This window comes from Echiichthys vipera, assembly GCF_963691815.1.
Source record: "Echiichthys vipera genome assembly, chromosome: 20".
NCBI lineage: Eukaryota > Metazoa > Chordata > Actinopteri > Perciformes > Trachinidae > Echiichthys > Echiichthys vipera.
In genome coordinates this window covers 15,880,412-15,952,500 of record NC_139845.1, presented here as the reverse complement: position 1 = coordinate 15,952,500, position 72,089 = coordinate 15,880,412, and the positions used below count along the sequence as shown (strand labels likewise).

Sequence of the window (72,089 nt, the reverse complement as noted above, 5' to 3'; positions counted from 1 at the left end):
AAAACCCACCGGTACCAACCATGACATGCTAGCCAGGAAGGAGGCTCAGACGCTTGTTTACTTGAGCTTTCTGTATAAAATGAGCTGTTGTGGTCTAATCACAGCCTCATGAATCTTTACTACACACAAACTAGAGAGGTAGGGCATTCAGAGGTGGGATGGCTTCCCTAAGAATATTGAAAATAAGGGGGTTTCTGAACAGTTTCCAGAACAGAAGTGCTTATAGAAATCTCCAAATGTCAAAAGGTTTTGATACCAAATCACAGCAAGTGACAATTTTCTATCAGTTCTTCAGTGGTAAAATGTTTAAATTTAGCACCAAACCTGTGAAACAACTTATATTCAACTCAGACAGTGGCCAAAAACTTATGAGGCATACCAGAGAATGAGAATGGGCCGTATATTATTCCATCACAATGTTCTAAACCCTTACCTTACACACTTTCACAATTGAATTTAATTCCTGAATTAATTCAGTCATTATTATTTTTTATTTCTAAGATATGAGCAGAAGAGCTTGAAACAGTGCTGAGTTACATCTCAAATTCATCTTCAGAATCACAGCTTTTTCAGGATATGTGGCATCTTCTGTTGACCTGCTCTCAGTAAAGTTGGAAAAATAATTGACATTTATAGCATAGTTTGAGTAGAAATGAACTGTGATAGAACAAATTACAAGAGTAGAGATGATACTCATCAGACTAACGTGTAGGTGGCTCTTGAGTGACTGGGACTCAAGAGTCACATAACTTTTCACAGCAAACTTGAAAACATGATGTTGTTTGCTGAACAGCAGTATCAAAGCGAGATAAAGAAGCCCGTGGGCGCTTTAACGTCATTCCATGAAATATATATTTTATTGAGACAAGGAAAAAAAACTGTAAAACTGTTATTTTCTCTCCCCATCAACACCCTAATGCACACATGCAAATATTATGCTAATGGTATGTTAATTGGTAGAGTAGCTGCAAAGCAGCCCTGCTGTTCAAATGGCTGGTGAGAAAATAGGTGGGGTCAGTCGCAAGCTGTAAAAGCAGCTCCAACACAAATAAACAAAACCCTCGGGGATTATCAGAACAAGGGCCAGTGATAAACGGATGAGAAGAGAGACAGGGAATACAACAGGCTGTAAGCGAGGGGACAAGGGAATCAGCTCAGGGATATGGAAATACAGAGAAGCAGAGGGACAAGAGTAAAAGGAATAAGTGGGGGAAGAGAGGTAAGAAGGGTTTACGAGGGAGACACGGGGATTAAAGGGGGACACGGTAAAGGGACTAACAGGACAGAGGTAAAACAAATAAGTAGAGAGTGCTGAACTGGGGACAAGGGTGCAAAAAAGGATGTAAATAAAAGGATAAAGCAATAAGAAGTGTGAAGGCAATTATGTATAAGAAGGTTGAGGACAGAGGTGAAGACAAGTTAAGCATTTAAGAATGGAGGGAAAGGGAAACAGGCAAAGTTGCTCAAGCTTGTTTTCAAGAGTGACAGTAAAAAGAGAGTCTAAATGTGGGTTGAATGAATAAGAGAGCAGATTAAAGCGTACAGGCATAAGTCATCATCATGCATTCTGGAATGAAATAAGGAGACATATTTTACATATGTGATTGGGACCGTACTCCCCATCCCACCAAACCAAAACAACCCCTCTGCAGCAACCGGAGGCTCTGTCTTTTCCCCTTCCAAGTCCATGGAGAGAGCGTGTGGGTGCACAGCATACCAAGGCCCCCACTCACACCTGGTGCAAACACGGGATCCGTATCTATATAGATTATGTGGATAATGACGATGACACCTGGGCCCACAGGCATAAAACTGTGTACGCACAAAGACGGAAACATGCAATCACATTCTTTTCGTCAGATTTTTAAAGCCGTGTGTGTATACGTCTGATGTGTAACCAGGTGTATAAACTAAAACTTTTAGAACATGTATCATTTCCGGAGTGTCACCTCTGTGAAGCTTTGCCCCCTCCTGCGGCCGCAAACACATCTGCAGCATCTTCTTTTTCCGTAGCTGCTGGTTCATCTCTTTCCTTTTGTTTCAGTCTCTCACAGTTTATCAGGATTTTTTCATGTGACTTTTTGTTTTTAGGCTGTAACAAATGCAGTTTGAAATGAGGCACAGGTGCAATACTTAACATTCAAAAAAACATTCAGTAAAATTACAGATTTTTAGTTTACAAAAAAATGACTTGTGTGTTATGTTACAGTAACAGAAGTCAGTGTTCCGCCAGGTTTTCACCCCTGTCAACGGTTTATAGACAAATAGCTTCAGTGAAATTGAATAAAAGTCCTGCCTCTATGGCAACAAACACATAGAAGTTGTCATACTTGGGACTTTTTGTTGGGAGGTGCTGCTTTAGTTATCATTATTGTCATGTATAACATGAGGATTTCTCAACCCTGATGCTCATCTTCCTTCCGTGTGTTGGGTCGGACCATTAGCACCAGTGTTACCATAATGTTCACCGCGTAATGAATATGAAAGATGGTTATAATGTGAAAAAATATAAATAAGTTCTGGGGAATTCTTAAGTATCCAGAGATTCATGAATGTCTGTTTTCTACCAGGAATTATACTCACCACGTTGTACCATGTAATTGTTTGGAGGGTTGAAAGTTGTGAAACATTACAGTACAAACACCCTAAATAAATAAGGCGCCCTATCGTTTTCTTATGAATCTGTCAGGGGCTTTATAGCGCCAGGCCTCGAGTGCCTCTAGTGCTGCCTTTCTCCTGTGTGTAGCGTAATGTGTAAGAGCTCAGCAGGCCCTGGCAGAAACAACACTATTTGGAAACTGTCAGTGTCCGCTTCATGCCAACCAGCCACAAGATAGCCCCCCTTCGCCTCTCTCCTGAAAAACATCCCCTCTGGAACCCCAATGGCTGCCAGTTTCTCAGACAGCCCACCGCTGACCCCTTCAGGCCAGGAAACTGTCGTCCAGCCAAGGAGCCAAAGAGCCCAGGGGCCTCGATTCTCCCCTCCCCATAACCCCCCCATACTCTAACATGGCTGTGTTGGCTGCTTATTCAAGCCTGGGAAAGAAAGGCAGAGAGACGTTTAAAAAAAGAGCAAGGAAGGGGAGAAAGAAAGACAGCGCTCAAGTTTGCATTTTTAATTTAGCTTCCCTCGTCACTCTATTTTGCTCCAAGATTAAAAAGCCCTCTTTGCTTTGGACTTTTACTTTTTTTTTTTAAATATGACAAGGATTTCCCCAGCACGCGTGCTCTCCAGACGGCGCTGCAGACGCCACGAGCCATGCAGCAGACAGCCATGTGTCCTGACAGTTGACTTTGAATCAGAGTGGAGATTAACTTGATTTTGACAGCTTTGTTTTGGGTTTTTTTCGGCGTATCTTTTATTTTGAGAAGAGGTTGCAAGAGGTTGCGCGAAAAAGACCCACTGCCCCTCTCGGTTGTCGCCACGTATTTGTCCTCCCCCTGCTTTTTGTGTCCCCTCTCATTGGAACCAAATATGACCAGTTGGCTCTGTCTCCACTGCCTCTGGGGCCCTGTGTGGAATTGTTAAGACTTTTTCGACTGGGACAAATCAGGACAATCCAACTGCGGTATGGTAGAGGGAGGGAGGGCGAGAAAAATAGAGACAGGAAGAGGCGTGATAGCGGAGGGATTGTCGGTTTAAAGTTTAAACTTGGACAGCTGTTGTATGATGAGTGTAAGAGGGATTTCTTGGATGGAGGTGTCCTAATGGCTCGGTGTTAATGTGAATTCATAGACAACCCATTAGCGCCCTTCACTAACCCACCTCCTCCTCTTCTTCACTCCCACCATAATGGCCCTGGCTCTGGCCCCTAGTCTGCATGTAGCGGATATAGCCCGGATTTATTCTGATGTTCCCAGGGATTACACCCTCAGTGAGCTGTGTATTATGAGTAGATTTAGGCCCATAACTCCTGAAGATAAGGGGGGATTGGGGCGATTGTTTAAACGGCAGGCATGTATTAGCCATCATCATAGGGACACAGGGCCGGCAGTATGTGTGTGTGTGTGTGTGTGTGTGTGAGAGAGTGTGAGAGATAGATTCAGGAGAATAAAGTGTTCAGAGCATACATGTAAATTGAAATTCCAACACGATCTCATTGACAATACAAAACACTGAAATGCTTGAAATGAATTCAAACGAAGGCTTTATGTAACTGAAATGCTTTTTGGATAATGAAAAGCTTTTGGTTGCAATAATCAAAAGGGAAATTCCACCAATTATGCACAACCGCTGGAATTTATTTACACATCATTGCTTTGGTGGAGTTTCATTCCAGCCGCTTAATCAAAGAAAAATGATTACAAAATAATGGATTGTACAATAAAAAGCAAATTGGGGTTCTATTTAAATAGAAAAATAGTTTGAAAGATTAATAACCTTTGAATTTCTGAGTGTTTTGGAGTCTGACGCAGTTTGTCCCACGTCTGTCTGAATCCAAGTCAAACTATGAAATGACGGTTTTAGACCGACTGATTTTCACAGTTTTTTCAACCTTTTTCATATAATATACTTTGACGATTCTTCTGGCTTTCTTTTTTTCAAAACATACTGACTTTTTCAACATACTAAGCTATAGCTGTTTGAGATACTATACTATGACTTTCCTTTCCTATTTTCAACAAATGATGTCATGTCTGCTTTAGACAGGCTATCCTACTACTGATTTATATTATATTTTGACTTTTTATTTTACTTTTTCAACATCCTATACTATGGCTTTTTTTTAGCTTATTTTTTGGACCGCGTTTCTATGACTTTTCCTGACATTTTTGAAGAAATTATGCCATGACTGCTTTAGTCTATCCTATAGATGATTTCAGCATGTTTTGGACATATTATATTTTGACTTTTGCTACCAGAAGAATCATCAAAGTATAGTAGTATATGAAAAAAGTGAAAACCAGTCAGTCTAAAACCGTCATTTCATAGTTTGACTTGGATTCAGACAGATTTGGGATAAACTGCGTCTGACTCCAAAACATTATTAGGGGAAAGGCTCCAGCACCTTATTCCGGTCATGGAGGGCCACTGCATGCAGGACAGTGGCCCTCCAGGACCGGAATTGGGCACCCCATGTACAGGAGAAAGAGAGAGATAGATCCATATACTGTATGACCGGCAAGCACAATAATAACATCAACAACTATGATTATTATAAACATATGACTGATAATAAGCATGGCAGTGAAACTAAAACTGTTTTGAGCCAGAGAACACAGCAAACCATCCAGTCTTCCCTAAAGTCCCAATGGGTCCCAGACATAAATTTGGAGCTCTGACAAGCTGCTGTTCGACACGTGTGAGTTATGGTATTGTGGCGGGAGCACAGTTTGACTGAGCCGCCCGGCGGTGAGGCTCTTTACAGGGCCTCAGGGACAAGTGAGAGACCACACCGACCAGCAAACACAGCTCCATGTACACTGACAGAGAGCTGCCTTGCAGAGGATGGCCAGTGCACGGAGCCAAGGACTTGGCGTCTTCCCGATAACTTCACTGACACAGTAGAGCGTTCACTAGTGTTAGTCTGTGACAAAGATATCAAGATTTTTACAAAGTTTCATTAGGAAGATTTTATCTGACACTGATGTGACGCTCTCACATTTAATGTTGAACAGGTATAATGTACAGAACATCCTGGGTAATCTGTAAATGCACTTAATGCATCTCCAATGTTCTCCTGCAATGTCTGCAAAAATTATGTACCGCTGCATATACTTTAATGCTGCACTGGGGCATTTTTGCACTTTGGTAGACCCAAATGGAAGCAGAGGATCCTTTTTTTATTTGAGAGATTAATTATCCAGAAAATACATGCTGTGATGTCAATAAACTGCATGTTTTGTTTAACTACATTTCCTCTGTGGTCAAAACAATATGAAATCCAGCTGGTATTTGTGAAACTGTGTAGACCATTACAAATTCCAGATGCCTGCAAAAAAAATAAAAAACTACATATTGTTTTCCTTATTGTGAATACCAAACTATTTACTGGTGATTTTTTGAAAATGTCCAAATACTTTAGGTCTCAGATTAGTGATCTTTAATTGGTTATGAGGCGTGGTTACAACTTTAAATGGTTTCATCAGTTCAGTTGAAAAAGCACAGCTTCTCCACACATTGAAGTCTACACACTCCCAAAAGGTTTTCATACCATTACAAGTAAAAGTACTCATGCAACAACAGTCCATTCGAGATTAATGTATTATATCATTGAATTATACACATTGATAGATTGATGTGTATAGTATCACTTACATAACGCAGATGGCAAAACTGGGGCTAATGTGATTACTTTCAGTAATAGAATGTGGAAAAGTATATAGTATGATGTCGAAAACATGCGAAAATCAGTCAGCATGTCTAAAGGAATCTTAGCATAGTATGTTATAGCATATTGTGTCAAAAAAAGCAAAGAAAAGCATTATTAAAAAAAGTAGTGGTATAATATGTAGAAAATATGACGAAATCAGTTGATTTATAGCATGTCTAAAATGGTCATCGCATAGTTTGTTGAAAAAAGTAATACTATAATGTTTCGGGGGAAAAAACAAAGAAAAGGCTTTGGTAGAGTGTGTCTAACAAAAGCCAAAAAAACAGTCACATATACCATTAAAAAAAAAAACGTCATAATATAAGACGTTGTAAAAATGCTTATACCAGTCATAGGATAGCATGTCGAAAACATGCCTAGTAGAAAAAAAATGCAAATAATCAGTCATACTATAGTGTTTCTAGAACAGTCATAGTATAGTTTTTTTTTTTTTTAAATGTCTTTGCTATACCAGCCTTCTCTCCTCAAAAATACATTCCCATAAAACTAAACTGTATTCTTGATTGTGTTTGTTGTTATTGCCATTTCTAATCAAAAGCGGAGGTTGGGTGGATGGTTGGCCCAAACAAACACGATTTCCACTTGCTGTTTGTGTGCCGTGTGAAACCAAAAGTCAACATTGGGCCTACATATACTTCTTAATTATATACAGTATATCCATTCATCATCTGCAACCGCCTATCTTAGTCAGGGTTGCTGGGGCTGGAGCCTATCCCAGGCGGGCTACACCCTGGATAGGACACCAGTCGATCACAGGGCTGACACAGAGAGACGGACGAGCAGCCATGCTGTCAGATACCTAACACCTGCACCTGTGTGTCTTTGGACAGTGGGAGGAAGCAAGAGAAGCTGACACAGGGAGTACATGCAAACTCCACACAGAAGGGTCCCAGCTCAAACCTGGAATCCTTTTTGCAACAATGCTAACCACTACACCACCGTGCTACCCTTAATCATATATATATGATAAATTAACTAATTTACATCATGTACATTACGTACTTAAATTACATACATAACTTAAGTAACGTTACAAACATACTTATTTTAACCCAAACTGTGATATTTTCCTAAACCTAACCAAGACGTTTGGTTTCAATGTCACAATGTCAACCACATGTTTCGAACTGTGACTGTTTCACAACGCGTTCCTGTCGCTGGTGCGGGGATGTGTTCAAACAAAATACCTTTCCCATGAAACCTGATTGAGATTGCAGTTATGTTGTATGGGAAAAACATTTTTAGGAGACAGTGAAGCGTGTACAGTAACAGTCCTAATCACTAGTTCTCCTTCCATGCCAGTCAATCAGTCTTGAAATGAAGCAGCAGTCCAGTGAACTTTTCCCATCAGTATTGTGCCAAGCTGTCAATTTAGAGACAGAAGTATGCCGGCTCTAAAATGTTCCAATAAATAAACATTACTGTGCAAGAGGACAGCTCTTTCAGCAGGCAAGTGTGTGCTCGTAAAGTGTGTGTTGCCAGATCTACAGCCTACATCCAGACAGCGACAGACAGACATTATGTAGCTGTGTCACACACAGAGGGAGAGAACGAACATCTCTGCTTGTTATGCAGCTTATGGATTATGTTCTGTTTAAATGACATCTCTTCAGCTCTGCAAAAACAACTTTAAAGTCCCCCCCCCCTCCTTTTTTACATTTTTTTATTTATTTATCACATAACATATTTCATCAAAGGTCTTCCAAAAATAAATGAACATGCTCAAAGACCGTGCAGAAATTGAGCTGGACGTAGACCAACGGACAGGAAGTGGACTAATCCTCTGTAGCTGGAGGTCAGAGGTTAACTTCCTGCTTCTGAAGCTAAAGAGGAAATGTTGACAGATGAAAAATATCATTGTCTCGTTAAATTTTATTTCACCATTTTCATGCAACAATTGTTTGCTTTCAACCTTGACCCCCCCCCATACTCACACTCACAGAAATGCCCCAGACGGGTGTAATTGGTGTGTAGGGACGGTCGCTGTAATTACTGTAATTACCAGAAATGACTTGTTTCATGAAAACATTCACACGTGTCATTTTCTGTTTGAGTGTGGGGGGGGGGTCAGATGTCTGTGGAACTTTGGGTTACAGCACTTTGCAACTCATTTTTCACACATTAAAGCTCATTGTTTTCAGTCACGCCGCGGTTCCCGCTGAACTCTCAGTATGCTGGTGTGAAACGAACTACTGAGTGTTTTTACTGCTGTAGAGCTGGTAGAAAGAGGGGTCAGGAGCCCCCTTTGATAATGATAATGCATAACACAAACGAGCATACGGATACACATAACAAGCAGGCACGCGGAGGACAACAAGCGTGCATGCAGAGGCGCTTGTCAACAGAGAGGCGGAAACACACACAAAACTCACTCGTCGTTTGAGTTGTGCCCTTTGAAGTCCTCAAATATCATGAAGCATTTACAATCTAATTATATGTGTTTCTTTTTTTCCCCACTCTTTTACACCCTCCGATCCCAGCTGTGAATTAAGGGGGAGGAAAAAAAAACAGGAAAGAGCCAAAGCGTGAAGATGAGACTGCATGGAGGGAAACAAACATAGAGAGGGAGGCATGGAGGAAGAGGAGGCGGTGGATGTGTGTTGACAGTTGGTATGTCCGCCACTCTTTGGGTCATTAAGAAAGAGATACCCTCGCTACCCATATTCCCTCCCTGGAAAGTTGATCTAGAAGCTGCAGGGGAGCTTGAACCAGGACCAGGACTCATCAACCAGGCCAACCTGTCCACCAAACCCCACTGGGCGAGGGCAGGCTGGGATAAGGAGCCTCTGAACACCCCTTGAAGTGCCACAAAAATGACTGGGGGTGTTTTTTCAGTGTTTAATTCAACTTTGTGAATTCATGTGCAAATAAAAAAAAAAAAAAAGCAGCCCCAGGTTGCATTGGGCCTCTCCGGCCATGTCTGACCTTTTGGTAAATAAATCTAAAACTGTCGTCTTACCGAGAGCCATAAAGAAACATTAAATCAAAGACAAACTCTCACTCGGAGGGAACAAATTAGTAAAAGGCAATCTGGGGAACAAGCTGTAAGTGTTGTGTGTGTGTTAGGACAACTGCTCCTGTGTGTGAATGCGTGTGTCTGCTGTTGCTGCTCAAACAGTTTGGAGTGATACAGTTTTATTTGTGTGTCTGTATAACAAGAACATAATCTATAGGAGGGTGCAAGGTGAGTGTCTGTGTATGTGGGCGGGCAACGGCTTGTGCCTCCAGTTGATGTGTGTGGTTTTTTTCTGTGAATGCAAAGAAGGGAAAGAAAATACATTTAAAGAGTGTATGTAAGTATGTGTGTGTGTGTGTGTGTGTGTGTGTAGAGGAGGATCATGTGCGTCGATGTGTCCCCATTTCTGCACGGTGCTCGTTTCTTCCCTGTTTCCACCCCTCCGCAAATCTCGGCGGTGGCAGCGGCGGCAGTGACATTTGGGAGCAATTTTTAAGTGCGCCTGCAAAGGTTGTCAAGGGATTAATCTCATCTCACGCTGGGGCGCAGGAAAAAAATGGCTTCCTCCAAGAATTAAACACAATTTACCCATCAAGACAAGTCTTTCAGGACGGGAGACAAGCATAAATAATATCTCCTCGGTCCAGATTCGCTAATTTACAAGCTTAGCATCTCCAAATGTTATTAGAGGGAATGACGAGGTTACCAGAAGGCGCTGTAGGGAATGATTTGTTATCCGGGCAAGCAGCAGCTGCAGCAAAAGGCGCATCCTGGAGTGCTGGGATAGAAAGACAGGCATACCTGACACCCACTGCCTTACCCCTCCTTCCCCTCTCTTCCACCTCCACTGACACTACGACACCGGGGACTGCACACACCTCAGGCTGGCAGAGAGTGAACTTGGCATCTCTCAAGCTAATGTTCTTTTCCACTCCTCTCATTCTCATTTGCTTTCAGTCTCCCCTTTCTCCCTCTCTCTTATTGCCATTTATTTTCTCTGTTTTCCCTCAGTTTCTCTCCCTCTCTCCCTCAGTATCACTCTTTCTCTCCCACTTGCTCTTGAGGCTTGAAACATCAAATAGAACATTTGGGCAACCGTTGTCATCTTGGCAAGTGTTGAAGTAGCTCTCGTCTGCAATAAAAAAAAAAAAGAGAGAGAAGGAAGTTAGTTTTTTTTTTAGATATTCAGCCGCTCTCAACATATCAGTCAAAGCGAATACAGATGTCTCTATGCCTCGTCCAAAAATATGTTTGTTTCTTCTAAAGATCTATATTGCCATCTTTGCTCCGCCGCCGTCAATCACGAGCCGCCTGAGTTCTCTGGCCAAGTTTAGCAGAATTTTCTGTGATTAACTTTGTAAATAACCAGGTGCCTCCTGAATTTGGATGCTGCACCTTTTTTTCTAAGCTGACAAGGAGCTAACACCCTCAATCTGACGTCGCCGTTGTGCGAGATGGATCGCTCGCTCCGCGTGTGCCTTTGTGCATGCGTGTAGGTGTGCATGTGTGAGTGTGTGTGTGTGTTTAAGGGAGAGTATTTTGATCTGTGCTGGCTGTTTATCTTGCTGAAACAGGAGTCTCCCGTCACTCCAGCCCCTCTCTGATCCTGACAGATGAGTTCAACCCCAGCCTGCAGCCTCTGAGGGGAAGAGAGGGAGAGGAGAGAGAGAAGAGGAAAAGAGGTGGTGGTGCGGTAGAAATAAACAGATGGATATAGGAAACAGAAATAGAAGAGAGAGTGAGCGAAAGAAAGAAACACACAGAGATGGAGAAAGAGAAGGAGACAGACAGAAAAGGGAGAGGACTAGAGGAGAAAAGAGAGGGCGCTTAGCTTCACCTGCCAGTCTGTGTTAGCGGGGATGAGCCAGAGTTCCCTGCTTCTGGAAGCTTAGTGTCAAAGGTGGGACTGCAGGGCTCTGTCTGACGTTTATGTGTGTGTGTGCGTGTAAGTGTGTGTGTGTGTGTGTACTGTATATATTGTATGTGTGGGCATGTGTCTTCGTGCCCAGTAGGAGTTCCCCCACACATTCCCATTTCTCGCCTCTCCACCCCTCCTGCCGTCATCACTCAGGGGTCTGGGGGGGGGTGTATACAGTGGTGTGGATGGGTAATGTGTCAGGCATCTCCTCATACAACCAAAACGGAGGACCCTGATCTCTGCCAGACTAATTAGATGATACATCTGTGTCTTGTTTTTGACAACATTTTTTAATTACAATTTGAAATTATTTTCTGGGACATGTCATCATTATTTGAAGAAAGACCGATCAGCTCTGCTGTGCCGATCAGCTAAACCAACAGTCTCTCCATTATTAAATACAATACTCACATGATTAATATTTTATACGAGGGCACCAGGGATTAGTAGTCACTTTACTGAATGAGGATAGATATGCCACTCTAATTTAACTGTACATTAGCACCATATTTGGTCATTGATGATGTAATTGGTCTGATGTTACAGAGCTTTATGAGCTGTAGTGAAACTTGTTTTTAAAATAAAAGCACATCCAAATACATCATATTTGTTATGTTGGCTACTAAGAGAAACAGTAACTGATGCTCTATGATCTACACATACAAATACAGTTTTTTAGATGTATGTTCGATCCAATGAAACAGAATTCCCTGTTTCATTACTGACTTAAGGATGAAATATTAGCCTGGGAATAAGAGGAATGTGTGAGCGAATGTTTTATTTGCTATGTCAAATATATCTGGGCCTTTTTTACAACATTTTTATCTTACCACAAGGAGGACTAAATAGCACTAAAGGTTCCTAGCTAAGAGAGTCCTCTTAAAACCTGTTCACAAAGCTGAAACAAAGAGAAATACAGGTTACTGACTAGTCAGGTATACTGTATGTGCAGCTAAATGTCAGCCTCGTACATGTCTGGCAGCTCGTCAGCAATGAACAGGTATCCTTCGAATTATCAGACTACAATAACCATGGCTGATAGTGAGAGGTGAAACGCAAACCAAAGTGGACGCAGGAACAGCTTTTACCTACTGCCTAACTCGTGCATGAAAGGAAGAATATTATTACAGGAAAATTCACAGTCTGGATATTCGTAACAGCCAAATAGGAAGCGTGGGAAAATATATTCCTGGAAATGAATGCAACTTTCCTGCAATCATGAAAGGTTTCTAAAATGTTGAAGACATTACGAGGCGGATTGCGGGTGATTTGCTCTTATTGACTTAGGGGTCCTCTTGTCCACCTCTAACTTTTCACAGATTTAGGAGCTGCTTTTAGGGCTGAAAGATTTTGTGAAATAGTCTTTGACCAAAAAAATAGAAATAAAATTTGGACTTACAACGGCCATTATTAAAAAGAATTACTCCTAAATCAGCATTTAACAAATCATAATAAAAAAAATGTATGTTAAAGCATTAACTCTATAGTTCGAAGGCCCTTGCCATTATTAATAGAGAAATCTAGATTATAGCTGTTTTAAGGATTTGCCTGTAAAATGAAGATGAATTCCTAAATCATTTTCATCAAGTGTTTTTCTGCTCAAACATCGCAAGAGAAAGAAACATAACGAAGCATTGAATCAATTGTTGCCATCAGGTCTGTGTCCTTCAATTTCTTCCTCCCGGCTTTCGAACGCTCTCTCAACTTCCTCATTATTTTACCTATTATTCACAACTCTCACCTCATATGCATGCATTCAGTGAACCCAGATCTAACCCCAAAGAACTGTTGGAAGAAAAGAAAATCTAATTCACACCACTGAGACCCTGGTGTGTCAATTTCTGCCTGCAATGTGCTCCGTTCTGCCCTTTTAAACCTTACATCCACCTCTTCATTTTTCTCATTTTCTTTTTTAGGAGCTGCTGTGAACTATTAGCGACTAGCAGATTTTAAGGTTGGGACTCCGAGAGTTCTCCGGCTGGTAACTTGGAAATCAAATTCCAGTAAAAATCTGTGTTCAACTGCAATAAAGTACTTTTGATAACACTTTGGGGAATTAAATGGTGTCCTAAAAGCTAGGATATACTCCCAATAGGATGCGTACACAGGCAGATGCGGACCCTGTAGTACCTGTGTTAAACAGCTTGGAGGATGTGTTCCACATATGCGCAGTAGATTGTAGTGTAGTGGCTTAGTGCTCACTTTTTTTAGCCTACATGTGGACAGTCCGCATGGACTCTCGCCGACATGGGGCAGCGAGCTGACGATATTTGCAATAGTTTTTTATGGAGACATATGGATGCAGTAGTTAAAATTAACCTTAAGAGCTTAGTGTCAGGGTAGAGTTGATGGACCAGTACAGGGAACAGTCAGTGTGTTTACATGCACATCAGTAACCTGAAAATGGCCGTACCCGGGATTGAATGAGACTCTTCCTCCGGTACAGTAGGTGGCTCTCCGCCAACATACAGCTGGACTGAATATGGCTTTTTTCCCGTTCACCTTTGTCAAAATCACAAACGGCCGACTCTTGGACAGAACTACGAAAGGGTCTTCTTGGTGGTAATGTTACTTATCGTTGCAAAGTCCTCCCTTTAAAGGTAACGCTCTATTATTGTTGTAGTTCCAAAAAGGTTGAACTACAACAGTGGTTCATTTTATTTCCAGGTTCTAAGCCACTGCCGCGGAGTTGGGAGCATGTGCAGACGAGAAACCCGATAATAATACGAGAACAATGTTTACATGTGCAAATAATCAAGGAACTAAAGGAGTTGTCTAGGTATGTTAACCGGAGTATGAAACCCCAGATTTTACCCGGGGTATGGAGTTAACATGGTGTTTAAGAAACCGGGGTATGTCCTTAACCCGAATATAATCAGGTTTTTAAACTGCATGTAAATGCACAGTTTGGAGTGTTGTTGTGACCGACTAGCACCAGCATGTCCCCGGCTAGATGCAAGATAGCAGCTAGTTTCCCTGCTACAGTAGACCTGCGAGTAATCACCAAGCTTTTAGAACCTGATATTTCATGAAGACACCAGGATGAATTTCATTGAGCCACTTCTTGGTGTCTATTGAACTACTGAAACTGAAAATAAAGTGTGTACCCAGACTTGGAACCTAGAACGTTAAATTATGTCTGTACAAGTTGGTGTATAGACCTTTTCAACGGAATTCCATTGCTAGGCAACACCCTTGGTCCTTGTTAACTTCCTGTCAGCTGATGACATCCACATTCATTGCAACACGAATCAAACTTAGTCACATTTAGAATGTTTGTTTACAACTTTGAAAAGGTCTATAAATAAGCCCTACCTGTCCTTATGTTGTCTAGATGTTTTGTATTTCTTGTTTCTCACCCCATTGCCTTCTCCCTTACCTTTTTCATAGCTCGCAGACACCTAACCGAACCCCACCACCTCCTCAGCCCTCACCTGCCCCACTGACTAACATCTTGCCCCTCTGACAACTACCCACCACCTCTCTAAATCATTTCATACCTCTGCTGATTACTGCCCACGCAGGCCTCTTCCTCACTCGCTTCCCTCCGCCAAGTCACAGGGGGCCCCCGCCGATGCCCAAGGCTCCACAGCACTCTATCTCCCTCGCACACGCACACACACACAAACACACCCCGGCCATCACCACCTCTGCAGCGCCTGGGCCATCTGTAGAGTCTCAACATGCTAGTACGGCAAGCCAAGTCACCTTGCTGTTAAACAACTACTTTTACAACCTTTTACATTAGCTACACATACCCATCTTCAAATAGCTACGTAGTCAGTGACAATGTGTGCCTTTGTGTGTGTTTTTATGTGGAGGTAGAAGGCTTTTTCTATGTGTGTAGGTGTAAAAGTGTGTGTGTGTGAAGGGGATATTGTACCAGGAGAGCACAAACACAGGGGGCCAATGTGATTTCAGCCTGTCTATTGAACTGGTGTAATTGGGAGCACGACCAACATCGTAGCAACTGGAAGGCTATATGTCAGACCAACTGCTTTTAACGCCATCTCTCCTTCCCTTTCTCTGTCCTTAACACGCACGGACTCTTTCATCTCTTACCATCGCTTTACATTGCCCGTCCTCACCTCCAACCCCTCCATCCACGTGCCTCTCCTGAATGGGATTGAAGCTCATTCTTTTCACAGCCAGCATCCTCGCCTTGACTCAGCCGAGAGGCCTCAAAGAATGCACCGTATGTGCAAGGGTCGGAACTGTCACCCAGGCCCGACCTGCCAAGAAACGAGGAAAAACAGCAGGTTTTGTGATGGCTTGTAAGCAGGACCTGAAGTTTCTCCCACTCGGAGACGCAGAGAGACCTCGACTCCGACCCCCTGCTGTATACGGGATCGCAGAATGGGAGCGGTAAATGCAGAGTACTTTTCATTGAAAAGGATGCCACGGAGAAAGATGTTGATCGGCAAATAGGCCAAATTGTCTGAAAACACCCCTCCTACAAGGTGTTTGTTCGCATTTTCACATTCTGTTATTTTATTAGAGTGCTCGCTTTCTTGAAAAGTGATGATAATGTTACAGGCCTGTAAAAATTAGACCTTTTGGAGAGGTAGCTCAGTGATGCTTACCGTCTAATCCACTTAGATACCCTGCCCCCGAGTGCTTCTCCCTTTTTCTTTTCTTTTCTCTTGTTTACCTTAAAGTATATGCCTCTCTCTCTAACTCAAATCTCCATCGGCTTTTATGTTTTTCTTTCTATACCCTCTCTCTTTTTTTCCCTCTTTCTCTCAGATCCTTGACAGATAGAAAGAGGACTACAGGGTCACGGAGTAGAGGCTGTGAAAATCTCACCACACTTTTAATGACTTTTAATGAGATTCATAAAACATGCAGAAACTTGCAGAAAAAGGGAGAGAGGGAGAAAGAAACAGAGGGAGGGACTGAGAGCGAGAGCCGGAGAGAAAGCCGCACCGCCCGCCACCAAGCTGACAGCGAGCAGGCTTGACATTTGGCCTCTCGTAATTAGGGAAGTGCCAGATTCGGTCCCACTAAATCTCAGCTCAAAATCATTATTCTCGACGGTGTTGACTCTGCGATGTCCGACCCGCTTAAGCCCTCCTCTGTGCTTTTTTGTCTCCCCCCCACCCTCCTCCTTTCTCCCCTGTAAATATCGCAGCCAAAATTACATTACAGTTTTGTGCTTGCCTCCCCCTTAATTGCTTGCCCTCCAAACACAATCTGCTTTGGCAATACATAAGATGGTATGTGAGTTAACAGCGACAGTGAGTTGGCAGCGAGGCAGCTGAGCGGCGGTCTGTGAAAAAAGGGAGCACTAAGACGAGGAGATAAAGTGTGGAGGAGAGCTGGAGAGGAGCTGATCACACACAGACAAGCTGGGGAGCAGCAGACAGATGCCATGAGAGCACGGCTGTCATCCACACAGCCAGGATGGAGGGAGGAGAGGCCGGGATGGAGAGAGATGGAGGAAAAGAGAGGCACGGGAGAGTGGGAGAAGGGAAGGAAAGAAAAGGAGAAAGGGAGGTTGAAAGCAGCGGAGGAGGTAATTCAGGGTGTAATGTAATGAAAAAGGTGAAAGGGAGGAGATCGGGTGTGGGTTGAACGACAGTGATTAAGGGAAGGAGAGAAAGGGATGAGCAAAAAGAAGAAGGGGAAACTTAGAATTTTAGAATAAGTAGAAAGGACAGGAAAGTTAATTTGGCCGAGGAAGTGTGTCCGATAAAATGTGTCATTTCTCTCCATGTTTCCTCTAGTTCTCTAATAGAAGTTGCGATCTTTAAAGAATGCTCATTAAATGACAGTATATCCATCGGGCAAGCAGTGGATATGTTGTGACACATAACTTGTTTTTGTAAACTTTGTTTGTACACTATTAGACATCAATTAAATAAATTAGGATTCAACTTAAAAAGGATAAAAAAAAAATCTGCTGGTGCCAAAATATGCAAAAATCAAGGAGAAAAATGACTCCTCCACCTCCTACAATTGTGGAGTTGGGTGGAATCATGATTTTCTGTTTAAGGATTGACCAATTGAAAAAGTTTGTGCATGTCCTTATTGAGTTTGTTTTATAGTTTTACTTAAATAACTGTAAGTAGATCAAAACATTAAGAAAAGATGAACCCAGTGTGGAGTGGTTTAATCTCTCTCTCTCTCTCTCTGTACATTGTATATTGATGTATATTGATAATGGTATGATGTGTTGCTAAATGCAAATTCAAACTCTATGGAGAAGAAAAAAGAAAAGAATGTTATTTAACACATGCATATTTCTTCTATATAAAACCAGTTCCCAAATACAGTTCACCTTACTGCTAAAGTCATGAATTAATGAAATAATCTGAGATCTCTAATGTTACCATAAAACACAAGGCAACCTTTTCATGCATCATCACCACCAGTCTTCGATTATTTGATTTAGTAAATCAATCAATTTAAATCAAATGAATGTATACAATAAATACATGTTTCACTAAATAACCATATAATAATAAATAATCTCCATCTCTAGACATGAAATTACTTCAAAACACTAATTGTACATTCTTTTGCTCTTTGACTCCTCAATAACCACATAATTAAATCTTAATTAGATACAGTAACAGTAATGGTTATGGTGAAGAATCTTGCCGATTGCTTTTTCTACACATTTATTTTACTTCTCAAACAGGGATTCATTAAGGAACTATTCTGTAATGATAATAGGTTAATAAATAAATACATAAATAATTAAATAAAAAGGTACAGAAGACAAAAGGTGTGAAAATTGAGTTTAGAGAAGTGATAAAGAAAGTTTCAAATCACTGCCTTATACAGTCAGTCTCTAATAACAGTGATCACATTTCCTGTAACTATAACTCTTATATAATATTTTCCAGCCAGTCATACATGTAAGAAGGTTGAGAGTTGAGCGTTGTTACTGAATGTTATATAGTGCGTGTGTTTCATTTACTCCCCCATATCCATCTTAGTTCATCATTCAGCCTCCGTCAAATCCAGTCAATGTCATCTTTGAAAAAAAAGTGCTATGATTTGTTTTAAGCCTCTGCAGTCAATCATTTTGTCTTTTGCTAATGCCCCCCAGCACGCACCATCATTTCACACACACACACACACACAAACACACACACACACACAAACACACACACACACACACACACAAAGCATCACAAGCTCCTTTTCCCCCACTTTATGGGAAGTTTAGACAAAGTTCCCTCCTTACACTCGCAGGCTTGTGTCTTGTGTGGAGAGAGCCCATCACAAAGCGTCAGCTAATCTGGGAGATGGCAAAGAGGGGACATGGGTTTGACAGGGGCTCGCTTACTTCATAAGCCTGCCATTAACGCTAATCCTTATGGGTGACGAGCAGAGGAGGGGCAGCGGCGAGAAGGGGAGGGAGGGACAAGACAGCCAGTAAATATCAATAACAAATAGGAGATATGGTGGTATTAGTCCCCTCCCGCCCAGTTTCACCACCGCCGCCGCCACACCCTCATCCCAGCCCAGTGTGGCCCCCATGTCTTTATCTTTTATCTTGCAGGGATTGGGCTGAAGTTAATCTCTCCAGCCGCTATGACAGTCAATTAGAAGAGAAGAATATACTGTAGCTGGACTCGAGATGCTTGAAAGTGAATGCATGGGGGTTCACAGGGTGCCTTTGTATGTGTGTGTCAGTGTTTGGTATCTAGGGGTGTGTATGTGTGTGTGTGTGTGTGTGTGTGTGTGTGTGTCTGTCTGTCTGTGGAGAGATGTTCCACAATGACAACTATCTCTCTGTACGCCCCCCTGGAGAGCAGATGGGATATGAGCCTGCCAATGAGACAAGAAGAAAGAGTGGTGTGTGTGTGTGTGTGTGTGTGTCAGTCATGCATATGTACGTACACATGCATAGGGCGCCTGTGTGTGGCTCTTTCTGTGCAACAGCGTGTAAGCAGTCTCACAGTTGTACAGAGTACAGAGTTGATGAGAGTACATTTACTGAAGCGGCTGCCTTGTACTGCTTGTTGTTTGCTTTTCCCCATAGATCTGCTTTTATAGGAAGTTTTAAAAGTTTCGGCCATGGGTCAACTCTTAACCCATATTGTTAAATCATTGTTTGTTTGTTTGTTTTTAAAAATCACACAACCGCAGGTTCACTAATCTGACCACTCAAGTTGATTTTCGATCACATCTCACGAAAGGAATCATGTCTTCATCAACTGCCAGGAAATTGAGCTGAATGCAGCACTCAGGATAAAAGTACTTCTTGAAACAGTCATATTTTCTATGACTTTATGTACAAAAACTCATTCTCAAACCTGCCAGACTTGGCTGTGAATTTCATTTGAATTTAAGGTTGTAGCTGTAGGGCTGCTGCCATTTCTTCTGTTCTCACACCTTTGAGGTAATATTACGATCAATAGCAGCAGAGTGAATGATCTAACAGCAACAGATGGGTGATTTTGGTGTTCTCATTATTTTTGGAGGAAAGTTTGCCAACAGGGCTGATGCTTAAAAACTTGGTGTAGACTTTTAATCAAACCTTTTTCTTTAAAACTTCTTTCTAGACAAAGTATGTATCGTTCCTGTTATCAAAAATTACAAAGGGAAGCTGAATTTAGAGAATGTTTGGCCTTTTCTTTTGCTTAAAAAAAATCAATTATCAAAATAGATGCTGGCTAAGTTTCTGTTGATCAAGTAGTCGATTGATTGACTTAAACAGCTCTAATCAGATTAAAACCTAAAAACAATTACTGCTGCATGTTACTTAACCGAGACAAACAAAAAAATTAGGCTTACTTGGCAGAGAGTGACACTGACATCTATCAACTTCAATCTGTCACTATTTAATCTAATTCTAAAAACTATTTCCGGGAAAAGAGCTGAAAGTGTCATTGTAAGCTTGTTTACCTTTTAGGATTCTTGTGAACGGTCTGGCTCCATCCTAGCCTCCAGGGAGAAGTTAGGGCACCCACCCAGGTGCTGTGAACCAGAATGAGGGGCTAAACTGGGCCGCAGGATGCCCCCGGTCCCTTGAATGCCTCTCCCAGGGCAGAGAGGATCCGGAGGCCAGCCCAGCATGGTCCAAAACTGAGCATGAATCAGCCCAGGGGATCAGGACAATAGCCAAGAATGTGTTCATATGGTAATGCAATCAACATCAAATCTAACTGGAACAGGTTCAATTTTTTTGTTAATATTTAAATTTATGTCTTTTAAGTTATGAAGGCGCATATACTCTGAGCCCGTCAACCCTGCTGAACTGTGGGTAAACATTGCCGTACACAGATGTATCAGACTCCCCTGTACACGCACACAAGAAAAAACACAGGAGCAGCAGCAGAAGCAGCTGCACAAGTCTTTGGGTGAGCGCACATCTGTTAGACTGACTTAGTAAAGGGAAACTGGCTGTTGACAGCAAATGTTTTCACTAAAGCCCACGTTGTGAATTATTGTATATGCTGTGCAGGGAAAAGGACAAATTCATTTATGCTCTTTCTCTCTCTCTTGCTGTCATTCTTTGCCTCTCGTGCAAACTCTTTCAGTCTCCCTCTGGTTTTCTTTTCATCTGCAGCCTGTTTGAGGCACTCTGGTCAGCAAGTTAAATCAATTATACCTTTAGCAGTTGAAATATCTGTGGCCATTTGGAATAAATGCTTTGCCCAGGTATGTCTTTAAAGCCTCCCCATTTCCAGAAAGGAGACAGCAGGTCAAGGCCATTCTAACAATCTATCATCTGCTCCCTCAGCGCCGCCTGTAATAGCCTCTCTTCCTTCTAATATCAAAGTGAATGGTTGCAGTGATAGAAATGCACGTTTTTATGTACCTGAGATGGGGATTGTTGTGATTGTATGATTGATTTGAAACCCAGTGTTCTTTCCCGTGAGTCAGTACTTATGTGTAGGCAGCAAATGAAAAAATACCAGCATGTAGTGATTGGAACAAAATGATCTGACCCTCAACCTTCCAATCTTTTTAAGCGTGTTGCCATTCAGAGGTAGCTTTCAATGCGTTGACATTCAATGGCATGATTACTCAGATGCAGCATGCTGTTTGTGTGTGTGTGTGTGTGTGTGTGTGTGTGTATGGGGGGGGGGGGTTGAGTAATACGTGGGTGTGGTTGTTGATGGGTAGGTGTGTAAGTTTTATGTATGTGTGCTAATCACCTGTAGGCTGCTGCTGGTTGCAGGGTGTTTGTGTTGAGGGCACCAAACAGGCCTTTAGAGCGAGGTTGAGTGAGCAGCAGAGTCACACACACACACACACACACACATACACACACACACACACACACACACACACACACACGCCCACGTCAAAGCCAAGTCCAAGCCAGAGCCGAGCCAAGACTCTGTGTTTAGAACAAGAAAAACACTTTGTTTACGCTTTAGGGCCCTTCACTGCTCAACCAGCGAAAGAGGGAAATCAACTCATCCCTGGTTCCCTAGCCACCGCCGCGTCGTCAACAGATGAAGTCAGCATCTCACACCCAACAGATGGGGCGCAGGGAACAGCAGCCTACTTTACCAAATGGACTTTTCTTTTCCCTGTTTCCCAATCTACTAATCAATGCTTCGTCGTCTGCGAGATGGCACCCGGGAGCTGCAGGCAGAAGGTTAGGAAGCTGTTGGTCGAAGCAAAAGTGTGATTATTTGAGGTGTGTGTGTGTCAGCACTCATCGCAGATTTGAACTGGATGAAAAAAAAAAAAAGTATCATTTATTGTTCAAAAGGAAATGTCTTTTCTTGGAAATAATCCTGCAGGGCTCAGTGCAAGTGCATCTGCGCGCAGGGGATGTTTAATATCAGATGCTGCTTATTTGAAATTGTCCTGTTTTGGTGAGATCAGAGCATCCAGATGATAAGGACACGCCCACCCAAACGCCCTCAATCAGATGAACAAACAACTCTGGCTCCAGAAGAAAAAAAAACACACACACAAACACACAATCTATTTATTTATTTTTTATCATTTATCCTTTAAGTCGTCTGGTTTTTTGTCCGTATAATTCCTTTATTCTTCACACCCAAATCAAGTGCCTCTGTGCGCAGCAGATAAATAGGAATTCCAAACTCCAATGGTTCATTTGTCATGGTGTGAATTCCAAGAGTGGAATCTAGAAATAGCTCGAGTGTTCAAGCGCGGTTGTTGCCTGGGGCTCGGTGGCATGTAGGAGGCTTTGGTGATATTTGCTTTTTGCATATTTTCTACTAGGGGGCTTTTTTGGAAGGGAGATATGCACTTTTCCCATTGCAAACATTGCAAAAAAAAAAGAGAAAAGATTTTTTTGTGTGTGTTCTGAGCTGCACGTTGTAGGAGGCTTTGCCCATTATTTTGGTATGACATTACAGTTTTAATTGAATTGAATGCAATTTATTCTTAAGAAAACTTTTAATTAAGTGCCATATGGACAGATTGTGGAGTAGTGGCCTCCATGATATTCCCTTGGGGACATTTGCTGCATAATTAAGAATATGAACTGTAATGACACAGTGAGATTTAATGGAAACTTGCAGTCTAAATAGGCGACGTTGGAAAGCCATTATTACCCAGCAAGAGAGGGCTTAGTAGGGTTCTCGAGGGACAGCGTTCTCCCCAGAGTGGAACCCTGGGAATAGAAAACCCTAGAGAAGAAGAAAGGAAGTAAGAAGGAAGTAGGGAAGAACAGCCCCTTCTTGACATCAGTTATCACAGGACGTGGCATCTACACAACCATTAGCTCAGGCTACGGTGAGGAAGCTTTCGCCTTCTTAAAGGTGCATTCAGATTGAATGTGAAGCAAATTTCTGTCTTGCTCTATGTATACGAATTTAACTGAAATTCATTGACTGCAAACAAACCAGTTTACTAACTCTATTGATGTTGATGGTGGCTAGCTAGCAATGTACGCAAGATGGGTTGTGTTTGTGTTCAGTTTTCTGATCTCAAAATTTGGTTGTATTCCTGAAGACTATTTTTCTTTCTGTTGTCTATCAAATACGTGCCAAATATACAGCCCCGGGGGCAGATCAAGTACGCCACAGTCCAAGTCTAAAAATTGCAAAAAAGTCATTAATTTAAATTTTTCCGAATACCTTTTTTGCCACTGGGGGTCACACTGTCCTAACTGCTATTAGATCAAACTTGTTTACATACAGGCTTCACACTGTCAAGCTTAGGCTACTGTTCATCCAGGAGCTGATGGAAAAATGTCTTTGTCTAAATGGAGAACAGTGGAGACAGTGTCGGGTTGTCTATTTCTATTTCTTCACAGAGATAAATTGGAACCTTTCAGTGCTCAAGGAATCTAATATCCTGTGCAACTATCAGGACTCGTTTCCTTTTCCATCCTGACGGAAATACAGTCCAAAAACTTATTTTTATAAAGATATCTCAGGCTTTTCATCATCTGCTTTTTGTCAATAATGGTTGACTTTTGCAAAATGTACTTCCTTAAAGTAAGAGGTTATAATGCAATGGTTTTTATTTTTTGGGACCACTTGGCGATCAAATTGCGCTGCCTGTGGCTCATGAACTTAGAGTTTGACACCCCTGGTCTATATGTTCGCAAAGTAGAGCCACTCATACAGACTTGTCTTTGCCTTATTTGCTTAGTCATCTCAAATAGACACAAAGAGATGCAAGTTGACTTTTCTTTCACTTTGTAAGCAATTGTACTAAATCTAAAAGTTGTCCTCCCATTGCTACAAGCATTTATCTTAATGTTTTCCACATTTATTAAAAACAAATACATACTCTTACAATTTAAGAGTTGTTATTTCTGGGACACAACTTCCATAGCTACTTTAGTCTGAAGGAAACTTCCACAATGGCTCAGAGCTGAACTCATCAGTGTTTCGCGGAAATCTTCCAGTTGTTGTGAAGCACATATAACAGCTGAAGGAGAATACAGCAGGATGAGGCTGCTGAAGTCAAGGTAAACTATTTGCTGCGAACAAGGCACAACAAAATAGAGAAGTCTTCTGTTGAAGGCATGCGGAGCATTGAGAAAACAAAACAGACAAAGGGAACAACGAGTAAAGCAAAGATGTAAAAAGCCTGCTGCGTCAAAGAATGTGGAACTGAGCGAAAGAAAAGGAAGAAAGGAAAGATTGAGAAAGAGAGGGCGTCGAGAGAGCCAGGAGATGGTAAATATGGAGTCCAGATAACAAGAAAACAAAGACAAAGAGAGAAAAATCAAAAAAGTGTGTTTGTGAGTGTGTGTGAAAAGGAGAGAGAAATGAAAGGAAGGAAAGACACAGTTAGCCGCCCGCAGAACAGAACAAACTCATTTACAGAGCAGTGCCAGACTTGAAAACAATTATCTGCCATCTCCGTTGCCTCTGTAGGAGAGTAGCCCGTTTTGTGGGGCTCTTTGTTTTTCTCAAGGACATGTTCATTATTTCAGATGAGACCCATTTGAGTTTAAATAAAGACTTTCTCTCCTCTCTGTCAGATTCGCTGGTGCTGTGATGTTGCATCTGAGGGGATGTGAAAACACGTTTGAAAAGGAGTCTGATGAAAGCACTTCTATGCCACTAATGCATGTTCATTAAGTTCAAATTCTCTTTTATTTCCACCTCCCTTTTCACATTTCAGATCCGGGTGCTAATATTTATGTTTTTCTGTGTTCGCACGGTGCACACGTTGTCTCGGAAAAATGGAACGTTCGAGCAATCGGTGACATCTTTTTCTTTCGCTCGCCGCCCACGACAATGGTCTTCTGTCCAAACGGGGCCCTTTGAAAGCAGGCCGCATCTTCTTCTGTGCGTGCATGGAAGAGGAGAAGGCTGGCACTAATCACATCCGGACAAAAGACACCTCCGACAAGCAGCACACAAGGAACCAGAAGTCTTTTATGGCACTTTTAGGTAACACACACACAAACATACATTTACAGAAAGTGTTATTATTATAAATCATTTGTGTGTGTGGCCTCCTCATTTTTTTCTTAAGGTCACGACGCCAAAAACAGATGGAATCAAACCGACATTGAGGACGCTGTTGAAAAATAAGCGAGCGGGTTTTTCGGGTCCCATCTGACCTGCTATGGAGGTTGTCTCGTCTCTGTTGAAAGACCTCTGTGTGTTGAAATAAAAAGAAGAGGGTACAGAGACAAACAAACACACACACACACACAAACACACACATGCAAACACAACACACTTCAAATGGCCTTCGAGAGTGCTGCATTCCACATTTAATTGGAAGCGAAAAATCCAGCATACAGCACCCTCCAAAGTAAACTTCTCCCAGTGGCGAGCCAGCCAATCACGCAGGGAGGCCAGGTCTCCGGGGCCCCGCCCTCCAGAAATAGGCACAGATAACCTATTGTTGGAACTCAAACAGTGGTCACACACATACACACATGCAAACACATATTCAGAGTAAGTTCTGAACCAAACTGCAAACATGTTTGGATGCGGGTGAGCAGAAGGTACTCCAAGTGTTTTCACTCCGATTTAATCCCACAAATTGTACAGGCAATGAGAAACTAATGGATCAGAGCTAACAACAGAGAAAGAGAAAGGGGGCATTTGGGATGTAAGAGGGTAAGAATAAAGATATCCTTGGTAACTAGTTTAACAAATGCAATAACACGTTCAGAAATATGCATTTTCTACCCTCACACACTTAGGATGCAAGAAAGACGACATTGAGGGATATATTTGTATTCTTTCATTCATATTAATCCAAGGTCTGCAAGTCATTGTGGTCACTTTAACAAGATTGATCTGAGGTTGTGTGATTACAACCCACGTCAAGGTGAGGGCAAAGGGCAGAAAAATAAGAGGAAAGAATTTGATTTTTCGGATGAAATTTCATCACGTTTCTGTGCAAAATCATCTAAATGTTAATAATCATTTTGAAATTTCTTCAGCATCTGAAATCAAAATCAACTGTACAGTATACTGTATGTTTCTGTTTCAGTTATTCTTCCATATTTCACATAATTTAGGGCATTGGTTTTTGTTCTGACACTGCTTTTTCTTTTTTTTTTTTAAATGCACGATTTAAAATCTCACGCTCTGGAATAAATAAATGTGTCTGAATCCAATCTGGATTAAAACATTATAATTGTGAGCATTTATCCCTGAAAATCCACAGCTGAATTTTTAAGAGGATGTGAGCACTAGTTTTTATTTAACGCAAACACACACAGGCGGGACATCTGTGCTGAACGCTGACCAAATCTGCAGCGACTTTACTCACAATACAATTTTGTTGGAAGTGTTAGAATTTGTTTCAAGTTGATGGCACAGCCTCCATTTTGAGTTGACTTTGATATCATTCTGCAAACAGTGAAATGTCTGGATAAGTGTTGCGTTTAGGCCAGCCATCTGTACCATCTCCAACTCCAGAGCAGTAACATGCAAAGCACCCTCGAATTAGAGGGGGAGAGACGTGGACGCGTTTTAAATGATTCACTGCTGGCATCTACTGGAGAAAGAGAGAAACTCAGGCGCCGGGACAACTCATCGGACCCCTACTGTTTACTCTCTTTCCCCTGCTCTTCTCTTCCAAGTAGATGATTAACTCCACAGAGTCATCACCTCTGATTCCAGCATCATACACTCAAATAACAGACATTATGTGGTTTGGCAAAAGGAGAAAAAAAGAAAAGAAAAGCACGACACGGAACCTGATCAGCAGCAGTTTTACCATAACTGACAGGTTCCCTGATGAGGACTGGTTTCAGCAACAAAGTAATAAAGTGTGAGATGAGTCAGAAGACATCTCAGCACGCCGTGTCTCCTGCTAAGTGTAATCTACATAACATCCATCTTTCTCATATTGAGTTCTGCACAATTTATATTTTCACACTTCAAAGATGTTTTAATCTTTATATATTTATTTACAACCAATCTACTTGAGCCTATATAAGATCGATAAAGGTTTAATAAAGAAAATCCAAAAGCAAGTAGAAAGTGCTGGGGAGGTAACAGGTTAGAATTCAATATTTAGATTTAAGGTTCTTATATTTGCTTAAAACGTACAGATTACTTGTATCGGTCACTCATAATTATTGTAGACGTCAGCGTTTTAAAAATCAAATTATCATATTTCCTTTTTTATTTTCTCACTATGTTTATTCAAATGTGCCAGGCTGCAGGAATGATGGAATGCTTCAGTCAGGAAGTGAAAAATGGAAATTGAAAGATAAATTTAACTTTAGATTCCAAGATTTTTTGAAAATTGTATCAGCCCATAAAATACATGAAAAAAAATATATAGTTTCATTGCAGTCCAGTCTCCCAAATTCCAAATGGATGTATGTAATAACTCATTTCTCTTGGGGAAAAAAATACAAATAACGACAATAAATTCGCAAAATAACACATACCGTTTGTGTGTTTACCGTGCTGTATATGTGTGCATTCGTACATGGGACTTGTTGTTATTATTATTACTATTAATTTACCACAGCCTCAGTAACTGCTATAAATGCTCCTGTTTCTGGACTCCAGGGCTCACAGTGTGCATACTGACAATGTGAGTTAAGTGCAATAAAAATGGTGTTAAAACATAAAGACTGTAAATAATGTTTTAACTCATATTAGGCAAATAAGTATTTACTGTGCAGCTACCAAAAGTCTGCTGGGAAATGTGTTAATTAAAGTGTCACCAAGTTAAGTGAAAATAGGCAATTAAAGATGACTTTAGTATAACATTTTTATATGTATGTATTGGCGGATGTCCATGTGTGACTGCGGACAGCAAAGGCAAAAGAGCGATCAGAATTCATGTGGGGAGAGCAGCAATGGAAAAGATCTTCCTGTGTGAAGGAATGTGATCACTGTGATTTTTGCCGAACACAATTGTCATTTAATTCTTGTAATTGTTGCCTCATAATATGACACATTCATATCAGCAGATGCATTCAGCTCCATCCATTTAGGATTGAGTTAGAGAGTTCATCCATTACAATAAAGAACAAAGCGCTCCCCTATCTGTTTCAGACATTTCCCTCTTTATGAAGCTGAGTATGGCTCTGAGGTTGTCAGAGAATTCATGCAAACAATGTATCGCTTTGAGATACATCAAGAGCTCCACAATAAGATCCTGTGTTGTTGATAATTTTGAAAAGGAGGGAGAGGGGGATGTGTGGGGAGGGGGGGAGACTGAGACAGAGACAAACTCCAGACAAAGGGGATTGTCTTGATTATTTGGCCGTCAGCGATGTCAGGAGCACATAATAAACAACGATGGCTTGAAGGATAACTGGGATTGAGATTAGGCCCCGCTGAGAAGGAGAAAAGAAAAAGAGAAAGAGGGGGCGAAAAAAGAGAGGGAAGAGAAAGAGCGAGGGAAGGAGAGTGAGGAGTGGAGAATAGGGATGTGACGAGACTAGAAGAGAGCTCTGTGATAACTGCCAGCCAACAGCCTGTTTGATCCAGAGGGATGGCAGAGGGATGTAAGGCGTTTGAAGCTGACAATCCCTTTGTGATGATAACACATGTTTTTCAGTGTGCGCGCTGATCCTCCCTCTCCTATTGTATTATGGGCAGCAGACGGCAGCTACCTTTAGGCCCAGCGCGGTTATGAGCAGCTGTCGGCATTGTGGGAAGTGCTGCTAATCTGCTTCAGTATCTTTAGCCCCTCGTTTAGCTCTTTGATCCTCTCCCATTATGCCTCCCTTCCCATCACAACCAGTGAGTGAGTTTGGCAAAGCTGTGCTGGAATGGTGGGTCAATAGCAGGAGACAGAACGAGAGACAGAGACAGAGAGAGGGAGAGAGAGAGAGAGAGAGAGAGAGAGAGAGAGATACGAAGAGGGGGAGAGACACAGAGAGAGAGAGAGGGAGAGAGAGAGAGAGAGAGAGAGAGAGAGACGGAGACACACACACACACACACACACACACACAGAAAGAGAGAAACACACACTCCCATCAGAGGCTTATCTATTAACAGATGTTCCTTCCTTTTTCCATGTGTCTCTCCTGGAGCTTTTACACCTGTCATGGCTAGTCAGACAGAGAGACAGGACAAGATAGAAGCTCTTCTTCATATGTTTTCCATCACTCTATTCAGGTTTTCAGTGCATAACCAGAGTAGGGATGGGCGATATATCAAATATACTCGGTGTAACGCAGCTTCTGTTGCTAATAAATGACTACATCGCCAACAGCAAGTATTGTCATATAATTTTTTTCTTAAACTGTTGCTGTTGTGCTGACCGGCACACACGCTCCCACGCTCGTCAAGACCGCGCTCCTGGGCAAGTGTGTGAGACGCGAGGCTTGTGTTTGTATCTGGAGGGCAGCAGGAAACAGGGAAAGAGTGTGGAGAGCGAAATAAGCGCCAAAGCAAGTTTATACGTAGCCACATCAATAATTGAATGCAGACATGTTGAAAGGCTACTGGAATCATCATGTTGGTGTGATTGTTTGCATTAAAGGGTTAAATTGAGCATTCAGGAAGTGTTTTAGAGGTTTAAAAATATCTACATACATTGTGAAATGCCATATGGCCTAAAATATCACAATATTATTTATCGCCCAACCCTTAGCGAGAGGTTGTGGTGAGGAGCAAGATTTCGATTCCCTCGAGGCTCAGTGGTTAACATCACCTAAACTTGTGTGTTTAAATCCCAGTCACTGCCTTTAACGCTTCTTCCCACAGTTCAAATACATGCAAGGCAGGTGGATGACACTGAGCAACTTATTTGGTGGCACTACGGTTCAAAAGCACAATCATAGTGGGATGCCACCAGTGTACAAGGCAAGCAATGTGATTTTTGGAAACGTTGTCTTAAGGGAACAGCATGCCCGCTGCACTGTTAAGACATGGCGGAGGATTTACAGTATTGATTTATATTGTGGGTGGGTGTAGCAGAGGCCGGTCTAGGTCACGACTTTTCACATCATCCCTTTTTCTTTCCTTTTGACATAGTTGGCTGTGTCTTAGGAGTCGTCAGTCAAAAGTCTGTAAAACTTTTTAAGGGTACAAATTATAAACTTATATGTAATGCTTCAAATCTGTGCAATGGAATTTCAGATATTTGTTTCAAAACACATTATAAATGTTGCGAAATGATTGCTGTCAACATGTGAAAAGACTGTAAATCATGTGACACTGAATTATGGAGTTCCAATAAAATTTTGGGGGTTTAGGTTTTTTTGGGCGTGCTTGAAATCATGGCTGGATGACGCACTGGAGCCACAGAGACAGAAGGCCCCTCCCTCCCCGTAGGGGAAACAATTCACCGCTCTCCATGAGTTTGTATGTGTGAGGGTGCCTTTTTGTCAGTTCTGTCCGCTCACAAAAGACAGAAAAATGTCTGAAACAATGCCTAAAAGCTAAGAGGTTTAAAGACTCCAAACCATCAGCTTTTTATGAAGTAAAAAGTGGCCTCAATGTTAAAACATAATTTATTGCATGGAATAGAAATGAGCTTTGCTATGGCGATATCATCCATACAAGAAAAATAAATCCAATACGTAGCATAACTGCTACAACCTCAAGGCAAATAATTAACGCTTAGTTTGTTAGATGTTACTGTTCATTTGTATCATTGCAATGTTAAAAAAAAGATGTAATTAACAAGTCTGTTAGCCTAATGCTAACACATAATGAAATTAGCATCCCGATCCTAACATAAGATCCACTTTACGTAGTTATAAAACGCCATGTGTGCTCATACTTGTTGTCATAATACTTTAGTGTCTGGTACAGAAATAGAGTTAGCCTAAAACGAACATTTATTTGACATTTTAGAGAGGAAATCGGCTGTGGTTTCAGCACGTCAAGTGGATACACCCCTAGCATTTCAGATAGGTGAGTATTGCTTAGTTGTTATGATTTTAAAATCTCTTTTTTTCATACTTGGCAATATTTTTATTCATTCAAATGAACATCACCTTTTTTTGCAGTGGGACAAACTCAGATCCCACATTGCTTTACACAGACTTTAACTAATGCATGACTCATCAAGTCGAGTCAAGTCAAGTCAGTTTTATTGTCAATACTTCACATGTGTTATACATACAAAGGAATCGAAATTACGTTCCCCTCTATCCCATGTGTAGACATACATCCAGACAATACAGAACATGACACCACCAGGGCAGACAGGACATGACAACAGTAAAGTGCAAAAACATACAATAAAGTGCAGAGAGCTTAAGGCTTGTTCATGATAATTTGATGCATGAATTAATTGTGGGATGTATGAATGTATGTATGAATTCCTGTTGCTCACCATTAACAGTTGAACTTCATGGGATTCAAGTAACAGCCTTTTCTCCCTGCCTGTCTCCCTGTTGTTCCTCGGGACCCTAGGACATCTCCCTGACACTTTTACAAAGCTGTGGAACATAAGTTGTTGTGTTATGCATCTTTCTCTACTGTGCTACACCCCACTGGTGTGGAAATAAACTTTTATATCAGATAAATCTTGCATATTTGGTCACATATCAATTAGATCATCAGTTTAGGAATCTTCCTATACCTTAAGTGTGAACTAATCACATGAAGTCATAGAGACCGGATCATTTGTTAATGGTGCATCAACAGGAATTCATCATATAGCCTACATGAGTCATGCATTACTCAAGTACCCTTATTATAAAGTGTTACACAAGTGATCACAAAAGGAAACTCCTTTCATTTTGATTTTCATTCTGTCTGTCCTCTTATTGATAGTTAATTTTTATATTTTAGACCATTCTCTGAACTTTTGGATGAACTTTATCTGCATTTTCACCTGAGGATGCAGGGCCTAAAAAAAACCTCCCTGTTCCTAAGTAGGAATACAGCTACTACTTCCTACTTTGTATTTTCAAGTCAGTGATTCAGTATGCACCACTTTTTTCTCAAAAATAAAATCAAGCCAAAATATGGAAAACTGGCAGGTAAATTCTCACAACTTAACTGTTTTGAAGACATTTCCAGCATCCTCAAAGACTCCTCTCTCCTGCCAGAACCATAAAATTCAGTCCAGACGAAAAGATTTTTATCTTAATTTCTTCAAACAAAGATGGCAACCAGAAATGACACTTGCTTATTTATGTTGCTTGTTATTACAAAAGTTTGTATCTACATTCATCTTAAATTGTATGACATGTTTGTGAATAAGAAGTTGTTCATATTTTGGGTGGCAAAAACACTGATGAATGGATAAAGTACACCATACACCACTCCTGCACTGCTTCATTATTTAATATTCCCATTCTTCTGTCTCTCCATCCACGTAAGTGCAGTTACGTTCACTGAGACAGAGAAAGAAGAAATACAAATGTAAGAAAAAAAAAGGTTCCCACCTCCTGCTGTGGTGAAATGATAGACAAGGGATCCAAGCTAATAAATGTAGCGGAGGTGTATCCGTTTCACAACGCGTGTCAGTCGGGGGTGCAAACAAACCGCAGCGAGCGGAGTTGATACAAGCAGCACACAATTACCAGAAACAGAAATATCTTGCAGTGATTAAGCAAGCCATTAATCAGATATAAATAGAGCGCAGGAGCCCTTTGTGATTAACGAGGTAAGACTCGCTGCTAATTACCGTTTCCCTCTCCTCTGGTAATTAGGGTGGCGCGTTGAATGGGGATGAACTAGACTGCCCTGACCCCCCCCCCCCCACACACACACACACACACACACACACACTCACTCTCACCAGACGTGTGTTGCCCTCTTCTTCTCTGTCTGACTGTACTATGATACATGTATGTGAATCAAGACCCCACCACAGCGGTTAAGGAAGTGCCAAAAATTGCAGTTCTCCGAGTGTCCACTAGGGTAGTTTGCACAATAGAGCAGTTTCTCATTGACCCCCATATTAAACTGGCAGTTTTTACAGCATAATTACACCTATTTAAGACCTGGTACAAAAAACATTCTAGTCTGTATGTTTAGGTCTCCATGACAACACTTAGGGGGGTAAATTGTTTTGTACCAGGCTAGTTTTTATTTTATTGGAGGTTGAAGTTTATGAATAACTAGGGACGCAGCCTCTTGAGTGACAGCTAGCCCCTGGTCCTCATTTCTCCTTGGAGGTATACGTCAGCCAGATGGACGTATCCCCCCCCCCACACCTTAACATACATGCCCTTTTTTGGTAAGAGGAAATTAGGTGGAGTCAAAGTCTGACAAGATGGTGACAACCATAGGCGATTACGAGTGGATCAAGATGAGAGAACGGACCCCGACGGGTATGCTACGTCCATTTTTTATACAGTCTATGATATAAAGGTATGTGTTCCTTCTTTCCCTTCAGCAGTGTGTTGTGGGCACGTTTAATGGGAGGGCCAAGGTGAGACACAAGCATTCTGACCTCCGGGAGAGGGGAATTTTTTCAGTTTTTTTTAATTGGGCAAATAGAGGTCACAAGTGGCAAGGGCACCCTTGGCCACCCCAATATAATATCTTAAAAATAATAAATAAACGTATCTTTCTACCCCTGCTCATGTTCAGTTATTCAACTCTTCAGCTCAACTTTCAGTTTAGTGTTAATAAATATTCTGCATCAATTCAACAAATACCAAATTGAGTATTTGAATAATAATCAAATTATTGGCGGCAGAGCTGCTTGAATGCAATATTATTATTAGTGGATTCTTTTAGTGTTTTGAAGCCATAAATCCACATTTTTTAGGCTAGTAGAATAATGAATTAATTCTAGGTGTGTTTCCATTACAGTCGAATAACCAGAATAAGGCGGGTCTTTCTTGCACAAACGCCCCTAATTTGAATGTGAGCCGCCCTTTCGTTTGACCGGGCTTTCATTGGCCCTGTCGAAGTGCTGTGCTCCCGTGAAAAAAGCCTGGTTGCTGATTGGATATAAATCTATGTGACTTAGATAGTACTCGACGGCACAGCAACACTGGCGAAGTAGAGAGTAGACACTTATCCAGTGGTGCAGTGCTATTTTTTTTTTACTACTGGAGCGCAAAATGATCTGTTCATGCGCATCTTTGCACGGGCTTGTTAAAATGAGTGCTGCAGCGCCTAGGTTGGATTCTGACATGTAGCTAATAGATAATAGATAATCATACTGCAACTATTCTGTTTTTCTCACTTTGCAATAACAGTTAATTTCAGTCCATTCGTTGAAGGGCAAGCAGTTGATAAATTAGTCTTTTTTGGTTTTGAGGTTTAGTTTTTTAAGTAAAGCTACCATTACATATACCAGTTAAAGTTTCTCAAGTTCTTACATTTGCTTGCTTCTTTGTTGAATATTTTAATAAAATTACTTTGGTGTCCAGGATTTTTGAGGACAATACCTGAATCATACATCATGATATCACAGCAGATTTGCTTTAAACTAACTAATAACATAAAGATTTTTGATTTTTTTGGTTCCCTTGAATGTGTTTTGGTAACAACTGCAACGAATTCTGCCTTGCTGCTGCTGCACTGTACAGTTTTTAAACACAAAGAGAAGTTGGGGAAAGAAAGCTGACTCTCTCCATTGAGGTTTAACTCCGCCAAAAGAGATTATTCTGCCTGCAGAGAAATGAGACCAACAAGATTGTTCTGCCTGCCTGAAATGTTTGTTGCTTGTTACTCCACAGGGACTGGTGAAATGACAAGTGTGATGGATGTGCATCACAGCTGTGTCAGTACTTCTCCAAGGCCTCAACCTCTGACTACCAACAGGCTTACATTGCTCACACACACACACACTCTGAGCTCTGGTGATATACAAGTGTAATCCATTACTACACGCTTACACCAATTGTCTTCAGTTGGAAGTGGCTGCTATGACCTTTTTATGGGATATGAAAATAAGTGGAGGCGCAGAACAGCCGATATTGGATTCTGTTGTTAATTAATGTGTGTATTATCCGGCTGGGTGAAGCCGGGGGGAGGAAGTTAATTGAATTACAGTCAGCGAGTTGGATAATGCAGTGTTGTAATTGTTGGACTGTATAAGACAGTGCTCACATTAGGGAGACGAAAGGCAGGCCTGATTTGCTTCTAAAGAATGGTAAGAAATTACTTGTTTGGTTATGGGGGCTGAGGCATGAATGAGTTTCTAATTTAACCCATGGGATGGCAAACTATAAACATGTGCACTACTAAAGCCTGTCCATGCACTCCCTATTTACTTATAACACTTTTGCAGCATAGACAAACTAACGCATTACACTATAGTAGTTTTCACTGATTAATAGGCCTAACATACTGTATGTTTTGTCTGACATCAGGTTTGAGCTCACCAAGCCACTTTTTGAATTCATTCCATATTGCTTTGATTTAGACTTATTTCTTACAGGCTGTGTAACCAAGTGTGGTCCTAAGCAAAGGAAAACTGTCCCACGGCTTAATGTCGCAAAGCAGTCAAAGCCTTTTTCAATGTGATGTTTCCTTCAGTAAATTCAGTATTTTTCTATTTGCTTTGCATACAGAGGTTCAATACATGGAATAATAATGAGCTGCCTTTATTAGAAATATAAAAATGTGTTAATAAGCATTAATATCACAAATAAGAAATGTCGAAGAGGATCATTTTTGTACCCTCTGTGGTGAGAATTCTGCCAGGTTTGGGACCTGTGCGTATACCAGTTTCTTTCTATGGGATGTGCTGCCATCTTGTGGTTATCTTTGATACTGATTCTGCTAAATACAGAATTTCTACACTAAGCAACATTCTGCTGTGATGAAATATTGGACACTGTCATTTTGTAGCTTGCTCTGCACCCATATTTAAAAGTTGTTTTACCATGCAGTTGCACCTTTGGTCCATTTTAACCACAGTGCTCCAATGTTTCATGAGCTAAAATATATACATAAAGAGATCTAAATCTTTTATGTACACAAATCTGACTTTTTGGAAAAGTGTTCACTTCACGGATGAATCCCCGTTTCCACTGTACTGGGCAGATGGCAGACAGCGTGTTTGGCTGGTGTTGTGGGTGAGCGGTTTGATGGTGTCAACATTGTGAATCGAGTGGCCCACGGTGGCGATGGAGTTATGGTATGGGAGACAGACAAAGAGACACAGGTGCACTTCATTGATGGCATTTTGGATGCACAGAGAGAGCCGACCGTGATGACATCCTGAAGCACATTGTTGTGCCATTCATCCACTACCATCACCTCATGTTACAGCATGATAATGCAAGGCCCCATGTTACAAGGATGTGTACACAATAGACCTTTTTCACAGCAGCCATTTTTATCTGTCAAAGCAGGAAAAGCACAAGTGTAAATCACATTGACGATGGCTCCATTCCATTGAGTGTCCCATTAAGTCATGATGGTGAGTGAGTGTCCACGATGCCAGAGCTCTTGTACTGGCTTCCTAAATGGAATGCGGCCATCGTTATTGTTAATAATTGCACCTGTGCTTTTCCTGCATTGACAAGTCAAAATGTCTGCTGTGAAAAGGGTCTATTCCTGGAAGCTGAAAAGATCCCAGTTCTTGCATGGCCTGCATACTCAACAGGCATGTCACCCACTGAGCATGTGTGGGATGCTCTGGATCGGCGTATATAACAGTATATATATATATACATATACAGTTTGTGCCAATATCCAGAAACTTGGTACAGCCATTGAAGAGGATAGGACCAACATTCCACAGGCCAAAACCTGATCAACTCTATGAGATGTGTTAAACTGTGTGAGGCAAATAGTGGTCACACCAAATACTGACTGATTTTCTGACTTGTTATTGTGATGTCATACAAGGGACCTCATGACATTCAACTGTTTAATGTGTGTCGGGAAACAGAATGATGTTCGCATTAGAATGAAGCAATGCACATATAATGAGACGTGTTTCTTAGCATGCAAAAGTGTCAGCAGCAGGCTACTGCAAAGCTCTGACAGCCTACACAGGTGTGGATGCTAACGAGATGTATCACTAATAATATTGACGGATATGAAAGTTTACTTCAAAAAGTAATGTAGGCCTATGACATATAGGACTATATAGCAGAGCAAATGGTTGAAAGCCCTGCAGGGATGAGTGACTCAGCAGCTTCAGTGCCCAGGCAAACTTAATAGCAAACATAAAAGACTATTGCATTAACAACTCCACCGCAAGGAGTTAACACCCACGGGCAGTCACACTGACATTTAAACACTGCGAAAGAAGCAAGCCAGCAAAGACACAGATAGAGACAGACAAAACATACGGTGCAATTCACTTTTTTTTTGTTTTGATATTTAAGGCCTTACCTTCTATCAGTTCTATCGACGTGACGGAATATCCCAATGAGTCATTGTGTTTATTTGTTAACAAAGCTCCTTTTGCAACATTTCCCTATAACTATGCTATTTGTGAATGACAAAACTCTTGAATCTCATATCCGTTCTCAATTGCATTTTTTTGTTCTTCTACCCTCTTACAACCTTTCATTCCTGTGGTAACTTCATCTAGGGTGCAGTACCGTCTTTGACCGCACGTTTAGCTGACGTTCATTAGCTGTTAGACCAGAGGGGCGCTGTTTCCCCTTAATTCAGGCTGAATGAAAGCAACGTCGAAATATATATATATATATTTTAATGAAATACATAAAATGATAAGTGATAGATACTCTGCTTAGTAATGAAAAAAAATATTCGAGTAATTTTCTTTCAGCCAAGAAGATACCAGCCCAATTTTAACTATCTGAACTTGTAAAGCAGCAACAGAGAACTCCCTGTTTAAATCCCATAGACAAGGTGAAAGAAAACACAGATAAGGGTAAATAGACTTTATTTTTCAAAGCATGTTTACAGTATTTTAAATTTCTTTCATCATTTCACCTTTTACCCCAGGTAAGTATTGACTTTAATGCAACTTTTAGAAAACAAAAAAATAAAAGAACTCCCTCTATGTACATTCATTCACATTTGAGAACAAGCAAAGATATTATTACATGTATTTACTGTACATATTAACAGAAGCTAAAGTGGCCAGATAAATGTAAAGACAGACTTTTGTACAATGTTAAATAGTAGTGGGTTCATACTGTTAGCAGTACTAAGATGACCTATTTATGTACAGTGAGAATGCATTTATTAGTTTCACATGGATGGGGAGCAGTAGAAATGTGAATTTTGTTAGTCATGATTATGGGTATTAACTGGACAACAGGCAAAACACAATCCCGCAGACCTTTCTCATGTTCTCCCCAACACACGTCAAACAGGTAACTTATCACAATCCTTTACCATCAAATACACTTTTATGGAAGATTTTCACGTTAGAATCCAACAAAAACTTCAAATTCTCATTAGGCCCAACTCAAGCTACTTATTAATTCTTCCATCTGCATTCACCAGCATGAAATACACACAATACTAACGTAAAGAGAGAAGTAAAGTAAGCGGCCTACCCTTCAAACTTTAAGTACAAAATGAGCTTTCACAGGCACACCAGCAGACTAGTATGAACATGAGACATGGAGCAGTCTTGCCAGTAAAGGTCTCTTTACAGAGCTTTGCAAACTTGTCACAGCAGGGAGCACCTGGGCAAACATGCGATGAGTGAACAAGAAAACTTGCTTCAACACATTTTGCATGTGATGTTTATTTTTAAATTGCTTGAGAATCAGGTGCTCTTCTGGCACATTAAATTTCGCAATTCTCTTTAAATATGCTTGATTTGTCTGAGTCATCTGCTGCTGCATCTGCAAACACTCTCAAGGACCTCCACAACAGGTATAAAAAGTCTATATTGTTACTCTTATTCTCTTTGTGCTACATTGAAAATGATAGTGTGCATTATGTACAAGCAAAAAACAGATGCGTACACTTTGGTGTAGGTTTGTTAAAGTAACAAAAGGTGAGTTTTAAGCAGCCATTCATTTTTTCTCCAACAGATGGTGCTCTTGCTCCTCAGGTCCCAGCTGACTTTCATTACATTGATTTTAACTAAACACATATGGTGTAACCAACCAACTTCACTGACCAACAGTGTTTCGTAATATTAAATATTAAAGATGATTCCCAAACATTCCCTGACGTGGAGCAGACAATATAACGATTTGGTCTCGTTCAGTACAGCTTGACTTACAGTTGATGTCACAGTGCATAAAGTCCCCAACATTGCTAACTTACCATGTCAACTACAACCACGTTTCCTATCTAGCATATGAACATGGAATGTTCAAATTACAGCGAGATAAAAGCTTGTCCCCAGTTTGAACAAAAGCAAAAGTGTCAAAACAAACATGAAACATACATTACAGTGAAAATCTCCCTCGAGTCAAAAGACTGATATACCGTACGACTATTTAACTCAAGGGAGAGGTTAGATGTAAACACAAGATGCTCTCCTACAACTCAGTGTCTACCTTCAGTCCAGAAAGTCAAAACACACGAGCCCTCACCAAACTACACAGCAACAATGACTACAGGGCTGCTCTGGCACACCACCCATGCACAGTATGCTGAGGAAAATAAGGGTGAAAACAAGAGTCACAAGGCAGACCACAAGTTTTTCTTTTTTTTGTTGAGTGATTTGGCTCATCTCACATGGTATTAAGGGACAGCACTGGCCTTTCCATGTTGGCAATTCTTTTTTTTCTTCTTCTTCTTTTCAGCAAACAAAGCAGGCTTTGTATTACCTTCATGTCATTATAAATTTGGTCTTTAGCTGGACTTGCTCAAATGTGTATATGAGAAGGTGTCTCCAGGCAATCAGATGAGTGTTTTGGAAACTGTCAAGTCATGTATGCAGTTACTATGTGTTGTGAATAAGGTGACACTCCACTACCGTCAAATACATAGTAATTTGAGCTACAAGAAAAGCTGCTTACAAATACAATAGGCAGATATGTTAATATCCTAATTGATATTAGAATAACTGAAATGGCCACAAAATATGTAGTCACGTGGGCTTCACATTATAGCAGGTCTTGAGTCCGTTCTTCACACACGGCCGCAAATGATTTGGGCTACCTGTTAACAAAGGTGTGACAGCAGAGGATGGAAAAGCTTGTGGTCCAATCAATCTACAGAGATAAGGACACGTAGAGGGGACCTGTAGGCACTGAGCAGGAAAGACTCTCAGTCTAGCTCTTCACTACAAACCCCTACAGGGTGCTCTGCCGTCATCATGTGAGGTTCAGAGCAGATTAGAAGGGAGATGGAGCAGGATGAAGAGAAGATGAGGGGGTGGGGGCTTTTATTCGGGTAAGTTCAGCACAGCCACCTCCAGTTTCATCTTGAAGTATTGGTTGAAGCGCAGGACTGCATATCTGACACACACACAGAGAGTAGCAGTGTCAGGGATAAGATAAAAATGTACCCAGCACGTTAGCAACATGGATACCAATGCAAAAAATATCAGACGCACTGTGAACGGAGATGACACAAATGGTATCAATCTGGATGTTACACATTTTGTTCTTAAAGATATGATAAAATATCTGAAATGTGCTTAGCAGAGCAGATAAAATAGCCGTTGATAAAGTGCTTTTGGTGGTTTATTTCAAGATGGCAACATACCCCAAGAAGTCAAAGTCAATGGTGGAGACCTTGGCCTGAATGAGAGCCCAGAGACCCCAGAAGAAATGAGATGCCTAGACACAGAGGAGAAAGAAAACACAGAGACACAAAGGATTAACATGTATTCACTGTCTAAACAGTAAATGTCGTTTCTAATTACCCAACACGGCACACTCAAGCATGTACAAAGCCTGCAGAAGCCCTATGGCAACAACAACAAATAGCTGACACAGAAACACAATTGCTTGACTTGCCCATTCTCCCCACTGGCCTCTTTTCCTCTTGACAGTAAACAAGGCAGAGTGTGGCTCAGGGGAGAGCACTGAGCCTCAGAGGGGTTACAAGCGCCTCCCATATGCTGGCCGAATCAGCGGGCACATCACAAACACCCATTTCTCATATTCAGAGCAGGCAGTGACGGTTATAGCCCACATTGCTCTGTACTCTGTTTAACCCACATCACACTCTAATCAAATGTTTGCTGACCCAACACCTGGCAGCAGAGCTGGAAAATCCACTCAGAACAAGCCCTGAGGACACTTACTATGCTCTACAAGTGTTCAATGATTGGACCATTTCCTTGACCATTCAGTGTACATCAAGACTAACACAACCTCATTATTAACTAACTAACCCCCTGTTTACTTTTCCCAACATAGGCATTTTTCTTTTTTTGTGTGTTTTATGTTTTTCTTGTTATTATTTAGTTTTTTCTCCACTTATTTCTTGCTGCCCTTCTTTGGAATTGCCTGATATTATACTTTACTTTTTTTATACCAAGGCATTAAGGAGTGTACCCATATGGTGACCACAAGTCATTACTAGAGTACAATTTTAAAGGTCTTCTTCATGTCCTCAAATAAGTGACAACATAACATACACATAACAAGGTTAACAAAAATTAGGAAAATATGCCTAAATGCACACAGAGTACCTACAATCTGCCAATCAGAGCCACAACCATCTTAAACACTTGAGACTTGACCATAAAGACTAGTCAGCTGCAGATCTGCTCTGCAATAATCTAATGATGTTCATTAAGCATGTGCAAAACAAATTCTTACCAGGGCAAATCGGTTGACTTGGACATAAAGGATCTCCACCTCTCTGTCAGTCACTTCACTTCCCTGGCCTTTTTGCTCTTTATAGGCCTCCAGGTAGTAGCGGAGCCACTGCAGTTGAAAGGCTCGCTGTGGGTAGTGACTATAATCCACTTCATTAAGGCCTGCACATAAACAAGTTTACACTCAGTGAATATGTCATTTACACATATTTGTATACACATCAAGTAGTATAAGTCACACTCACCAGCAAACTCATTGAAATGGTTCCCAATGTCGTAGGCTTGGTAATTGTACCCAGCGTACTCGTAGTCAATGAACTTTACATTGCCTGAGGAGAGAAGCAGCGTTGTTTAGATAAGAGACAAAGGAAGCAGACATTAAATGATTATGATGTGTTTTCCCTTTGATAACTCAGAATGTCAAGGCTTGTATTTCACACTAACTTTCTTCCAGCCTGACTGGTCTGGCAGGCTAGTTAGCAGATTGTGGGGCGAGGAGTAAGAGCTTGCATTTTGAGGAAAGTGTAGAGGGAGACTTCAGCGCAGGAAATGAAATAAAGGGAATTAAGTAAAACACATTTAAACTTAAGAGGTATTCTTTTGAAAATAACTAATGATAAACACTGCTACACATGCACTGTAATGCTGTTTTGGACAAATACATGCGGTTAAGATTTAGGGAAGTCAGACTCAACATACGTATATTCAGAATAAAATCTCTTGTTAAATGTGGGAACTCTTAGGACTACAAGAGAAGCAAACTTAACAAGAACATGTAGATAGCTTGCACATCTTCAAGGAATACTCCATCTCATATGATATCTTGAACAGATTAGATGTATTCGTAATAGATTATCTGCCTTTTTCCCCCACAAGACCACAAAATAGTCAGCTGGGACAAATTATCAAAGATGAAAATGTGCAAATCCTGATGAAACACATGGAAGGCATACAAAAAGTCAAAAGCGAAAAAAAACGGAGTACATCTGGCTTTTCAGAGAATGTTTGTTTTGGATACATGCACAAAGGAAAAAATGGCCAAGTCAAAGATATGTTTTGAAGAGATGTGGGAAAAGGGGAAAAGAAAGCAGAGGAACAAAGGGAGGAAGATAGTAATATACAAAGTGACACTAAAGTGGTCCAGTGAGCTGCCAAAGCAAATGTATAGCAACACACTGTTTGATACATGCTCTCTCAGAATTATATTGAATTGCAGCCTACAATGTATTTGTTAATGAGAGCCAACTGGAGTTATAGCTCCTAGATACATACTTAACTTTCTGGACGCACGCCAATTGAAAAAGGTTGATAATAGTCTTCTGACGGTTATTAGGGTCCTGTACATCTCAAAAGTCAACCCAGTCAGAGTTTAGACTAACAACTTGAATGCATAAAAATACATTCTCAGAATCTACAGCTGAAAAAAGTGTCTTTTTAAACATTTATATCTGATGTTTGTGCAAGGAGAGGAAGGGTCAAATAATGTGTTGATTGCATTTGTAGGCCAGTTAAAATATGCGGTGTAAGTATTAACAATGAGCAAAGAGTTGATCTCAAAATACAAACCCTTACTTTAACAAGCCCCTGTCGTTACAGAGATATTAACAAATAAGAACAATACATTTTATCAAATATCTCCATTCTTAAATGTTTTGGCTTGTTTCGCTAATGTCTTTGGCTTAACATATGGAACATTGGTTTTTGAGGTGGTGCTGGACTACAGAGAAAGACACTTTGAGGTGGGTTACCAGCCGGCGTGTAGGTCCTAGCGGGACACAACTGAACACCTCCAGGCAGTGGCTATAGCCCCCCTGTGCAGCAGATGAAAAGGTTGGGGCAAACATCTTTCACACATGCTCACTCTCACACTGACATATTTGTCTTTTGTCCATTCTTGCTCCCGTGCGCTGTGTCGAAACATCGGGGCCCGCTACCAGACTCCCATTCCTTTTCTCCTTCTTCTCACACATGCAACCTCACTTCCCCTTCTCACAACACTCCCCCTCCAATGCTCCCTTCCCATTGGTCCGCTGTGAACCCAATAGCTTGACAACTCTGCAGATTCTGCACATGACAGAATCTTTGAGAGGCTTCCTGTTGGCTGCTGAGCGGCAGATTTTTATGGCCCTTGAGACCCAGTAAAAATGTGTGCGGATTTTTTTTTTCTTTGCAAAAAAAGATGAGGAAAGTGAGAGGGGCGGGGGGGGGGGGGGGGGGGGGGCAGCCTGTGTTGGAAGCTGAGAGACACCGTAAGGAGAGACAAAAAGAGAGAAGAGAAGAAAAACAGCACCTTGGAAAACTGAGAAAAATATCTGTGCTTCCACCACTTTTATTTATGGTTTTATCGATAAAAGAAATGGTGCCTTCTCTGCTGTCGCGTTGGGTAGACAAGTGGCATCAAACATTGGTTTCAACTCAGCAACTACATCTGAGAAGTGACAGGAAGGTAGCTGTTCAGTCTGTTCTCATGCCTACGCTTTTTTTCAAGTCAACATAAGGCTGTAAGTACAGAGTAACATGAGGATTGAGTTTGCAACGACGGTGTAGACAGCTTGAGTTGGGCGGGGACAGAAATGTAGTAATAATGGCTTGGAGCTCAAGTCCCTGGACCCTACTGTGGTGTCCCTCCCAGTGTGGATATCATCTGTAGGTGTGGTTATGTTTGCAGTGTTAAGACACAATGTGATTAAACCAGCATTACTGGGATAAGGGGGGATTCCTTTCTATTCTGGCTTTTAATCAATAATACTTCAAAACAAAAGTATTGATAACCTCAGTCTTAGTTATTGAAGCCTGAAACATGATTCTGCAAGTCTGCAAATATGCATGGATGTCGTGCAGTCTTTAAAATGTCTGTAAATGAGATCTATACTTTCATATGCTTAATTTTAGCAAGTTGTATTTGTCACAATAGTGCTGGATGTAGGCCCAATTCCAGGGGAAATGTATCTTTCCTTGTTGAACCAGTCAGCATTTGTTTGACATTTAAAACCACAGATCCAAATGAGATTCTGGAAAATCTTTTTCTGTGAGCTCAGGCTAAGATGGTTCCCTGCAATTTTGCAGAAGCATGCTTCAGCTTCAAATGATAAAGCTGATGCTATTCTATATCAAAAAATCCCATGGAAAGACTGAAACCAACTCTCAAAACTTTTCAACTTCCCCAGCCTGTCGATGGCTCTCAGGCCCAAGCACATTCCCTTTGAAAGACAAATCTCTAAAAATGGGGTCACAAATGAACACTTTCCTTTCAAGAAAAAGGCTTAGTAGTTTCTTAAAAAACAGCTGGGCACTGTAATTTTAGCAAATGTTACTCATGTAATTCATTTTTACTATGACCAGCTGCGGATGAATACACATTTGGTTCATCAATGAGCATTGATAGCAGCATAATTGTGTATGTGCTATTGACTTAAAATAAAGTGCATTCCTTGTGTTCATCATGTCACCCAGTAGCAGTGCAGCATTGTTGTTTTGTTTTTTTCAATAGCTCCAGGGCAACAATGGAGCTCTATGGCACGGAGGAATAAGCTATCTATATATGGGGATTTGGCTACACAGGCAATTCTTGTTACAATTCTTGTCTGATTAGATAAATGTTGGTTTTGATTTTTTTTCATGGGATTTGTTGACAATAACAAGAATAAGGAATATTGCCAGACATGTCCTTCCACTTAAATGGTCTGCCCAGTAAGGAGTGAGGAGCAGTGATGGAAAGTAGATTTACCCTTCAGGTGCTCAGAGTGAATTAAAGCAAGTGAAAACCATAAAAAAACATTTGTGTAATAAACAGAGGGACAACTGGTGGGCGAGCATTGGAGGATAATAGGTAGGTACGTGGCTCCTACTGCTGCCATGAACTCATCCCGATTAGCCTGAGCAGTGGGAAGACTACGCGAGGGCCCTCAAAGCCGACTGTGCGTGAGGTTTGTCTCTCTCCATTGCCTCCCCAGGGCAGGGCGGCGCAGGGCAGCCACAGCCTCGGCTGTCATTCCTAGGGGAGAGAGGCTAGACACAAGGAGCTGTGAGAAGGGCCCCTCCCCTCGTCACAAACCGACGAGGGGGCTGACAGCTCTAAAACACCCCCCAGCCCACCTCCCACAAACATTAAAAAACGTGTACTCTGTTCTTTTCCCCTCCTTTCCTATCATTCTCTCTTGTATAAAAGGTCCTCTGCTACAAACACAATGACTAGAACAGTTCCACTGACTGGTACAGTCTCATCGGCCAGTATAATTAAAGTCGTTCACTGCAAAAGCAAGCTAATAAGTTTGCCTGCGGACAGGTTTCTTGACTTTCATACCATTAAAAACAACATTTCTAAAGCACCAAAAACCTGTGCTGGCAGTAAAATTAAGACCTACGGTATGAGGTATGATGTAATGGCAGTTTCTTCAGGCTGATAACAGTGGTTTACCTTTTCAGCACAGAATTAGAACAACAGATCAGACAAAGTTTAGGAAACATAATTAAATTTGTATTAGAAACACCTTCACTTTGGAACTCTGAAGTAAGCTTTATTACAGGATTTAGGGGTATGGGAAATGAAGCACTAAATAAAATCTGTATCAGATGAGATTCATATTTGCCAAAATTTATTGGAGGCAGATGCACATAACTTCGCCACACCCTCCAATCCCCATCAATCACAGACAACTAATTTGTGTTTGTTTTGCTTTAGATGGAATTTCCATTTGAAATAAGACAGAGTTGATCTTTTCTGACTGTTCTAATTCTATGCATGCAGCCCAATGCAAACACTGAGTGAAGCAAGTGACTAGGGTTTAGGAAGTGCAGTTATTGCAATCCTACCTGAGCACAGAACAATGCAGTTCACACTACAACACAATTCAGTCACACAGTAATGTCTGTGACTACACTTGTGCAGTTAATACTCACCCGCGTCCTCATTATAGATTATGTTTTTGCAGAGAAGGTCATTGTGGCAGAGAACTACGGGGGAGCCCAGCACGGACAAGCTCTGCCTGAGCCACACCAGCTCTTCTCGGAGGCACTGTGGGCTGGGCACCTCCATTCTTAACCTGGAGGGGGCAGAGTCAAAGAGGGTGAATATTGTATAATGAATGCATTAAGAGTATAAATAAAAAGGACAGATGGAGGTAAATTCAGTACAGGGAACCTGAAAGTAGACTTAGAAACAGTGGTGGGGAAAGAAAAAGGAACAGAAAATTAGAAGCATGGAAAGGGAAGAGAAGGAAACAAATAACAATAAAACTGCAATAAAATGTATGTGGCATAAGTGGAGTAAAAGAAAAAAAGTGACTCATTAAAAATTGCAATCTTAATGTAATTAAATCAACATAATGAGGGTACAGGGACTCTTATTAGTGTAATATTGAATCAATTAATTTAGCATGTTTGGTTTCAATTCAAACAAACATGTCATATTTATTCCCACTATTATCGTCAAAAGATCTTCCTTGTTGTCAGTGTTTCGTTCTTTTTTAGGTTTCACAAAATCTGATGTGCAGAGGTAAAAATTAAACACTGAAGTATGGTTTACATTTTTTACTACTTGTCATTAATGAGCACCTTCTGTTAGGAGTTAGAAGTTGGTGTTCCTCTGCTTTCTTCTTTCTATTCTATACTGTATTTGTCTTGTGGGCTGCTTTCATGTATGAAAGATGGTGTGGGTGTGGGTATGTAATGTGTGCTAAAAGATATCACAACCAGGGCATTTGAAGGTTAACAGAGCCGGACTGTCAAGTTAACAGAGGGCACTTGAAAGCCTCACAGTGTGATCCACCTAAATGTAATCCTAGTATGAAAGAATATATGATTTTACTGAAAGGGATAGTTTACTGATTTAAATCCAGCACTGTTTCATGGCAGTATGTGCAGATGAATGGTGTTTGGATGATGATGCGGAAAGCGCTGTTTTGCGTCATCATCCAAACACAGACAGATCTCGGCTGACCTCTGCCGCTCTGCTTCACAGGGAGCCCAATGCCGTTCATCTGCACACACCGCCCACAATCCGATGACACGGAGCGGTTTTCCCTATAAGTCCTCACTACAGCCTATTTACAACTACATTTCCTGCCTTTTAGATTATGTTTCATTATTACATTAGTTTCACCATTAATAGCACACAATGCACAGTGTTACTTACATACAGCAGTATACTATTTTGGTTGAGAAAATTCCTTTAATTTATGCAAATAAGCAATTGTGTTGCCTTTCTCTGGCTGCTTGGTTTAATTTAGAGTTAATTAGTTATTTGTCAGACTATGTGATGCTAACATTTTGTTGTGTCATAAAATTACTACAAAGCTAAATATCATCTTTAGGACACGATCAGAGACGACAAACTGAGAATAAACAAACATTGCACAACACAAAAGGAAAAAAGCAGACTTCAGTCCTTGTGGATGCAAACGCCCGACCAGATTCTTTGTTATTGCCTTCAACAAGCGTGAACCCCTAAGTGTGAGGGTGTCACAGTCTTTATCAGCGTATTTCTTACAATGCTAACATTAGGATGGAAATAAACAGGCCTTCATAAGCCAGTGTTTGTTTTGGATTCATTTTGGGTGCCAACATACACGGAGGTAATTGTTATTGCAAATGCAAAATTCAGACAACCAACACACAATGGTGCCAAAATTGCCCAAAGCATGTTCTATGGTTCAAGTTGCCTGTGATGTACCACACGGGTATTGTTTTAGAAGTGGCAGGTGAACTAAAAAGGAAATTTCCAACCCTGCCCAGGGTTGAGGTGAATATATATTGGTAATATAAAACAATCAGGCCCATCGTATTTCTTGCTGGTGCCCAGGACAAGAAGATTTCGAAAGGCGCAAATTGATGCATTTGCTTTGAGAATTAATGAGACATAGAAAGTAATTTGCACACCAATATCCACTCACATGCACTAATAATCGTAGGCCCACAATGTTCGTCCTGTCATACGAGTAAAATATCAGAAATGAAAGCGAAACTAATCACACTTTTTGTTTAACTATAGAATTGTGTCCCATCACGGGACTCTTCGGTGTGTGCAGAAATGTTACTTATGTAAAGTGACTCATTTGAGGAAAATACTAGTTTTTTAAATTGTATTTTTTATAGGTTGTTTGGATGTACACGATCAGATGGAAAGTTGTGCGTTGACTGTTGAACTGAACATCAGACAGCAGAGATGGAGGGACAAATATAAATGCTGAGGGGACTTAATGTTGTTCTTTTGTTCCTGATCTGATATAATTTGCAACATCACTTGTGATTATATTTACCATTTAGTTTACTGCCAAAATTAAATGCTGAAATTGATGACAATGCATTTCATCACTTGGTTCACGCCAAGTTTTATGCTGCATGTTATACACTGCTTAAAGCACTATTGAGATGGAGAGTAATGGCAGATGTAAAATATATTGCCACTGAATAAAAACCACTGTTAGTTCATGCAAAATTGACAAAAGACAGTAAGAGTCAACATCCTAACTAAGGGTAATATTAACAGCCTCTTTCATGGTGCTGCTCTTTTTGTTGTATGCTGTTTAGATTGGTGCTGTTTTTCAATCTATGGTGTTATTTCTTAGGAATGCCAAAGTGGTAAAGTGAAACTATACCTGCTGCAATTATGAAAGGAATTCCACATTATCCTCAGACATGTGAGAGAGCTACAGCTGATAATGGAAACTTTTGTGTTGTGTCATTGTGCACATGGGGTTGTCTCATTTACGACTCACTGATAAGAGAAGTAGGGAGTCATAGTTCCACGTGGAGATAACTGAGAACAGATATATACAAGAGGCAAAGCCATGTGTTCCCAAATGTATTTAAATGTAAATTAAGTCTGTTTATCACCATTCAGCTCTTCTTTTTTTTTACATACTTATGATACAAGCACCTCATATCTATTCATTAATTGGCGTGGTGTTTTTCTTTGTTCTACAAGTACACTGACAATATTAATCTCCTTTCCCTTGTCCTTCAAGTTACATTAAAATCCCAATTTTATATTTCCGATCAATAAACTACTTTTTAAAAGGCTTGTTCTTTCTTCATGTTTATCTCTGTTATGAGGCTTTCAAATTACTGGTGAAGCCTAGTCTAGTACTATCATACTATCTTTATTGGACTAAATATGGCCCATTTAAAACCTGTCTGATGCGTCATGAATTCATACATTTTATCATACAGCCAGGATGAAACTGAACTGGGTCTTTCAACTTTGAGCAATATATCAAAACAGATACATGGCAGATATCAGTAACCGTAATCTTCTACATGGCCTCACCTGGCATTCCGCGCAGGGTCCTTGAAGTACTTGGGAATGAGAGCAAAGTACTTGCCCATCTTCAGCCACATGTCAGACTGGGGCACCCAGCCATTGTGGGCATGGATGGCATGATACTTGGCCAGCTGCCTGGCAATGAGTCTGCAGGGTGAAAAGACCAAAAAATGGGAATTAGAACAGCAGCAGTGTGAGACTAGGTTCAAGTCTAGTAATAAGTTCTGAAGGGAAAATAATGATTGAAATGTTTTCATCAATTAAAGAACATAGCCTAAAATGTTGTCACCAAATAACAATGTTAGAGGCAAAACAGATACAAGAGTTACTCGAGTAGGTAAAGTACTATTTTGGTAAAAATATAAAAGGCGTTTTCTCAATTGGTTAAGATCAATAGAATTTCCACCTGGTCACCATTTATGAAAAATTCTTCTGCTCTGGGCCTATAATTTAGGTGACAAGAGGTGTGACTGCTTCTTGAGGAATTTTCAGGATGTTTGCGTGGGGGGTGGGGGTCGGGGGCGGTGTGTATGAATGTGTGCGCAAAACCTGCATAACCTGTCTCGGGGTCGTAAGCACAGCTAACATCCCAGACTCTTATGTAAGATGACAGTAAAACTTGCCTCAGGACACATAACAAGCATTTAATTTACCTGAAAACAGGTTGGCTGCGAATGTGCTCAGGCTCCAGGGCAGTTCCTTGCAGAAACTCATAACAAAGGCCATTGTTGAAGGTGCAGTATAAGTGTGGGGCACAGCGGTGTGCATGAAGAACTCTGAAACTCTTCACTTCATTTTCACGGTCAACCAACAGTTCAGTTTTGTTGCCATAAATACGGACCAGAACCACATCCTGCATAACTGCACCCACGTAGCAGCCCAGCAGCTTATTGGTTATCCCATCTGTGAAAAACTGCAGAGACAAAAGGAGGAAAGAGTAGGGAACAGGTGAGTTAGAGGAAAATTTTGAATTTGTGCTATGCTTCAACAATCTAGCTTGACGCCTCCAGCTCAACGACAGTGGGACCATTCTCCATATTATTCTATTTAAGCACTGTCTATCTATGCATGAAAACCTACATTGTTTTGAGTATTACATAACTTCTGAGGGGAGTCGGAATCTGGCAAGCTACACAAAAGAGAGAAGAGGAATGAATGTTGCATTGGAAAATTAGGGCTCATCTGAGTTGATTTAAGCTGAATTGTCTCTGCTGTGAAGCTGGGAACATTTTTGGGGCGCGGTGTGTGTGTGTGTGTGTGTGTGGGGGGGCAACATACCAGCCCTAATTGTTCACTCTATAAGGGATTGACTGAGAAAAACAGAACGGTCAGGAATTTTATTTTTGCATGAGGAAGCTATGGCAGGCATTTGCTGAGTTCCTGCTTTGGCTGTCATTGATGAGTATAGGCAAGGGTGGTGGTGGTGGTGGTGGAGCATGTGACCAGCTCCCATCCTCACTGTGTTTACCAAGTGGAGCCACACCCCCCTAGCATGTCAGTGGAAAGGAAAGAAAACTCCCTTTCAGTAGGGTGTCTTGTTGAGCTTTGTCTCACCAACCATAGGATAATGCAAGGACATAATGTTCCATTTTGTTTGCTTCATTTTTATTAGTTTGACATAGGACAGTGATTTACATTTAATAATTAAAAGTAGTAACTCGTGCTCTATCTACCATCGAAAGAATAAACTATGTGTACTTGACTGAACATCTCAGCCTCCAGACTAGTGTCGTAAATTCCAGAAACTCTGAACGCAGCATGATAACATATACACCTCTCCTCTATCTGCACCACACCTGCAGGCCTTAAACTACACAGCATTTCCATGGATGCTTTAGCATGAAACTTCAATGTTACATCGGTGCTGTTACACACACACATGAACAGGTATGTTTTAGGATTGCAGGCTGCGACCAGAGAGCGGCGTCTGATCTCAACCTGAAGTGACGCAGTTGCTAAACATTAACCCTAGCGGGAGCTTGATATTGTGTCTACCATCGGTCTGTGGATGTCAGCAGATATTTCAATGACACCGACATAAATGTTGGCATTTTTTTAGCTGGTCATTAGGGTCATTACAACAGCTATAACTGCTCCTGTAATTAATGCACGTCTATAGCTTTTCACACACACACACACACACACACACACACACACACACACACACACACACACACACACACACAATATATATATATATATATAAGTCACGGGGGAATTGGGATGCATGCCATACCAAACAAACAAACCTACAGTAAAACGTTAAAAATGAAGAAGTACCTTGAGTTTGACCTCAGACGGCTTCCAGCTCGGTCTCAGCTCCTTGATAAGCTTCAGTGCACCAGATCTGTAGTCGCTCTCGTCAACTGTCACGTCTATTTTGGGCACAGCGGGAGCCTCGTCGGGTACGTGAATGTAGTTAGCCATTACTTAAATCTTTGAATTCTTGGAATATCTTTAAACTCTGACGGTTAAGTGTGCTGTACGCGACGGCTAAATGCGCAATTTTATGAAGACGCGTGACGGGCGGCGGGTTTATAGTCTTCGGATGGTCGGTACGCTGCGGCAACGCCTCTCAAAAAAATCCCACCCACCAGAAAAGAGAGGCTCTCCCGATGCATGCTGGTAGTATGACTCACTGGAAGCGCGTGATCAAGGCGTCAGCGTGCGCCGTCGGCGGAGCTTAATCGTTAGTATGTCTTTAATGTTTTTATTTTTTGTTATGATACCTCTGTGTATATCATTTTGTCTTGTTCCGTTCTGGTCTTTTTCTGCATTTGTGTTTTGTTGGTGTTTAAATAATTGTTTGGTTAAAAACACAATGAAATAAAAAAAAAAGTAAAACAAATCATTAAAAACATGTTAATATACAACGTGATGGTGACGTTAATGATTATGTGATACCGACAAACAAACATGATACCAAAAAATCGGGAGACATACGAGTGCAAATGTTAGGTGCAAAAGTTAGGACTCAAACTTCGCAATGGTCATTCAAGTCGCCAGTCCTCGGTGGTTACCTCCAAGCGTGCACACGTAACAGCACCGTGCTACTGACGTCACATCCGCGATCTGCTCGAATGAATGAGCTTTGTGTCAAGTCCAGGCTGAGCCTCTGAGCACTTTAAATGTCAGAGCTGGAAAGGGCTGGTGTTCGACGTACAGAGTCAATCCATTTGAACTCAAGTTAATTTTGCTTTCTAGTGTCTCGAACACACACACACACACACACACACACACACACACACACACACACACACACACACACACACACACACACACACACACACACACACACACACACACACACACACACATACACACACACACACACACACACACACATCTGGTATCTAAGCTGTAAAGGAAAAAGTTAATGTTTTTGTGAACACATATTTCTGTTTATATTAGTGGTTGTTGACCTCATAATAAACGAGTGAAAGCTCTAACTGTCTCTGTGTCATCCCACATTGCATTGCATAACAAACACTCAATTTTTACCAGCCAGGACAGCGATGTTGGTATTGTTTTACGTTGTGAATCTATGTGTGTGTGTGTGTGTCGTCGTGGAAAAATTTGTCCAATCCTGGAGACACCCACTGTAGTGGGAACTAGCACAAGTTGGTGGTTTTAAGTGTCTGTTTGGTGTTTATATGTCTGTCTGTTTGTGCGGGCAGATTTTGTCACAGCTTGCCATGCAACCATGCAAGACACAGTCACAAAAGGTGTGTAGTTGAGATAAAAATGAAGGCCTACTTCAGATCCCACCCACTTTCAAACTCTATACTCAATACTCAAAATCACCCCTGTTGTAGTTCCTGTTGCAGTAGGTGTCTCCAGGAACACATTTTGCTGTGATGACACACACAGACCCACAAGGACTGGTAACTACGGCTGGTAAAAGGCCCACTTGAGAAAACCCTCCCAAAGACCCTCCCATAGTAGAGGCTTAGCCCCTCTAAATATATAAGTCTAAATATACTTAATATCACCTGTGACACCCCTGGTATATTTCCATCTAGGCCAGTTAGACCATGTGACATCTGTTCCACGCTGGCATCTAATTCATGCCACATTTGACTTGTTGCTTGGTAACATACTGTGTAAAATATTACAAGGGATCTTATTGCGCAACTGTCCAACCTTTCATATCCATCAGAGGTTGTAAACAATAGCCTGCTCACCACCCACACAGGTACACACTTACAGGAGAGCTGCCCAGTGCCATCAGTCGGTCATTTCCAGCTGGCCACTGGACAGCTTCAGTTGAGCTGAGTAGAGTGACTTAGTGACTTATCAGTAGCTCCTGAGGAAAAGGAGTGCTTTTTTTTTTTTTTTTTCATGTTTCTTGTTTTAGACCTATTTCCAAAAAGTGTGTTGTAAATTACACTACTATTAGGCTTACTACACTCTTATTGTTGCCTCACACGCATAGACTTTTACTTGTGATGCATAATGCCCAGTGAGTAAAAACACAAGGTTGCCAAAATAACCTTTATCAGCCAATGGTAGCTGCTAAATCAATGTGAGCAGGTTCCTGTTTGTGAACCACTGACCCAAAAAACACATATCTATGAAACACAAACCCACAGGTAAACCAGCAAGTGGAAATGGGTGTTTGACCTATTTAAGTCATTTACATTTTCCTTGTGGGGATGAGTCTTTTCACTTTACTTCTGTTTCTGGTCTTTATAAAAGTGAGTTTTCAGGGGATTTTCAAACAGCACCAGCTCCTAGAGCATCATATCTGAGGAACAATAGACACCTTCATGCTAGCCGGCTAATGTCTATTGTTGTAACGCCTGCTGGGACACAGGAGGAGCCGTAGCTGCTATAAAGGGTGAAATCTGATCAAGAGTCACAAAGACAACATAGCAACTAAAGGATTAGTTTCCCCATGCCTTGCTGAAGATTTCACATTCTTCTTCACAGTGCTGCATTTGCTTTCATGCCACGACCAAGGGACTCAAGTGCCAATAAGTACACTTGGTTTTGAAAATAATTTATTTCAAAGCAAAAAACATGTTCTTGAATTGACATGTGTCTTTATAAGAACCAAGATGATGGCTAATTCTCATTGCTAATAATAAAAAAAGAAAATGCGACACACCCATTAGCTTAGACATGACGGATTGCACATTTCTTTCTCATGCCTCAGGCTAAACATTTTCCTGTATCACACCCCTCATGCTCAATCAAAGTAGTCCTCTATATCGATGTCAGGGTTGAGCAGCTCTTCTCCGTACGGAGTCAGATCCATCTGGTTGAGGATCAGGTTTTCAAAGGTCTCCTCAAGGTCTGTTTCCCCGATCAGCACAGCTCCGACCATCCGACCTCCGCTGAGAACAACCTGGAACAGAAACGCGGTACAGGGCTATACTGTTTGAAAATGAGGCTAGACGTGGTGAAATCTCCAGTAGTGGCTTGAAATTATTCCGGTGATGTGAGGGAAGACATCTATATATGATGATTTCATGTGACAAAAACATTGATTGATATCTCCAATTTGAATGAATGACCAGCTGATCATGCTTTGCTTGGGGCTCATTAGCGGAATTAGATCATACCCACAGAAAAACATTGGTCCCTTTCACACAGCTACAAATATCTAAATTGAACACTCTCCAAATGCCAATGGCACTACAAAAATGCCAAAGATCTTGTGATTTTGCTACTGCTACATGACAGTAAAAAGTAACTTTTTTATGTAACTGAATCAATATTGGTAAATGAGCCACATAAATTAGACTGGCCCGGTAAAAAAGACCCACTTGAAAACTAACACACAAGAGCATTAGTGCTCACCTTGACATACTCCTGGCCTTTGCTACAGCGTAACAGCAGCTCATGGTCGGGCCCCAGCCCCTGCCCATTAAACTTTCCCAGCAGGACCACCTGTGGAATGACCAGCAGAGGGGAAGTTGTTTAAATGCACAGTGTGAATGAACCTAGAGACACTAAAGTACATTCAAGGTAGCTCTGTGAAATGACCTTGAAAGGTCTGGAAAGAAATGGTAATGATTTTCCAAGTAGATGATTAACATTAGTTATTATTTTAACAGCTTCACAACACTGTAGGAAAATGTCACATACCTTGTAGTTGAAGAATTTGGTAATGTGCGAGAAGAGTTCGAAGCAGAAGTCCAATTCTATCGGTTCTGACAGGACGTGTGCCGCCATGCAGCGGCCGGCGTACCAGCCCATCTGACGGGCCTGCGTCCACAAACGCATCTGCACACACACAGTATGAGATTCAAACTATAGAGGAAAATATAACACTGTTTTTCAGCCTCAATATAGACTCTTCTAACACCCTGATGAAATGAACTCTTTTTTTTTTTTTTTAGCTCTTCCACCAGTGCCAGGAGAACTGCAACAAGCCTGTCTTCTTGACGACCTAAATTTCAAACTCATTTCAGGACAAACTGTCAGTGAATTAGAGTCGTGCTGATTGCACAGATGTCCAGCATTTTTTTTTACAGGCCAATAAATGACACACTCATATAAAGGATATCAGGTTCACATTCAGGTGCACATGTTGAATCACTGATGGCAGAATGAGATCAGTTGTTTTTAATCATGTACATTTGTAGAGCTTATACTTTTTGGAAGAACGGAATTTATTCAAAAAGCTTGAACTGAATTTTTATGTGGTGTGTGAGAACTGATGATCTTGCTTTGTTGAAAGAACTGAACTGTATTAAACACAATTGCCAGATTGTATCTTTACACATCAAGATGGTATTCAGATGTGGGGGATGACATAAAGCAAATAACCAGGCCCTATTCTATGTGCTGTAGTTTCTGAGGGAAAACAAAGCCTGAGGCCATGATTTGTCAGTGAGTTACCTGCTGCCACAATGTGCTGTGTTCCCAGCATGCAGTGCACACGTCTCCTGCAGCATACACGTCTGGCTCCGATGTCAACATGTGGTCATCAACCCGCATGCCGCCATCATCTGCCAGTGCAAACTAAATAAATAAAAGTGATCATCATTAAGCACAAGTGGTGGAAGTACTGCGACCCATCATTGTATTTTTATGTAATTTTTTTGATGGGAGTTTAATATTTACCTCTGAGATGTAGTGGAGTAAAATTATAAAGTAGCAGAAAACAGATGCACTCAAGGCAAGAACAAGTACCTTTAATTTGTACTTAAAGTCTAATTGCGTGAAATCATCCCAGACAGTTTTACCAACTATTAACAGAGAAATCTGGTTGAAATCTAACATGAAGCACCAACAATGTAGCAAGCGAACCCGGACTTTATTAAGAGTGTTTTGAAAGACTTACCTACTGGCCCCTGGTACCAGCTCCTCTCGTAGTAAAGTACATTCAAGTCGATAACCAAATCCAATCTAAAAGGAAGGAGCCCATTGGTGCTTCGTTGTATGTGTAATGACTCTTATCATGCTACTGCAGATGTTTGGTGTTATTTTGAGCAGTATTAGTGGTTAAAAAACCCGTTTTAATGCCTTCACCGTACTGCCCCGAAATAATAAGTGTTAGCCACATCCTGCTGTTAGCGACTCTCATGGATTTCACCGTTAATAGTTGTACCACGACAAAAACTGTCTTGATGGCTTATTTGATGCTGAAAAGGACCGTGGGATGATTTTGCGCCGGAATTACACTTGAAGTACAATATTTGAGTAAATGTACTTTCCACTACTGATAAGAACCAATATATGACTATGATATGAAAACTCTTTGCTGTAAAATGTACATTCATTCTTGATGAGGTGGCTCTAAATGGGGAAGGGAGTGATAACAGCTAATTAGCGACACCTTGAGGCACTGATACCCAACTGCATTCCATCGAACGTTTTGTGCAAGAAGATGCAGAGTTGTAGTGTGGGTCCAATTCAAAAACTTTGGAGCACAAGTTAGCTTATTTCTACCATAAATATGACTGTCCTTGCAATTATTTCCAAAATGTGGTCGTTGATACAATGGCAGATCGAATGGCCATTAAACAAATAAAGTCCTGATTTGCCTTTGATGTGCTTTACTTACTAGCTGGTCAGCTAGGTGATCTTATGATAAATGAAATGCAGACGTGAATCTTATGGAAAAACCTACAAAACCTGAAGATCCCCAAAGCAAATATAATTCATGTCGGTGAGTTTACTTACATTGTTGCCATGGAGATATGGCTCAGTGTTTGGCACGACACCTGTGGCACTGACAACAAAATCACAGCCAAATGTTTTGCCGTTTGTCAGCCGGACGTAAACTGGCCAGGATCCTACTGAGAGTAGAGAAAAGGTCAAGGAAAGTTGGAGGGAAAAAGGGAACGAGGAGAGGATGAGTTTAAAATCGGAGCAGCAGGCCTAGTTCTCACCAGTCTCAGGTCTGCGTGTTTGCTGTGGGGAATTGAGCAGCTCCTCAGAGGTGAAGATATTTTCCACCTCACACTGGTATTCCAGTGAAACTCTGCAGGGCACCTGAGCACAGGCCGACAGAGAGAAGAGACACAGGAGAACAGAAGGTAGAAATATATAAAGAAGGTCATATCTTCACAAATAGACTTCCCATGTTCTCATTGATAAGCTTGCACAAACTATCATACCTGCTCTGCTCCTCGTAGAACTATTCCTTCATGCCAGTCTGGACCGAGGGCACTGCCAGCCTCTGTAGGACCAGAACCATGCCTTTGTGCGCTTCTATCTGGAAATTCAAACACAATGATAAGAACATGATGATCTTGGGACAGATTATACCGCAGCATACGAGAAAAAGAGAAATCCATCCGTCACACGTTTGAATAAACCTAAAGTGAAGACCTGCTGTGAAGGTCTGGGACGCTCCGGGTGCTGGTTCCTCTGTGGTGTAGCGAGTTCTCTTACAGGGAGCAGCTCTTTCTGGTTTGTCCACCTCCAGCGATGGGATGAGGAACTGTGCCGCTCCAGCATCAAAGAAGGTGTTTCCTATGGCCTTGTCCTTCACAGCCCAGATCACCTCACAGCCCTCAACTTCATACCTAGACAGAAATGGTTAAAGAAAGCTGAATGTGACAGTGTGAATAATTTAAAATGGTGGTGAAGTTATACGAAGGGGTTACATATAGGTTTGATGCTGTTTGATCGGACAATAGAAAAGTACAAACTGAAAAATATGCTTCAGTATTTCGGTTATAGTTTACTTACACTAATTCCAGAGCAATCCCTCCGTTGCCAACAACAATGATTCTCTTTGCTTTGAATAACCTCTTCTGAAACTCCTGAAACACAAAAACAGGGAAAACTGTTAAGCATTAACATGTGTTCGTTTTGTTTTTAAACCCCAACTAAGGAGGTTGTGTGTTTTTAGTCAAGTTATTTTGGCTGTTTGTAGATTACAAGGACATTCTAGGCCATGTTTATTTTGAAATTAGAGGACTGTGTGCACTCTGTTATTGCCTCCTTTTTTAAACAAAAAATTAGATACTGCAAGCTGCAGCTGTTGAAATGTTACTGGATGTACTTTTGAGCCAAGGACGGTGCTGTGGAATTAACTGTGGCTTAGCATGAACATCACATTCACAAGAATAAAGAAGGAAAATGTCACACTAAAACACAAATAAAATTGGAGGATGTTCATTTTCTCTGGACAAACCGCTTCTGGGTCTGTTATTTTGCATGTTAATACAGACATCAAGGGTGATGGGGATGTACCTGGGCGCTGTCTGTATCCCGTATCCCCAGCACATAAGGGTTGTCCTGGGTTAGGAGCTTGGGTCTGCCCCCACTGCAGATACACAACTTCTCATAACCAAAAACTCGTCCATCGGCTGTTTCCACAGACTGAGAATAGAAAGAAGACAGGGAAATGGTGATAAATGATCAAATCAAGCTTTGAATTTTGTTTCTCTTATCTCCGTTTGGTAGAGTAATGTTCCTTTTTTACAAACTGGTGTTGGATTTTGGACATAAAACTCAGAGCTAGACCATGTGCTGAAACCCCATGTCCACAAGGTGGCAATAACAGACAGATAATTGTCACCAAAAAGCCTTTGTTAAGATATGTCGCAGGAAATTCCTGTCTGAATTTCATTGCAATTCTAACACTATAATCAGTAAACAACTGATGGGGAAATACAGCATGTGTGGCTTATGGTGCTTGCATTTCTTAGCTGCATTTTTACCAGCAGTCACAGTTTCTTATCAAATCTAGCATACCAACCAGAAACAGTATGCTATGTAAACACAGTACACCATAAAATAAAATATTGTGTTTATACACACTATCAAGTTCCATCTAGTAGACTCTGAAACACAGCAACTTACGTGTGATTGCGTGTGAAGTGATTTGACAGCAGAGTGGATGACGGTCAGGTTTGGAAACTTCTCTTCCAAAACACTGGATGGTCTCTCCTCCACATCAAACTCTTCCAGTGTCTTGGACACCTTGCCAACAATGGAAAGGATACAGATGATTTATTACTGATTATTATCAACTCACTTGTGCCTTTTGGACATTTTAGAAATCTGATTTTAGACCGCCTAACTTCTACTTGTAGCTGCTTTACATTGTTGTGTTTCTTTTGAATCCCAGTTGTCATGATCTGTTTATCAATTTGTTTTTCCATTTTGGAAATTTTGAGGGATTTTCTTTGTTTTGATGATGGTGTTGCTTCCTTTTCTGTTTTTTTTCTTTGTCTTTGTAACTCGATGTCATCGTAAGTGAAGGTAGCCCCTCAATGAGCTTTCGAGTATAAATAAAGTTTGAATGAATTGAGTGCAAACTGAGTAGACAAGTATGTATCTATGTATTTAACCCAAGAAACTGTCAGTCGGTAGTTACTTGTATGTGTAATAACGCTCCCCCTGAAGACCATTACCATCATCATCATTGTCCTGACCTGTTTATAGTTGGTCACTGCCTTGATATGGAGACCTGCTGTAATCAGAGCCACATCAGCTGACGGGATCTGGGATGATAGCTGTCAATGACGATTAAGGTTAATGTTAAGTAACTACATCACATCACATGCATTTCGGGAGTAGATCTTAGATCCCAAACGTTAGGTTAATAGATGTATTCTGTGTAGAACATTTATTTATTTCCACCTGCTCAACACACGTCACACCCGCGATGCCACCTCCTACGACCACAAACCTAAAAGTTTTCTCTTTTCTATCTGCCATTCCTTATAGAAAACAGTATCGAGCTAACACTATGCTAGCTCCCGTTAGCATTTCCAGTCAAAATGGTTGCGATATTGTTTTTCTCTCTATGCATGGACACGCTGATCCATATTTAAAACCCAGCGGGTAATTGCTAAGAGTCTCTTAGAGCATTATTGTTATAGCTAGCTGAACAAAGTATCCATTCGCACATGACAACCATGGACATAGAAAAGAGAGATGATAACAGAGCACCGAAGCAACGTAACTTCCGTGTTTACAATTAACTACGGCAAGCAGCAGGAAAGGTTTTCCAAGCGCTGGGACTGATAAACCATCAGTGGTGGAGGAAATACTCAGAGCCTTTACTTAAGTAAAAGCAGTAATACCACAGTATAGAAACAAGTAAAAGTCCTGCATTGAAGTTGTTACCTAAGTAAAAGTACAAAACTATTAACATGAAAATGCACTTAAAAGTGTAAAAAGTAAAAGTAGCCTACTCATTATGCAGAATATAAAAGTATTCATTATCCAGAATGGCCAATTTCAGTATAATATTATTAGATTCTAATTATTGGTAGATTGATTTAAATATCACTTTAATGTTGCTGCTGATAAAGGTGGGGCTAATTTTATTTTCTTTAAATACTGATGTGTATCTTAAAGGTTGAATATGTAGAATCTTTATTAAAAGTTTCGGTATATCCAAAAATAATAATAACACACCCACTGGCGTTTGGAGGGGTACGGAATGAAAGTGTTGCTTTTATAAAAAAATTACATTTGGTCTGAATTATTATTTGAACATTTTTTTTGACAGGTTTGACAATGACATTCTGTTTACATTTTACCAGCCATTAAGCAGCCTTGCAGGGTTGCCAGGGTTGTCTGTTGTTCGGTGCAGCTACTGTAGACTGGCACTGGGTGAGTTTGCCAATCCTGCAGCTGCTTATTTGTCCCAGCAGCTGAGTGACCAGAGACGGGCAAAAACCAGAGTCAATATAGGCCAAGCATTCACTCCATGGACTGAGACAAAGGAGTTCAACGGCATTAAAACACACGTCCAAGTGGCTACGTTTCTCCTTGATCAGTAAGCTAACTTTCATGTTTACTTAGCTGTAACAGCTAACAGTAACTGTCAGTCAAACTCCTCTGCAATACTTGTTTTTGTGGTGTGATTTGCCGGAGGGGACGGGTTCAAACAGACTCTAACAGACTCCGGTCTCCTGTAGGCTACTGGACTGGGTCCGTCTCCAGACATGGCAACCTGAGTGCTTTTAATTATATTCTACGATCTCAAGACTCTAGATGACAATGCTCTGCTCATTCTCCATATTCAACCTTTAATCTATAACAATATATGTCATTTAATTTATTGATAATGGTTTGTATTAATAATCTTAATCTGTAAATTAACTAAAAACTAAAGTTGCCAAATAAATGTTGTGGAGTAAAAAGTACACTATTTCCTCTTAAACAGGGTAACCTAAATATTCTGCTAAAATGAATAATGGCTGAATTCCATTTAATCCAATCCAATATTATTTATAGTGCCAAATCATAACAAAAGTTATCTCAAGACACTTTACATATAGAGCAGGTAAAGACCACACTCTATGACATATTCCTAAGAGACCCAACAATTCCCCCATGTGCAGCAACAACATCTTTAATAATTATAATAATAATAATTTTTATTATTATAGTTATTATATACAGTATTAATCCAGCAATCTTGTGCACACAGTAGCGATGAAAACCTTCAATATAACAGGCAGGAACGTCGAACAGACCCAGCTCTGTGGAGGATGGACATCTGTCTTGACCGGTTGGGGAGAAAGAAAGTGCTAAATCACAGTCAATAATTGCCCTGTGTACTCACACATGCAGACCAAAAAGCCTCAGTCCTCATTTTCTTTCTTTTTTAATACCCTGTAGCTAAATCCATCATTGTCATAAGAATAAAAACAGCAGTGTGTGTGTGTGTTTGCCGAAAATAGTTCGAAATATGGGCCTGTTTTCTGATAGGTTTGAATCAGAATCTCCTTTAATGGCCAAGAATGACTAAACTTCACAGGAATGCAACGGCTTTCAGTGCCTCTCATAAACAAAGCGTCATGGTAATAGATACATATACTGAATGCATAATGTAATTTTTATTTGTTTTATTTAAAGTGGCCCTACAGAAAATGTATGTGTGCAATTATTTATCGACAGAGTATGTGCAGTCTGTTAGCATTTGACAATACAATGAAATTTTATTGCTAACATTCAAAGATATAAAGAACTTATGTTGATTTATTCGTTGTCTAGTTGTAGTCCCTTTATTAAAAGACCTGCAGTGGGAGCAGATTAGAGTCCTTTGTTTTGATTTTTGGTGGTAGGGCAACCCTTTTGTTTATATTTGGATCACAATTGTATCTTTAATGTCAGAGATTAATGTGGTCGCTGGGTCATGAATCAGATCTCAAATTTCATCAAAACATTCATCCGCCGTCATTACTGCAGTGATAAACAACTCACCACGGGATAGCAGTTGAAGTACAGTGCCATTTGTGATTTTACATGGAGTAATCGACAGATCTTGACACGATCCCCATTCTCTGTCAGTGTGTTTGGCGGATAATGGCTGCATTGTTTTTGGATTCATCAGCAAAAGCCGGCACTTGTTCTATTTTTGAAAAACCTTTTATGCAGGTGTTAACCATGCATGGGAGTATTGATGTCAGTGTCTGAGATGATTGGGTCACTGGTAATCAAACACAGGTTAATGCTGTGCGTCATACCTCCCCTCTTCATTTTCATTATGTTACCCTGAATAACCTCTACAGGAAGACAACACATGACTAAATGGCATACAGTACTAGTGATCACAAATATAAAGGAATTTGGATAAATGGTGTTTGTTTATGAAATAAGAACACTGACTGTATTCAATGGATACAACAAAATGTGTACATTTCATTGCTAAAAAGTGAATTTCCATAAACTGTGCGGCACCTGAATATATTATGGAAACCACGCTGCTTTGGAAATTAATTTAACTTTTACTCTATGGCCAACCACATGCCATAAAACACCCATTAAATTGTTAACATTTATATACTTGCAGAACAATAAATAACTGGTAGTTTAATAGAGATTTGTAAGAGGGAGCCCCACAAAATAGCCTCCATTATTGATTACATTACTGGATCACAGTTAATGAACCTGACTATATTTATTTTAAATGCTAATGAGAAGGACAAATACATACATATAAATCTTTCATATTTAAAATAAATGAATAATTCAACTGCAAAATCTGCTGTCATGTCTAATGAATTAGTCACAATACAACGCAAACTTTAATGTCCACCTTAGATGAAATATGTCTTTAACTACACCTCTGCGCAATACAAATATACTTTAGTCTGGCTACACTGGCTCATCAATATGCAATAGGGGGAAGGAACGCTCTGGCTTGTTTGTATTTCTTAAAATCAATCACAATTGTCTTGGGTGGAGCTACATAGACAGTGCTCTTGCATAATATATAGCATAGAGCAGAGGGGACCTCATCCCAGCACTGCACATCTGGTAACCAGACTAATGATATCTAAATCATCTGTTTCTCTCCACCGAGTTATCAGTTAAGACACACCATGTTAGTAACATATAATCTCTCTTATCTCAATGAATCTGATTAATGTAGTTTCAGTTTGTGATTAGTCTGGCATGTCCAGTGCTGCAATAAAGCTTCACTCTGCCCAAGACAGTTGTGATTGGTGAAGATAGGTCTGGCTATGCAAGACTAGTTTGTTATGACAAAAATATGAGTCATTTGGGGGTTATTTCATGCCGGAAAATGGAAATGTTTTCAATGTTCATTTAGAGCACTTGTTTTACATTTTGTTTGTTTGCTGTCTTTTCTTTCTTCTACCACCTGCTTAGTTTGTCAAAAGAATCGATACTTAAGTACTTTTTCAATACCCCTGTGCTATGAAAACTGCTGATCTACAATCAGATTTTCAACCCAAGGCTGCACAGATGAGGGACAACTGTGTGTTGGTATGTGTGCAGTAACTTTTTCTGTGCCAACACTGTGTCCAACTAGCTAGCTGTTTCCAACTTTATCCGGTCCTTATTCTAAGCGAGAGCCTATGTTCCCCGGATCCTATCTTCCCCGCTTTGTTTGTGACCTTTTGGTCCACTGTTCCCCGCGCTTCAACGAAAGGGTCCTATGTTCCCTGGTCTGTTATTTTTTCCACAATCAGTGCCGAATTCCCCGGCAAATAGGCTTATGTAGACCCTAACACTGCCCCCTAACCCTGACCCTAACAGTAACCTCTAGCCGTACCAAAATGCTGAATTAAATCTGTGAAGGTAGAGGCTTATGCGACCGGGGAACATAGGACCCGGGGAACATAGGGATGACGCCCATACCTAAGCTAAGCTAACTGGATGGTGGTTCTATTGACATATTTACTTTTCAGACACAATCTTCTCGCCTAACTTGCAGAAATAAAGCAAACTAGTGTGTTTCCCAAAATGTTGTTGTCAACTATTCCTTGAAAGCTAAAGATCACATGAAATTGCATGAAAGCCGAGCTTGACTTTGTTAAAAAACGAACACACTTAACAACCCAAATAAGTATAGGCTAACAGTGAAGACCTACACACCAAATTGCTGTGTTTTTCTTAGTTGTCCATGTTTCTAGGCAATGACTTAGCCATACAAGGGTCTATAGGGCAACACACATAACTAATACAATGTGCAGTAAGGCATTCCTCTCAGGTTAGCTGAGAGCAGCTTATTAATGTAGCTAATCTTCATCTGTCCTATTGGATGTCTCTCTTACCTACAGAGAAACATGAGGAAAACCCCTTTGTTTGCAAGTTCATTCTGTAGTTTGTGTGGGACATGGGGAAGCAAGACAGAGCTCATGAAGGAGTTGTACCTGACGATAAGCTAACAGCTCGCAGCTCCTTCAGCAGTCATGATTTGCAATAATGTGGCTTAAAACGCATGAAGATTTTCAAAAATATATTTTCACAATTTTATTATCAAAATCACCAGAAAACATTTATCTCATATGGCTTTACCTCTGTTTTTTATTTATTGTTTTATTATTTACTTTGATGTATTGTTATATTCACATCATGCCATTGTGGAACAGCACACACAAAGCCAGGAAAAACACATATATGGAATTTGATGGTTTAAATTAAAGGCACTGTTAGTTAAAGTTCATAGAATAAACAAGAAAACTCTGTTAATAATCATCATTATCATCATCGTTAGTAACGTCATTCTCACAATCATTGTTACATAAGATGTCTGGTTATATCGTCGCAGCACTAGGAGTCCAGGTGGAGGTTCCTCAGTCAGTACTAGAGAGGCAGGTAGATGGAAGGCTGCAGTAGGTCCCTCTTGCCGTAGGTGGCAGATCCCACGTTGGTCGGTGCATAGACCGTACCGAGAGTGTTACTGGAACGGACCAGGAAGTCAGCTAGCCTTTGGGTGACGCAGGTGGCTGTGTTGCATTTCCTCTTTTGTATGTGGTGACTGGGAGGATAAGAGAAACACCCATAGATACACTGATTTTCATGTAATAAGGATTTAATACAGCTGCTGATTTCTGTAAATGCCCTTACCTGTTCAGAGCTGTGAGCTCCCTCTGCGTCCGTGTACTCATGAGGCCGAGAAATGGGTTGGTGATTAGCCCGGGAGTTAACCAGCCGTCACCGTCTGGGAGAGCACTTTCCTGCTCGCTGGATGAGCTGGTGCTGAAGTACCTGAATCACAGAGAGAAAAGGGCCAAACCGTTTTACACTGATAGCTGATTATACCCTCTTCAAAACATCCACTAGTCCCGAGAGCAAGATGAAAAAGTGGGCACTTAGCTCCCCACAAGTTGCACGATGGAGCACTTTCCCCACACACAAGCACAATTGGCTTCCACCTCCAGAGTTATCAATGCCCTGCTGCTTCTCACAAGGAACATTAAAGCCTTACTTATCACACAATTTCCATGATATTCACCTGTTTGTCCACTGACCCCAGATCCTGTATGATCAACATTTCAGCAAAGTGAAACCTGCAAAATTGAACTGCTTGCCACTGTTTAAATTTGCCACTAATCGTTGCCAAGCCGCACCAAAGATTTCATTGTTCTCTTACCTGTAGCTCGGGGCAGCGGTGACACAGCGCAGCAACACAAGCAGCATGAGGAGAAGCACAGGCACCCTCAGGTGATACATAGTGTAGGGTGATTACCTGGATCAACACAGATATAAAAAAAATTGATTTATTGTTACGGAGGGGTAGGGCAAACCAGTGAATGCATAATTTTAATGACATTGCAATGTATGAACATTATCATGATGTCAGAATTTAACATACATAAAAAATGTGTCATTTCTAAGGGAATTGTGAAAGTCTAATTTAAAGCTCCACTCAATGATTCAGTGACAATAATACACCTGCACCTACCAAGCATAAACCAGTTCAACACTTCATAACAATTTCTATGAATATTCCTTTTCCATGTTGCACAGCCCGCGAGGAAGTGGCGTTACAAATAAGGTCACAACTTAAAAGTATTTTCTGTATTAACAGATTCATTGAGGCCATGGTGATGTCTCTAAAATGCTTGTTTTGTCCAAGTAACAGTCCAAAACCCAAAGATATTCAATTCATCAGCATAAAAGATTAATAAAAGCAACAACTGAGAAGCTGGCACCAGAGAGTATTTGTCTCTTTTGCTTGAAAAATCTCACACTGATTATCAAAACTGTTATAGATTTTTTTTTTCAGCACTAGATTGCAAAAAATTAAATTGAATATAAATATATATATATGTATATTTGAATATTGAATTTACAATAATAAAGTTTTGTTTATTTGACACACAGATTTAAAAGATTTAGCTATATATCGTTTTCAAACCTACAAGAAAACCATTGTTGTATAAACTATACATATAAATAAGATACATACTATCTTAAACTGTTCATTATATACATATATTATATCATATATACACAAGAACTAAAAGAAGCTACTAATTAAACCATTAAGTAAGACCGAGGACTTACTTTCTGTTGTGTCAGCCAGTAGCCAGCAGATCCCAGTCTGTCACTGAAGCAGTACAGGGTTTGTCAGACTGTCACACAAACCGACTCCAACAGTTATAGGCTCAACGCTCAAACCACTTGTGACATCAGCTCCGTCCAAATATAGACTTGCATTTTCATTTACACAGAATGGGGAGGACCAGGGGGGAGGAGGGTTGTATGGGGTTGTCGGTAAATCCAAGAGGGTCTTATATGTAGGCACACTCAGCTGTGTCTTAATGTACACTCTTAAACCTGAGCACTCATCAAATTTTCACTGCACGCACACAAACGCATCTTCATACGTCACCAACCCTCATCATCACTTTCGTCATGATTGTCATCAGCCTCCGTGATGGGACTGACCCGTCATAAACCCACACCAGGGAGAGGAAAGTTCCTGTTTACCTTGAGACACGTAATGAAGTTTTAGGTCACCAAACTCTGGCCCTCCCTCTGCCTCCCTCTGGGCTTCATCGACGATGAATAATAAATGTGAAGATGAATTATCGTTAATAATGAATGCCGTCTCATTATTTTGACAGGACACGTCACAAACAACTGAGAGATACTAATTAATAAAGTCATGTAAAAAAACCTGTGAGTAACACTTGACACAAGTGACCTGGGAATCTGAATAGTTAGCAATTAGCAATCTAACATCTCTTTGCAAGAGTTTCCTGCAAACTTAATTTGAAACTTAATTTTCTACAACTAACTGATATTATTAATATTATTATACCAACATTGGATCGAAGGATAATGTGTAATCTGAAATGTTGCTTGTAGTGACAAACCCGGAGATACTTATCACCCGACTCTATACCCTTTTTTGATACCATGGCAAAAAGAAAAGTAAACCCCTAGATATACAAAACAGGATTTTTTTTCTTCTTTAAAAATGATTAAAGGAAACAACCGTTGCTTAGCGGTTATGCTAACATAGCTTCCAAGGGCTTTAAGCTTTTATCTTCCTAATTGAACTTCGCTTAAGAAATTTGAGCCACAAGCCCTCACAACTTGTGGCTACCCCAGCTGGACCTTTGTTAAAACGGCAGTTGCTTCCAGAAAGAAAACCAAAGTGGTTGAGAAAGAAAAAGATAACAGGAGAAACAACATAGTCATCCCATATGTGGCTGGGGTATCGGAGAAACTCAGGAGGATCTTCAACAAACACTGCATCCCTTTGTATTTCAAACCCAGTAACACACTCAGACAGAGACTAGTTCATCCCAAGGACAGAACACCACACACCCACAAAAGTAATCTGGTTTATGCTGCCCAATGCAACAAGGAATGCAAAGATCATTGGCGAAACAAAACAACCACTGCATAAATGCATGGCCCAACACAGGAGAGCTAACTCCTCAGGCCTGGACTCCGCTGTCCACTTACACCTCAAGGAGAAAGCCCACTCCTTTGATGACAGCAATGTCCAAATCTTGGACAGAGAGGACAGATGGTTTGAAAGAGGAGTAAAAGAAGCCATCTATGTAAAAGTAGAGAAACCATTGCTAAACAGAGGAGGAGGTCTGAGACACCACTTATCTCCAATTTACAATGCTGCCCTTTCATCCCTTCCCAGGAGACTCAACAATCTAACCTCAAAGGACAACTGTTCACACATGGCCCGGGTGACCCCAACGACTGTCGTTCAGACTCAATAGAGCACTAACGAAGTCGAAACCAACTGCCCACCGACTGTCACTCTAACGACGGGCGTGGGCATTTGGAGCACAAAGGGTGTCAGTGACATCATCGGCCTTGTGAGAGGTTAAATACCTGGATCTCCACACCAGTTAGTTGGACCAGTCCCAGCCTGGTCAGATGTGTACATGAACTGATGAAGCCTCTTGGATGAGAGGTGAAACGTCTTCCTAGACAAACAACCAGTCCAGTTGTTTTTTGACTGAAATTGCTTTGAGGATAACGATGACCTGGACGAATAAGAAAATTCACAGGCTAAATTTGAGTGTTGTTTGTAGATGGGTATCGATACCGATACCTAAAAATTAAAGACACGATGAGTCTTTAATTCAATATTTGACTGGACCTGAATATTCAAATATTTGTTTGTTGGGTAGGTTTTCGGTTTTCATTTTCAGTATTCCGATATTCGTTTTTTATAGTTTTTTTTTCTTGATGTAGGCTATCTTAAAGGCGAAATGCAAAATATGTTTTGCATTATATTCTTGTACTCTTTATTCTTTTTAATTGCACTGTTAATGTGGAAATAATGAACTCTCAATGTTGCCAACTTGGGGACTTTCTCGCTAAATCTGGCGACTTTCTAAATCCTCCACTTTTTTTGTCAAACTCGACTAGCAACAAATCTAGAAACTTCTGGTGTTATTGAAGACTATTCTGGTGTTTGAAGACTCTGATGTGAAAGCACGTATCACTCTGCAGTTACTGTCCTCAACAAGCAGCGAGTGCTGCCGTGAGCCCCTGCCCCATCCCAAAGCACTCCCAGGCATTCCTTCAGCTGCAGTCAGAGCTGAGAGGAGACCCACACCACACTGCATCCAGGCTGCAAATGAATTACACATGCGCATTGATCCCTGGCTCACAGAGCGGGATGTAAATAACAAAACAGTCTTTTGATTAAATGTGATATTCTAACATTTAACAAAACAGGACAACATTTAATTCATGTAATGTGGGTCAAGACAAAGCATCAAAGTCATGAAGTTATTTTGAGAAGTAATGGCCAAATGGCAATATAAAAAAAACAGAAAACAAGAACCAACAGACTAAAGTTTATTTGTAGTTCTAAACACATTAGCGGTGTTTAGAGGGGTGGGTTTAGGGGTAACAAAAAAGCACAATAATGTCAAATGATGTTTAGTTTTTGAACATTTAGAGACATCAATGTTTATTAGACTCAGTAGCAGTCCCTTTACCCGCAAGGTGGATAACATTTTGGGCAGGATGACATCATGTTATGACCAGATATTCACTGTTGGTTAGTACTGAATATCCAAAGCACAAAAATGATATTTTGCAGTCCTAATTAGCCACTAATTTCTTAATTCTACTGAAACACGGAAGCCTGTGCATGTCGGAGACACAGAGTCAAGTGTTGTGGGTCTGGTGTCTGTAGAGCATTAGCTGTAGCAGACAAATGTGGTTTTCTGGAGATTTAATACACAGTCCACAGCCACATGTAATTATGCATGGAGGTTAGAGCTGGTTCCTCCGAGTCAGGCTTCAGCACACTTCACCTTCACATGGTGCACGGGTAGGGAAAAAATAACACTGTCCACAGGCCTACACACAGGTACGCAGCGTCCGTTTGCCTGGCATCATCATCATTAGGGGATGGTGAAAATGACAAGACACGGATATGCTTTCAATTTACCATTCACACTGAAGGAGGAGAAGAACTAACAGTACTGTTTGTCCTGAAGCTTATCGGTACTCCGGTACTGACCCAATTAAGTACCCATCCATAGTAGTTGTAATTGGTTTTGTTCCAAAATTTTGGAAGATTATAGTAAGCTAATTCTTTCACACACAGTGGGGTCATCCCTATGTGTCTTATGATCCCTGGTCAGGATACATTGGACCCTTTTTCCCCAAAAGGGTCCAATGTTCCCTTGTCACAAACAAAGCGGTAAACATAGGACCTTTTTTGGGAAAAGCAGGGAACATCGGACCCTATTTTTGAGAAAGGTTCCTATGTTTCCCGGTCACAAACAAAACTGGGAACATAGGACCCGGGGAACATAGGTACGCTCCCCACACAGTGACCTAGAAGCCAAAACATAGCCTACTCTCTATTGAAAAAAGTGCAGTCTCTGTTTGATGGACAAGTAAGCAAACAGTTAGCAATTTTAATGAAAAAACCCTTTGATTGTTTTGGTCGCTGGACCCTTGCACTAGAGGGATATACTGTAGGTAAAATTACTGAGGAATGGACAAATATTCATAATGGTAGATATTTAGCTGGGAAAAGGCTCTGCACAGTAGCTGAGGCATTTTCAGCTAAAACTGAGCTTTGTTAGGACTCAATAGAATATGAAATTGAG

At 40.8% G+C, this 72,089-nt stretch overlaps 3 protein-coding genes across 4 annotated transcripts; all 3 read right to left on the bottom strand.

The window, feature by feature from the left end:
- Nucleotides 1–37,773: 37,773 nt before the first annotated feature.
- Nucleotides 37,774–52,419, bottom strand: etnk1 (ethanolamine kinase 1). Its single transcript, XM_083935433.1, has 8 exons — nt 52,132–52,419; nt 50,505–50,764; nt 49,858–49,998; nt 46,491–46,633; nt 41,837–41,920; nt 41,593–41,753; nt 40,529–40,602; nt 37,774–40,278 (listed from the first exon to the last, which is right to left on the bottom strand). Exons 1-8 carry the CDS (start codon nt 52,276–52,278, stop codon nt 40,206–40,208), a joined length of 1,083 nt encoding a protein of 360 aa, XP_083791559.1. The 5' UTR covers nt 52,279–52,419; the 3' UTR covers nt 37,774–40,205.
- Nucleotides 52,420–54,846: 2,427 nt separating this feature from the next.
- On the bottom strand, nt 54,847–61,171 carry pyroxd1 (pyridine nucleotide-disulphide oxidoreductase domain 1). Of its 2 annotated transcripts, none has more exons than XM_083934795.1 (13): nt 60,904–61,171; nt 60,696–60,776; nt 60,121–60,240; nt 59,509–59,637; nt 59,002–59,075; nt 58,639–58,835; nt 58,425–58,522; nt 58,197–58,299; nt 57,988–58,103; nt 56,701–56,823; nt 55,945–56,082; nt 55,657–55,746; nt 54,847–55,201 (listed from the first exon to the last, which is right to left on the bottom strand). In XM_083934795.1, the coding sequence occupies exons 1-13, from the start codon at nt 60,979–60,981 to the stop codon at nt 55,043–55,045; spliced, it is 1,506 nt and encodes a 501-aa protein (XP_083790921.1). In that variant the 5' UTR covers nt 60,982–61,171; the 3' UTR covers nt 54,847–55,042. The 2 variants fall into 2 exon arrangements, with proteins under 2 accessions (XP_083790921.1, XP_083790922.1); XM_083934796.1 differs by having other exon boundaries at nt 57,988–58,100.
- Nucleotides 61,172–66,333: 5,162 nt separating this feature from the next.
- Nucleotides 66,334–67,203, bottom strand: iapp (islet amyloid polypeptide; the record flags this gene model as incomplete). The annotated part of the gene is made up of 3 exons (XM_083934974.1): nt 66,334–66,508; nt 66,598–66,738; nt 67,124–67,203. 3 exons carry the CDS (start codon nt 67,201–67,203, stop codon nt 66,334–66,336), a joined length of 396 nt encoding a protein of 131 aa, XP_083791100.1.
- Nucleotides 67,204–72,089: the final 4,886 nt, after the last annotated feature.

What these genes read in the sequence shown, in the direction of transcription:
- etnk1 (XM_083935433.1), bottom strand. Translation starts at nt 52,278, where the DNA reads ATGGCTAACTACATTCACGTACCCGACGAGGCTCCCGCTGTGCCCAAA. An exon ending in AATCTATAATGAGGACGCGG is followed by an intron (nt 41,921 to 46,490) that starts GTGAGTATTAAC and finishes TTCTCTCCTCAG; the next exon opens with GCAATGTAAAGTTCATTGAC. An exon ending in ATTGACTTTGACTTCTTGGG is followed by an intron (nt 40,279 to 40,528) that starts GTATGTTGCCAT and finishes TGTGTGTGTCAG; the next exon opens with ATATGCAGTCCTGCGCTTCA.
- pyroxd1 (XM_083934795.1), bottom strand. Translation starts at nt 60,981, where the DNA reads ATGGCAGATAGAAAAGAGAAAACTTTTAGGTTTGTGGTCGTAGGAGGT. An exon ending in CAGTGACCAACTATAAACAG is followed by an intron (nt 60,241 to 60,695) that starts GTCAGGACAATG and finishes ATTGTTGGCAAG; the next exon opens with GTGTCCAAGACACTGGAAGA. An exon ending in GGGATACAGACAGCGCCCAG is followed by an intron (nt 59,076 to 59,508) that starts GTACATCCCCAT and finishes TTTGTGTTTCAG; the next exon opens with GAGTTTCAGAAGAGGTTATT.